This window comes from Myxocyprinus asiaticus, chromosome 10 (assembly GCF_019703515.2).
Source record: "Myxocyprinus asiaticus isolate MX2 ecotype Aquarium Trade chromosome 10, UBuf_Myxa_2, whole genome shotgun sequence".
Taxonomy (NCBI): Eukaryota; Metazoa; Chordata; class Actinopteri; order Cypriniformes; family Catostomidae; genus Myxocyprinus; species Myxocyprinus asiaticus.
The window spans coordinates 36,130,264-36,202,352 of record NC_059353.1 but is presented as its reverse complement, the minus strand read 5'-3'; the positions used below and the strand labels follow the sequence as shown (position 1 = coordinate 36,202,352).

Genomic DNA, 72,089 nt, shown 5'->3' with positions numbered 1-72,089 from the left:
AAAATGACCCTTTATAATAGCTCAAAGGGACCCTGATGTTATTCCAAACCTAAATGTCTTTCTTCCATGGAACACAAAAGGAAATGTTTGGCAGAATGATAGACTCAGTCACCATTCACTGTCAATGCATCTTTTCTCCATAAAATGAAAGGGAATGGTGACTGAGGCTTTCCACAAAAGAAAGACAGTCAAATGGGATTTGGAAAGATATGAGAGTGAGTAAATTATGACCAAATTTTTTCGTTTTGGGTGAACTATCCCTTTAAGATGCAGTCACATTTGCTCACTGAATGTAAAGTTCGATCAAATTGAAAATGTATTAATATAAACCTCAAGAAGATGGAACTATTCTGTGCAAGTTCAAATAGTTCTCTGACTCACTTAACACTGCAATTGATCAAGGCTCCAAATATATTTACTCATTTTAATAGCCTTCATTTGATTCTCATCCTCCAGATGACGAAAGTATGAATAATTTCTTCATTAATGGTGATCACTATTCAGATTTTCCCCTTTCAATCCTGCATTGTCGTTACCTGTTACCATCGATTATGATGTAGCACACAGCCAATGGTCCAGTACGTTTAATTGGGCCAGTTATTATTTATATTTAAATGTATTTTCATATTGCTGATTTTATCAGCCTGTTTCTAGAAATAAACATAATGTTTGTGTCTTACATCTGCTTGCAAACACTGACAACGAGACTGGTGATATAATTGCAGGTAGTCTTCAACCTGAATAATAACCTTATCTCTGCCAGTGAAATGACAGCCTAATGGATTTTCCACCCATAAAATCTGTTAAATTAAAATGACTATGTAAATAAAATACATATTATTTTGTGAGAGAAAAATTGACAGTTTTGGTATTTTGGAATATCTTCATCCATCTGTGGAATATGTGAAATTGCTGTGGCCACTCTGTTTCTGGCTGGACTTTAAAACAAACTTTTACTCTGTGGGTTCAGAGTTCAAATACAATGATACCAATCACTTAATAGCTAATAGGAGTAAGTGGTGATTCACAAGGGGAGCTGGCAAATTTTGCCAGTGTACATAACATTGATTAACACATTCTAATGAAACTAATAGCTTGTATTTCAGCCAGTGTCATCATATGGTAATGATCAGACAGAAACTAATGCCTGAGTTATTTTCTGAGGCCACCTACTGTATATTACAGATGAGGCAACTATGCTTATATACCTCTGTTCATGCTTTACACTGCCCTGTGAAATAAACTTGTCTGGCCCTTACAATTTATATGTCAGAACACAAACCTTCTGCTTGTGTAACCCACCAACGTATTTATATCAGCATTTTATGAGTCTATTTAATACTTGAACAAAAACGGAAATTGAATCCTATACTAGCTATGGGTGACCTTCCATGTATTTGTAACATCAGGCATATTGCTCTGATACACTGAGACAGCTGAATCTTTTCAGCATTGTAAACTAGATAATATGCTATAACTGCATTACGCAGTTGAAAAATTGAAAGTAAAATAAAATATTAATAGTTGTCTAGGTAATCTTCAGGGGTGTATAGTGTATAGTTAGAAGTACAAATACTTTGTTTTTAGAGGCTTGATTTTTAGAATATTTCTACTTTTTGTTTTTCTGTTGACTTTTACTTTACTGCATTTTAAAGTGAAAATTAATACTTTTATTCCGATACATTTCTCCAGATCAATGGACTCTTTTCACATGTCCGCATTCGCAAAGCTGAAGTCTTCATAGTTGGTTAAACTTGAATGGCGGTGAATGGGGGACCACAGCAAATACAATTTTTGCTTACCCGTGTGTTCCAATGGCAAAAGGAAAAATCTACGATTACACTTTCACAGCTTTGCAATAGAAGATAAAAATATAGAGTGCTGGATAACATCAGTAAGAAGAGAGAAACAGGCCAAATTATCTGTCACTCACTCAGCAGCTGTGTTAGAAGCCTCATCACATCTGTGGTAACTGATTTCTTTCAAACGTATTCCAGGGTAATATAAAACAAAGTACAATGTTATAATTTTAAACTAAATATTTTTAAAATTGGAAATAAAAAAAGTTTGCTACATTTACAGTACGTTGTTAAAGAAGGCGGAAGCGCGTCATAACAGGTCTGTGAAAAGTGTCAATTTGTTACTTTTGCGACTGTAAACGGCGCTGCTGTAAACCACTAAAAATATCACAGCTGCAAATGTAAGCTGCATGCAGTTGATGTCCGATTTGTGAACAAATCAATTGACTCAAATCTTTTGAATCAATTCTTTTGAATCCATTAATTTGTTTCACAAAGTAGGCAAAACGATTCATTTCGTGAATCATTTGAGTCAGATCTTTTCAGTCAATTCTTTTGAATCATTCAGATCAGTCTGAACAATTAGTTTTTGGGAATCTGAATAAATAAAAATAAAAAAAAATAAAAGAGAGAGATAGAGAGAGAGAGAGAGAGAGAGAGAGAGAGAGAGAGAGAGATTGAAAAGAATCACTCCTGACATCACTTAGTGGGTCTCCACTGAAGAGTCTTAAAGGGATAGTCCACCCAAAAATTAAAATTCTCTCATTATTTACTCTCCCTCATGCCATCTCAGATGTGTATGACTTTATTTCTTTTACTTAACACAAACAAAGATTTCTTATGGATTACTTATGCTGCCTTTATGTTCTGTTGGACTTCTGAGTTCTAGTCACAATTCACTGGCGTTGTAAGGACCAATAGTCCAAAAAATCTTTGTTTGTGTTCAGCAGAAGAAAGAACATCATGCACATCTGGGATTGCATGAGTATGAGTAAATGATGAGAGAATTTAAATTTTTTGGGTGAACTATCCCTTTAAGAGAAGAGACTGCTGATACTGTTGATACTTGTTTTAATCTTTCTTTATTATAAATTATTATTATTTATTTATTACATTTGTATAGAGACAAAAATGTATTGTTAACAGTATCACAATGAAACAATATATATATATATATATATATATATATATATATATATATATATATATATATATATATATATATATTATTTATTTTTTAATTTTTTTGCATTAGATTTTTATTAGAGAAGCAGGATTTCTAAATTTACAACATTAAAGTTACATTTTCATAGACACCTTTCCATCAAGTCAATAAATAAATAAATACTTTTGCTGTATTGCAAACATATCAGAAAAGCATATTTAAAGCACATTTAATTAAGTGTTTTCCCCTTGACCTGCTGCATTTACATTTTGTAAAGTATGACAAATATTTGATTAGCTATTCATAAATTCACATTTGAAATACATTTACATTTATTCATTTAGCAGACGCTTTTATCCAAAGCGACTTACAAATGAAAATAAAGCAAGCATAAGTGATTAATCCAAGGGAGGAAAAAAAACAATACAGATAGTTTTAGCATACCAAATTTCAATTGAGTACTAGAATATACAACACTAGAACATTAGTGTAAGTGCAGTAGAGTGGAGAAAGATTTCTCATAGTGCAATAAGTCTATGAGTTAGATAAGTATTCCCAAAAGAGGTGTGTCCTTTTTACAGGTTGCAATGGTGTCTTGCTGTTTGGGTAAATGTTGGGAGTTCATTCAACCACTGAGGGATAATGAGTGTGAAGATTTTAGAAAACGACCTTGTACATCGTTGTGATGGCAGCATCAGGCTCCGCTGGTTCACTGACAGGGGACGGAAGGGAACACAGACCTGAAGAACAATGTTTAGGAGTGCTGACCCAGAGGTAGTCCTGTATGCAAGCATCAAACCCTTGAATTTGATGCAGGTAGCTACAGGCAGCAAGTGGAGAGAGACTAAGGCCACATTTACACTAATCAGTCTAAGTTTGAAACATCCATTTTAAGTTTGCTAATGTCATAGTTTTACAAAGTATGTAGTTTGGATTATGTGCACTGTAAACCCTAATGTTGTCATTACTGAAAAAATCAAGTTGTCATAAACATTACTTGAAATGTCAAGTTTTGGGCTCATAACACTATCTATGTTCTTGAACTCAGCCTATTTTTCTTACAACTCCATACACTGATGATTTTAAGTGTTAAAGGAATAGTTCACCCAAAAATGAAAATTTGCTGATAATTTACTCACCCTCAGGCCATCCAAGATGTATCTAAGTTTCTTTCTTCATCAAAACAGAATTTAAGACTTTTAGAATTTCATTTCAGGCCTCCTCCTCTAAACAATGCAAGTGAATATACTCCATTTTTTAACGGTCCAAAATGCATATTTAGGGTGCATCAAAATAATCCACATGACTCCAGTCGACAAATAAAGTCCTTCTGAACCCAAACGATTGATTATTTTGAGAAATAAAATAATACTTATATACTTTTTAACTACAAATGTTCGCTTCCTTACATCTCTGTGACTTGCGCTCATGAGAGGGATGACGTAAGCTCGTTGGTAAGGTCACCCGTCACATGGAGGAGGAGTCAGGAAGCGCGTCATTGTTTACATTGTTTTTATTATTATTTGAATATATATATATATATATACAGGTGCATCTCAATAAATTAGAATGTCGTGGAAAAGTTCATTTATTTCAGTAATTCAACTCAAATTGTGAAACTTGTGTATTAAATAAATTCAATGCACACAGACTGAAGTAGTTTAGTCTTTGGTTCTTTTAATTGTGATGATTTTGGCTCACATTTAACAAAAACCCACCAATTCACTATCTCAAAAAATTAGAATACATCATAAGACCAATAAAAAAAAAAAACATTTTTAGTGAATTGTTGGCCTTCTGGAAAGTATGTTAATTTACTGTATATGTACTCAGTACTTGGTAGGGGCTCCTTTTGCTTTAATTACTGCCTCAATTCGGCGTGGCATGGAGGTGATCAGTTTGTGGCACTGCTGAGGTGGTATGGAAGCCCAGGTTTCATTGACAGTGGCCTTCAGCTCATCTGCATTTTTTGGTCTCTTGTTTCTCATTTTCCTCTTGACAATACCCCATAGATTCTCTATGGGGTTCAGGTCTGGTGAGTTTGCTGGCCAGTCAAGCACACCAACACCATGGTCATTTAACCAACTTTTGGTGCTTTTGGCAGTGTGGGCAGGTGCCAAATCTTGCTGGAAAATGAAATCAGCATCTTTAAAAAGCTGGTCAGCAGAAGGAAGCATGAAGTGCTCCAAAATTTCTTGGTAAACGGGTGCAGTGACTTTGGTTTTCAAAAAACACAATGGACCAACACCAGCAGATGACATTGCATCCCAAATCATCACAGACTGTGGAAACTTAACACTGGACTTCAAGCAACTTGGGCTATGAGCTTCTCCACCCTTCCTCCAGACTCTAGGACCTTAGTTTCCAAATGAAATACAAAACTTGCTCTCATCTGAAAAGAGGACTTTGGACCACTGGGCAACAGTCCAGTTCTTCTCCTTAGCCCAGGTAAGACGCCTCTGACATTGTCTGTGGTTCAGGAGTGGCTTAACAAGAGGAATACAACAACTGCAGCCAAATTCCTTGACACGTCTGTGTGTGGTGGCTCTTAATACCTTGACCCCAGCCTCAGTCCATTCCTTGTGAAGTTCACCCAAATTCTTGAATCGATTTTGCTTGACAATCCTCATAAGGCTGCGGTTCTCTCGGTTGGTTGTGCATTTTTTCTTCCTCACTTTTTCCTTCCACTCAACTTTCTGTTAACATGCTTGGATACAGCACTCTGTGAACAGCCAGCTTGTTTGGCAATGAATGTTTGTGGCTTACCCTCCTGATGAAGGGTGTCAGTGATTGTCTTCTGGACAACTGTCAGATCAGCAGTCTTCCCCATGATTGTGTAGCCTAGTGAACCAAACTGAGAGACCATTTTGAAGGCTCAGGAAACCTTTGCAAGTGTTTTGAGTTGATTAGTTGATTGGCATGTCACCATATTCTAATTTTTTGAGATAGTGAATTGGTGGGTTTTTGTTAAATGTGAGCCAAAATCATCACAATTAAAAGAACCAAAGACTTAAACTACTTCAGTCTGTGTGCATTGAATTTATTTAATACACGAGTTTCACAATTTGAGTTGAATTACTGAAATAAATGAACTTTTCCACGACATTCTAATTTATTGAGATACATCTATATATATATATTATTGTTTTGAAATTGTTTTGGACTGTTTTGGTTTGTGAACAACACAAGTTTCTCTTGTAAACAATGACACGCTTCCTGACTCCTCCTCCATGTGATGCGTGACCTTACCAACGAGTTTACGTCATCCCTCTCATGAGCGCAAGTCACAGAGATGTACAGAAGCGAACATTTGTAGTTAAAAAGTATATAAGTATTGTTTTGTTTCTCAAAATAATCAATCGTTTGGGTTCAGAAGAACTTTATTTGTCGACTGGAGTCGTGTGGATTATTTTGATGCACCCTAAATATGCATTTTGGACGTCAAAAAATGGAGGACATTCACTTGCATTGTTTAGAGGAGGAGGCCTGAAATGAAATCCTAAAAGTCTTAAATTCTGTTTTGATGAAGGAAGAAACTCAGATACATCTTGGAAATTATCAGCAAATTTTCATTTTTGGGTGAACTATTCCTTTAATAACTCAAACTATTGAGTACAAATTTGAGGCTATGTAGAATACTCATAATGGCTTGCGTATGTATTATTTAATTATGTTTCCTTGGTCAAACGGAACATATGAGGGCATTTAAATTAGTGTTATTAAGAATTCATAGAGGTTTTTAACTCTTTAGTATTATTTATCCCACGGCCGAAGTTATAGGGGTTAGTTCACTCTCCGTCTCTGTAGCGGATGTAACCCGATCTTTCCGATGGGTGAATATCCATAAAGCCGCGGGTCCAGATGGTATTCCGGGCCGCATCATCAGAGTGTGCGCAAACCAACTGGCTGGTGTTTTTACGGATATTTTCAACCTTTCCCTCTCATTGTCTGTGGTTCCCACATGCTTTAAAATGTCCACCATTGTGCCTGTACCAAAGCAATCCAAAATCACTTGCTTAAATGACTGGCATCCTGTTGCTCTGACCCCCATCATCAGCAAATGCTTTGAGAGGCTAATCAGAGATTACATCTGCTCTGTGCTGCCTGCCTCACTGGACTCACTGCATTTTGCTTACCGCAACAACCACTCCACTGATGATGCCATTGCATCTACACTACACACTGCTCTCTCCCACCTGGGAAAAAGGAACACTTATGTGAGAATGCTGTTTGTAGACTACAGCTCAGTATTCAACACCATAGTGCCCTCCAAGCTTGATGAGAAACTCCGGGCTCTGGGCTTAAACAGCTCACTGTGCAGCTGGATCCTGGACTTCAGGTCAAGCAGACGCCAGGTGGTTAGAATAGGCAGCAACATCTCATCACTGACCCTGAACACTGGAGCCCCGCAGGGCTGTGTTCTCAGCCCACTCCTGTATTCCCTGTACACACATGACTGTGTGGCAACACATAAATCCAGTGCCATCATTAAGTTTGCTGATGATACGACGGTGGTAGGTCTGATCACTGACAATGATGAAACAGCCTACAGAGAAGAGGTGCACACTCTGACATGCTGGTGTCAGGAGCACAACCTCTCCCTCAACTTCAGTAAGACCAAGGAGCTTGTGGTGGACTTCAGGAGAAAAGACAGTGAACACAGCCCCATCACCATCAATGGAGCACCGGTGGAGAGAGTCAGCAGCTTCAAGTTCCTCGGTGTACACATCACTGAGGAACTCACATGGTCCATCCATACTGTTGTGAAGAAGGCTCACTAGTGCCTCTTCTTCCTGAGATGGCTGAGGAAGTTTGGAATGAACCACCATATCCTCACATGGTTCTAAACCAGCACTGTAGAGAGCATCCTGACTGGCTGCATCACTGCCTGGTACGGCAACAGCACCGCCCTCAACCGCAAAGCCCTGCAAAGGGTGGTGCGAACTGCCAGACACATCGTTGGAGGTGAGCTTCCCTCCCTCCAGGACATCTATACCAGGAGGTGTGTGAAAAAAGCTCGGAGGTTCATCAGAGACTCCAGCCACCCAAGCCATGGGCTGCTCTCACTGCTACCATCAGGCAGGCGGTATCGCGGCATCAGGACCCATGCCAGCCGACTTCATGACGGCTTCTTCCCCCAAGCAATCAGACTTCTGAACTCTTGATCGCTCACGATACATATATCAGCACCACACTTTATTAGCCTCAGACATGACCCACATATTATACTTCACTTAATAACACACTGGCAACTGACTATCAACCGACAGCTGAATGTCAACATAACACTTCATGTTTATTTCCACTGATTATTCTTACTCTGTATGTAAGAGTTAAGTCTTCTTACATATAGTTATCTTAACTTAAACTGTTAAGTTTATTCTGTGTGGATGAGAAGAATAAATGTAGCAAAATCAATGCTTTTTCAAATAAAAACATTAGAAAGAATAAGAGGGGTGATGTTTTTTTTTTTTTTTTTTTTTTTTTTAAAGACCGAATGTGCTTCTGCATTCTTTATCATCTGTAAAGGCTTGATAGAGTTTTAGGTCACTTATTTAAGCATTGCTTTATATAGTTTATCAAACCATTCATCCTTCCAACCAATAAGATCACAAAAACTTCATATGAATTATGTGCATCCTTTTTGTGCATTGACTGGCATTTAAAACTTAACTTTTGAACTTCTTCATTAGTACCGTTCTGAAAGTCTTTCCAGCTTGGGTGGCATACCTGAATAGATCAGAATGGTGTCAAATGCCACATGCTGAAATATTTCTTCATCAAATAAGCACATGAGGAAGTACACTGGAGTGTTAGCTGAGCATGTGAATTCCACAATCTCCAAACATTGAGTGTTAAATTTCCACCGTTCTTGTCATGGGCTTGTCTTTTAACATTACATAGTGGTTGCAAGGCAAAACAACGAAATTTTTCATTTTATTGATGTATCATTATTTTTGTAAATTCTTCAATAAAACTTACAAAATATGTGTCAAAAAAATCACACCAGTTTAAGTGTGCACCCAATTTACTGGAAAAAATATACGTAAATCCCTACTGAAGAGATCAGTCTAGACCAGCTTGAATTTCCATGCTGGTTTATGCTGGTTAGTGCAGGTTTGGTGCTGGTCAAGCTGGTGGACCAGCATAGCCATATGATTCACCAGCTAAAAATGCTCAGCATTTTTCTTGACTTTCTGAAGAAGCTGACTGACCTGCAGAATCTTGCTGATTACGTTACTTAAGAAGCCTGGTGGGGACACCTGCACTGTAAAAATATTGTGCTGGTTAACTATTTGCATCAGCTTTTTGAGTGTTTTGCACTTAACAATTTTTTGTTTGACATATTAGACTTTACAAGTAATGCCAACTCACATTTATCAGTTTACAGGCCATTTTTTTTTTTTAACCCTTGTGTGACCTTCGGGACATTTTTGTCTTTTTCATTTTTGTTTTATTGATCATTTTGGCTGTGTAAATGCCAACAGAATAAATTTTGCCAAAGGTGTGTATTTTTTGCGGAATTTAGATTTTTCAACCTCAGTTCCTATAATACATCTATATTACACTGTGTACACAAAATAGTTAGACTCAGGACCTTAAGGACAAACATGTCCCCATTGAAACCCATTAAAACTGCAATATTTGATCCCAGTGCCATTAAAGCATAAAATCATGAATTCTATTATATTATGCTTTCATTCCGGAGCCCTGGCTTCAAAATGTAAATTTTTAATATTTGCCACCATTTTCCTCATGTTTAGCCTTTGGAGCAAATACATGCTTTTTTCCTATTTTCTGTTTGCTGTATTATAGAGCACTGCAGGCCAATTGAATAAATTATGCAGCTAAAATTGTGTGGGTGTGTTGGTATGGATGTCAGAGTGTGTTTTGTATGTGTATTGAGAAATTTGTGTGTGTAAAAAACAACAGTGGCATTATGTAAACAAGCTGGCGTTTAAAGGGTTAAAATCCTGAAAATGAATGAATATTTGGTAGTTATGATCAGGACTGATGTTGGTTAAAAAAATTAACTCACTGAAAGTAGAAAATAATATTAATATATAATATTATGGCAGTTTTTTTGACACGGACATTTTTGTCCTCTAAGGACCTGAGTAACTTTTTTTAATTGACACACAAGGGTTGTTATAAAGGCAATATTTATCTTGTAGGGAACTACCATTATCAAGTAATATTTACTTGTTTTTTTCTGATTGGCTACACAGATTTTTAAGTTAGTTACACTTGATTTTCAAATGCATTTATTTTATATTCAAAGTTTCCTAATATAGCCTATTTATTATAAAAAGTGTAGTCAACAAGTGTTTCAAAAGAAATTAAAAATATTTATTCATATTACAATGTTACAAATTCATTAAACATTTCAACAGCAATACATTTGTAAATGTATCCAAGAAAAATACAAAACCACAAAAACACACCTACTTATATAGACTAAAATGTAAATGGGAGTACAAAGAAAAAGGTTTGGTATCAAAATATGTACAAGACAGGAACAGTACCTATTATTTCACCATGAACTACAGTTACATTTGGTCTTAATGTTAAAAACTAAATAAAGTTTAGAAAATAGTACCTGTGAAGTTAACAATGTTGCAGCAACATCACATACAAATTTATAAAAAATAAAAAATAAAACAAATGACAGCAGCAAAGACAAATGCATTTTGCAAACTTCATAATTAAGCGGAATGTGCTATCACTGTTAGCTACTTTTTTAATTAGTGATTTTTACATAAAAAACATAAAAAAATAAATAAAAAAAAACATTTTGAACTAATATGCCACACTAAAACACATTAAACTTGACTACAAGGATACACTTGATGACTGTGAACATAAATGAATAAAAGAAATAAATAAATAAAACAGAAAATGCAGCATGCTGGGTAAAAATATACCCAAACTGAGTTGAAAATTTAAAACAGAATTCTTGGTCATCAAAATCTCTTTACCACAACCACACAGTGAGAGAGAGGCAGGCAGAATACAATAGCAATTTAAAAGGTAGAAAAGTATTGTCTGTTTGTGTAAACAAGTTTCCAGTCTGTAGAAATTTACTCAAATTTGCTGTTTGGGGTAATTAATATTTAAGACGTAGAACGCTTTAAAGCAAATATCCACTGTGTCCCGCAATGTATTTTGTTGAAGCACTTCTCAGTGAATGACAACAAATGCTTGAAAGCACTGATTGTTTTCTCCAAGCATCGGTGTGTATGGAAAAATGGCATCTTTTTTACGGTGCAGGAAATCAGCCACTGGTACCAACCTGTAAAAACAGAAATGACTGTGCATCAATGCATGAAGACTAAGTTTAAAACCTTTAAGTACACACCATTAGGAATAGTAAAATCATTATGCATCTGACATAGTACTCATGACTTACAAGTGCTTCTTCTAAAGTATTTAGTATTTTCAGTAGCACTTTTCAATAATTTTTTATTCACTAACATTAGTTAACTACATTAAAGTAGCAATGAACAATATTTTGGTTAATGTAAACCTACGAAATGTGTTCATTATGCATTATGCATAGTTCATAATGTAATGTTAACACACAGTGGTTAAAATTGTTCACCCAAAAAATTATCATTCTCTCATCATTTATACAGCATGTGTACATGAGTAGTGTATATGTACAGTGCTCTGCAGATGGGGCAAGGGCAAGAAATGCATTTACTATTGTTAACAAATAGGCCTAGATTGCCCTTATTGTAGTGTTACTGTATTTCCTTCTGAAGGCTTCCATAAAGGCCCAGGCATACTCACTGAGAAGTTCTTTTTTAATCTTCGCTCTGAGCAAAAAAGAACTTCTAAACAGCTGAGCAATGGTATACTGTTTGCGAATATACAACACACTTTTCAGGATATTGCTAGATCTAAGGGCAGTTTTGAAGGTGGGGCATCATGCAACTGAGTATGTCCCCGTGCAAATGTCTTTGTGTATTTAATCCTATAATTTTAGATATGTCTGTGTTAACTTACAGGCTGCATGTCAATGAAGGCTTTCCTGGTTCCTGTGAAGCTTTGTCCGAACATTTTCCTTCCAATCATATATCAATGTTAAGAGCACAATAGGGAGCAGAAAGGCTTGTTTGTCTAAAATAAAATGAAAACGTACAATAGTTCAATGTACACTAAAAAAGTTGAGGTCTTGTTAAAACAATTTGACTGCTAAGAAATTTGGATGTATGATGTGAAATTAATTTATGTAAGGTTTCTTAAAGGAATAGTTCAACCCAAAATGAAAATTCTATCATCACCTACTCTTTGCATGAATCCTACTCTTAATTAGTTATTAATTACTTTAACCTCATGCCATACTAAACTTGTATGTTATTTCTCCAATGGAACAAAAAATTTAACATTTTTGAATGTTCTTCAAATTCATTATTTTCCATATGATGTCAGGACAAAGTGACCAGTGTGTCAACCACCAAAATGGACATAAAAGCAGTTTCTCCTTTGGTGTGTAATGGCATCAGTGTGAGTATGTAATTTGGGGTAAACTTTTTCCTTTATGTAATTTAAATGGTTAAACCTGAATGACAGCACAGTCTTCTTTATCCCCAATACCTGCTGTCATAGTTTCCACATTGGAAAGCAGATGAAGAGTCACTTCTCTCTGTTGGCAAAGTGCAGGATCTTGTCCTTAAATACAGGCACACAGTTCTCTTCAAGCTTTGAAGTGGAGTCAGTATTCAAAACTGAGTCTTATCAATGTAAAAAAAAAAGACAAACACCGTCAGATATGAAAAAACTAACCAAGGTTTTAGTAAGCATAATTAAACCATGGTATTTGAGGTAAAACCAGAACAAAAAATTAACCATGATTACTACATAGTTACTACAATATTATTTTATTAAAACCATGGTTACTATAAGGATACTGCAGTATTACTGTAGTAAAACCATTGTTGTTACAGTTTTACCACAGTTAAAAAAAAAAAAAAAAGTTTACTAAAGACATGGATAGCACAATTAATATTACTGTAGTAAAACCCTGAAGAAAAGAGCATTGTGAGAATGAAAATCTAAAAGATGTGCTAAAATAAATGTATGTGATAATCTTTGGATGAGTGAAATTATTGATTCCAGACCGTTGGATGCACAAAACACGGTGGTGCGTTGCTCCTTCATCAAATATTGCTTATTTAAAATGATTATATAAATTATATAAAATTATATAAAACTAGTTTAAAGAAGTACTTGCAGTTACAGGTACCCAATGGCATCCGTTTCTTGCGCGGTTCAGCCTTCACGAATGTTTGAATTTGTATGCGTCATATCTCCATCATGCTCGTATCCACAACACAACATCTGTTGCTATTAAAAGAAGCCTCTAGATAAGCAAATTAAAGCAAAATGTAATTGGTTGAAAATGCCATAGGTTTGGGACTGCAGGGTTATCCTGTACACCATTGACTATGCCCTAATCTGGTGAGTTTACTGAGTTTTAGCAACACCCTCCACAGAGGGATTTGACTTAGTATCCACCAGACACACTCATGCATCTACAGATAGAATTCTGAATCAGTTTTCGCCCCCTCACTATCACTTACTATACTGCCAGAAGCAATGCCATGGGCTTCAAACCAGGCTTCTATTATGAGTGCCTTAGGATCCTGTGATAGCCGACTGGCACAACCTGAAGAAGGAAAGAAATACTGTGAAATCATAAAATGACAAATACTAAAATACAAATGCCTTTCTGTGAACAGGACCTGAGAAGAATCAGATTACTGTGGCCCACTAGTATTGAGGGTGGGTTGGCTGAGGCAAACTCAACCCCCACCCCAAAAGAGTCAAGGGAAATCCAATGTTTTTGTTTATAATTTTTCTTTACAATGTATAGAAACAAAATATAGTCAAATATATAGTTACAATCAATTATTTGGTGCTTCCCCAAAATGTATTAAAGGGATAGTTATTTTAATTCTGCCATCATTTACTCAACCTCATGTTGTTCCAAACCTGTACAGTTTTCTTTCTTCGGGAACATGATAGCCTGTCACCTTTCACTTTCACTGAATGGAAAAATATGCAATAAAAGTGAATGCTGACTAAGGCTGTCAGTCACTAACATGCTGTCTAACATCTTTTGTGTTACCCGGAGAAATAAAATCATACAGGTTTGGAACAACATGAGAGTGAGTAAATGACAACAGAATTTTCTATTTTGGGTGAATTATCCCTTTAATGGAATTGTTAAGTTACCAGAGTCATTAAATTGAATCGGAATCATAACTCAAACCTTTTCAAACCTCAAACCAGAATTATTAAATTCCTTACAATTCTCATCCCAACACTTGTAGCAATGTAAAGACAAACCTTTTAAATTATTATTAACATGAGGCCTAGGCTTTTTTTGTGAGAATTTATCAAATCAATGTGCTATACATGAAGACACCTTTAAATATTTTATTGCTATCTTCATGACTCAGGAAGCAACATGACTGACAGCCTTTATCTGATCTGTATATAATTATTGAAATTAAAAGTCTAACATCTATAATGAGAAATATATCAATTATTTGAACATGAAGTGAACCATCATTGAAAACAATGGTTTCATTCTATTGCAGTCATTAGATCAGTCATACCTCAGTCAGACTCTGTGGCTGTTTTTTTTTGTTTTTGTTTTTTTTTTTTTAAAGACATCTGAAAGACGAAGCTGTCTCTATATCTGATTGAAATAGCATGTTAGGGGGAAAAAACACAATTATAGTCAACTTTATAACACAGATTTGTTATTCAAAATCCCTCTGGAAGAAATAACCAGAGGGAAAAGCAATTACTGCCAGCTAATCCACACATAGACATTCATTAATATGAGCGTAATGATGGTTCTTAGAATTCCCCTGTGATAAAAAAAAAGATATATCTCTCCTGCCTCTACCAACATTGTTAAGCACAGTTACTGAGTTTGTTTGTTTTGAAGTTTTGCATACTGTGTATGCAGACAGAGTGTGTGACAGTTCATCAGAACTTTATAAGCAGAAACAAATTTGAGTAGGTGTTTGTTGCATTCCTGCTCTAATTCCAGATCTTCATCTTTGCCCTGGAGTTGTTTTTATATTGGACATTCATTTGACATTTGCCGAACAATTTAAGGGACTGTCGCAAAAGTGCATAACATTTAAAAAAAAAAAAAGAAAAATCATTCCAATATTCTAAAATATGCATAGCATCATACAATTAGAATGCAATGGTGTGAATTAAGTGGAGTAGCATGAATAAATCATTTAAAGCTGTGGATGGGTTATTCACTAGGAACTGTAACATTGTTTTTACATTGAATTCTAACATTTTCTTCTAACTCAAAGAAACAGGTTTTTTTATACCACCTGCAATGCATTCACAAACACCTGCAACACATCTTACATGGCTTGGACATTTTTTATAGTTTGGTGTATTTTTTAATGAATTTTTGACATTTTCAAATCTATATTACTTTCTGGTCATGTGACCTGATTATGTCACACCACCTGTTATATATTTACAAACACTTGACACACATCGTACATGACTTGGATTTTGGAAAAATGATTTTGTGTATTTTTTATGAATGTTTGAAATTTTCAAATCTATATAACTTCCTGGTCATGTGACCTGAGATGTCACACCACCTGTTATATATTTACAAAAACCTGTCTTGTGGACGGCGCTCTATCCTGCAGGATGGTGTTCATAACCAGTCGAACTAATCCTGGCACATTCGGCGGGCTCCGTTCAGGGGCCAAATGTGCAGGTTCCAGAGCTCCGGCTGGGGAGGTCAGATCATGCCCTGTGCTTGAGAGAGGAGATCCCTCCTCAGTAGTATTTCCCAAGGGGGGCCAACCAGTAGCTCCACCATCTCTGGAAACCATTGCTGATTGGATCATTTCAGTGCAACCAGTAGAAACGCTTTGCAGATGACAGAATGGAGGGGGCGTACCGAAGGAAACGCATGCTTGCATTTCGCGGGCCACTTGTGAGCCATAGCATCCACGCCTGGTGATGCTTGGGACATGGAGTACCAGAAGGGACAGTGGGTTGTCTCTGCGGAGGCAAACAGGTCCGCTTCTGCTTTACCGAATATGTCCCAAATCCTCAGGACTGTCTGAGAATGAAGCCTCCATTCCCTGAGCATAGCTCCCTAGTGGGACATCAGATCCACGCCACAGTTCAGGCGGCCTGGGACGTTTGTCGCACATAAGGAAAGGAGATGGCGCTCGCTCCAAATGAGGAGGTGCCGTGTCAGGCTCAACATTGGCAGCTATTGGATTCCGCCCTGGCGATTTATGCAAGCTACTACTGTAATGTTGTCCAATCGAACAACATGAAACAAACAGCCCCTCCAACCTGAGCGTGTGCAGAGTATGGCATGCAAGAATGGCGCTATTCTTTGGGACACAGTCTTTTGACGGCCGGACTGTAGGAACCATTCATCCAGATGAGATCTTTCCAGCTTGACTGGAGGGGACCACTGTAAGCTGAGTTCCTTGACCAGCCGTGAGAGGATGCTAAACAGCTCAGTATCAGTGGCATGTGTACACTCTTCACCCTCACTGGAGGGAGGAGCGGCAAAATTCTCCGTCGGACCTGACCACTCACCATAGATGCTGCGACTTGGGAAATGTAATGAGACTATGCTCTCCGATGGAAGGCCGGAGATTCTCATTGGTGAGGATGCTGTATCAGGAGATGTGAGATCCTCCCGAAGTCTTCCAGCTCAACCTCGTGGCCTCGCCGTGCCACCTCGCTCGTGTGGTCCCTCGGAAGTCACAGAGGAGGTAGGTGGGGGGGCACAGGAGGTGGAATTGTCCCTCAGAACAAGGGCGATTCTAGAGTGGAGCGTCCCGAGACTCATGCCCTCACAATGAGGGCAGTCTGTCTCCATGAAAGCCGCTTCAGCGTGGGTTCGGCCCTGGCAGCGGTTGCATATCTCATGCCCGTCTGATGGCGGGATGTGTCTCTTGCATAGAAAACACTTGACAAAGACGCGCTACACACACGCGACTCTTTAAGATATACACATTTTTGAATTGTATACAATATATCATAGCAATAATAAAGGTACAAATGTCTCTGCCGGAACACTGCAAGGGAGCAGGTCAGTCATTTTAATGCAGGCACTGTGCTGTCAAGGCAATGAGTCGTCTTGCTTGCATCTGAGGGAAAAGAACCCATCCGCTGGTGGAGTGTTTTTCGATGGCGAAGCAGAGATGAGAGGGCTTGTCCAGATGAGAGATGAACTCGCTGTCTTGAAGGAGAAGAATTCTGAGGAAATTATGGTTTCGGACTCGCTTATATAGGCCAACTGTGCGTCTTAAGGGGCGGGTCTCAAACACCATTGCCAATTTTAGAATTGCTGTTATTGTACAAAGGGCTTCAATTAGGTCATTGAGAAAGGAATTTCCCATAGCGTCAGCAACGCAATGTTGAGAGACCGTAATTGAAAGGGAACAATTGATACTCATGTGAATGAGATCATTTTAAATGTAGGGAAACTTGTTTTCATTGGGTTTTCAATGAATAACAACCTAAATTTTGATTAGTTCCTCATTCAAATGTATATGCTCTATGTATTATATGGCTTTAGTGACTTGGAATTTATTGCACAAGTTATAAGGACAACTGAGTATTACTCTTTTGCTTCCTGTTTGGAGCATGACATCCACCAGCATCTGCTTTCGTTGTATGGAAAACATCTGCTTGGATAATCAGCTAAATAACTTGCATGTAAGTAACTTTTGTGTAACATGGAACAAGAACAATAATAAGGGTTTCACATAAGCATACAATGCTATTAATGACAGAAGTTTTATTTGTGGGTAAACAGTCCTTTGAGTTAGTAATCCAGATGTGATGTAAGCCTTCCAGGTCATTTGAAGTAACTGCTGTAGCTCAATGGATAGAGCAGGGTCTTCACAACACCAAGATTCAAACACAGGGTTCAAAACCCATGTCAGGCATCATTCAAACTACAAGCTATGGTCACTTATTAAAATTGTTAATAGCTGCATACTAAATAGCAGCAAAGCAGGCTGGAATGTGGCTTAGTGGGTAGTGCCAGTGCTTTGTCATTATTCATTAAGGTAGGCATGCTCATAACATAAATTCAAGTCTGGCCTGTGTCAAAGGAGGTAGATTGCTTTCAAATTTTAAATTTCAGAAATTAAAATTCATAACAAATACACATTTTAAACCAAAATCCAAGTCATGTAAGATGTTTTATAGGTGTTTGTAAATATATAACAGGTGTTGTGACATCATCAGGTCACGTGATCTGGAAGTTATATGGATTTGAAATATTTAAAAATTCATAAAAAATACACAAAATCATATTTCCAAATTCCAAGTAATGTATGATGTGTTATATGTGTTTGTGAACAGATTACAGGTGGTGTGACATCATCAGGTCAAATTAACAAGATGTTAAATGGATTTTAGTAGAAAAATACACAAAAACATATTTCCATAATCAGAGCTGTGTAAGATATGTAGCAGATGTGCATAAATACATTGCAGGTGATGTGAGATCTTTAGGTGAAAAAGCCAGAAAGTTAAATTGATTTATTTCATTAAAGCATTCAGTTTACATTGAACAGGGATATAAATCGTAAGAAAATTAAAAATGATCTAAATTTAACTTCATTTTTTTTTACCAACATTAACATTACACATGTAAAAAGAACCACTTTTTAATATAGTTATGGAATAATCTATCTCTTAGCCGATATTTCTGTGTTTTGCACTTTTGAAACACTCCCTAACTTGGATTGCCCTTGTTTGCTTCGCTGTTGAGCGTTATTCACTTTTGATGCTTAAAACAATTACATTTATCGAATAACATCATAATTACTTTTGCTATTATGATTTACAGTATTGTCTGAACGAGACTGAGCATGAACCGCCACTATTTTGCGATTACATACCAGTTAATGTTAAAGGAAGAATCGAATGTATAACGAATATCCAAAATAAAAACAGCAAACAGATGATTTAAGTCGCTTTTTTTTAATGGATATGAGTCTGGTAGATCGAATTCCTCTGTTATATTTTGGAATCTGTGTGTTTAAGCTTCAGTGTCACGTGAACTGAAAGTTCACTTTCAGTGGACACCTGGCCATTAAAGCGCCGGCCACCGTCCGTAACCATAGCAACAGCTTCAGCACACACATATGTGCAAGAGATTTCCCATTTAGGCTTACACAATCTTACCAAAGTTTTTAACCGTGGATTCTAAATTCGTACAGTTAAATTAACCGTATAATCGCGTCATCCCTAATTCAATGCATACTCTTAAAAATGTATACACTGTATCATATCAAACATTCAGAAAAACATTAGGGTTAATGTTTCATGAAATCCTTCATTCATCCGTATTTAAATCTAAGAACGCTTTATATACATTTGGAGACATTTTACACTGGATAGTTATTTTTAATAAAAACTGATAATTGTAGTGCCAGATTGAGGCCACACTTGGGCCAAGTCTGTTTACTATGTGGGAAGGATTCATACCTGTGAATGAAAATCCGCCTCAGCATTATCTATAAAAGCATTTTTAGAAATCCTCATCCAGTAATAATAAATGACTGTGAGTTCATGCATCCTGGCCAGCGCTGAGAAAAGTAACAGGTACCACAGGACACCGCCATCTAGTTGGGCGATACCAACTCGTTCAACGGAGGGGGGACTTAATTTTATTTATTTTTTGTCTCAATATGACAGACTCACAGCCACGCAATTGCAAGGTATCTCAAACGAAATTATTTTCAGCACTGATTAAAATATATAAACAAGGACAGATGCATGACTGGGGATGGGGGGATCAAATCACCCCCTTCACAGCATTTGGGAGGACGTGTATATATATATATAGTAGACATTGGTTTTATGTTGCGAAAAAAGAAAAAAAGAAAAAAAAAATGAAATATCTTGCTTGCATATGTATTCAACCCCTGTGCTGTGGAAGCTGCCAGGTTACACCAATGAAAGAAATTGCCCTAACAGGACACAATTACTTTACCATTGGCATCCACATGTGAATCATTAAAGTTGCAATCACATTTTCTGGATAAAAAAACCCATTGTTGAAGGATCATTGGTCAGGCTGTGAATCAGAAGGAAAAACAATTTATAATGCATTCAGGCCAGGGTATACGGTTTATCGTTGAACCCATGATCTTGGCATTGTTAGCATCATTCTATCAGCTGAGCAACAGGAACCCCTATTGTAGTCTTATTTCAGTCTCTGTGTGTGGTAGATTTACCTATACATCATATATTTAAGGATTTCCACATTTCCCTGTTGTACAGTTTTGTGCTGTGCCATAATTTTTAAAAGTTAATGTGTGCAATGAAACTAATTCTAAAACATTGTGATTTTAAAGGAAATGTGTTCCATATCTGTGTATCTCTCTTGATTCATCGCAACAATGTATAAACCCCCCAGCCTGCAAAGTCAAAGCTGAGTACAATTATAGGCATGTTAATGAAGTGTGCTAATAAACATTTTCTAAATTGCAATATTCTTCTGTTCATTCATACATTCTACTGGACCTTTCTGCAGCCTTTGACACAGTCAGCCATCAGATCCTACTCTCCACCCTCTCTGCTCTGGGCATCACAAGAACTGTGCTTGACTGGTTTAATTCCTATCTCTCAGGTAGGTCCTTCAAGGTAGATTGGAGTGGTGAGGTGTCCAGGTCACATCAGCTACTTACTGGGGTACCTCAGGGCTCAGTGCTTGGGCCACTTCTCTCTTCTATATACACAAAATCACTGGGACTCATCATTCAGGCACATGGTTTCTCTTAACACTGCTATGCCGATGACACAGCTCTACTTGTCTTTCCAGCCCAAGGACACCATGGTGACTGCTCGAATCTCTGCCTGTTTGGCAGACATCTCGGCCTGGATGAAGGAACACCACCTGCAGCTTAACCCCACCAAAACAGAGCTCCTTGTCTTTCCAGCCAACCCTGCTCTTGATCACAACATCACCATGCAGCTGGGTTCAACTACAGTAACGCCTTCCAAAATGGTCAGAAATCTAGGGGTAACCATCGATAACCAACTAAATTTCACAGACCACATCTCAAAGACAACACGATCATATAGATTTACACTCTACAATATCAGGAAGATAAGACCCTTCCTCTCTGAACATGCCACACAACTTCTTATTCAGTCACTTGCCATAACTAGACTGGACTACTGTAATAATCTCATTGCAGGCCACCCTGAATGCGCAATTAGACCCCTGAAAATGATCCAGAATGCAGCAGCACATCTGTTCTTTAATGAACCAAAGAGAGCGCATGTTACACCACTCCTTGTCTCTCTTCACTGGCTGCCGGTTGTAGTGATGGGTTGTTCATGAACTATTCGTTCATTTTGAATGAATCTTTTATGTGACTCAGAAGAACGAGTAGTCTCAGAGAGTGATTCGTTCATTTTGTGTTGACCGCGCATGTGCATTGCGCAACCTCCGTTCGTTTGTTACGTGAAAACCGCATAGGCGCTGTACAGGAAACAGAAATGATTAGTTCACCTCTTGAGTCTTCTGGTACGAGTCGTTTGTTCTTTTGTCACGTGACAGCCGTATATGCTATGCATTGCTCACACAGGAAACAGAAATGATTAGTTCACCTCTCGAGTCTTCTGGTACGAGTCGTTTGTTCTTTTGTCACGTGACAGCCGTATATGCTATGCATTGCTCACACAGGAAACAGAAATGATTAGTTCACCTCTCGAGTCTTCTGGTCTGAGTCGTTCGTTCTTTTGTCACATGACAGCCGTATACGCTATGCAGTGACAAAAGAACGAATGACTCTGACAAGAAGATTCCAGAGGTGAACTAATCTTTCTGTTTCTCATAATTTGTCCTTGACTGCATTATAAATTTTGCCTTATTGGGACTATAATCAAAGTTTGCTAAGTAGACGTGTTGGGGGGATTTGTCTATTGAAAATGTAACATTTTAATTTAATTCTGCTCAAATGAACGACATGAACTAAATGACTTGAATAAAGATTTGTTCATTTTGCTGAACGAGACTCAAAGATCCAAGTCAATAAAAAAATCCGATCTTCCCATCACTAGCCGGTTGATGCACGTATCAAATTCAAGGCTCTGATGCTGGCATACAGAACGGTCACTGGGTCTGCTCCAGCATACCTAAAATCATTTCTGCAGAGCTACATTCCCACCAGAAGCCTGCGGTCAGCTAAGGAATGGCACCTTGTTGTACCAACACAAGGAGGCACGAAAACACTTTCCCGGACTTTCGGTTTCATCCTACCACGTTGGTGAAATGACCTTCCCAACTCCATCCGTAAAGCTGACTCACTTTCTTTCTTCAAAAAATGGCTAAAACTCCATCTTTTCCTGAGCACTTAACCAGTCACAAAAAAAAAAAAAAAAAAAAAAATTATAATAAAAAAAAAAATTCCTGTTGCACTTTAATCTGTCTTGAATACTACTATCCTGATGCTAGTGAAACTTTGTAATACAGCACTTTTCATAGCACTGTCTCCTTAAGACGATTTGCTTGTAATGTATTCCTCTTTTGTAAGTCGCTTTGGATAAAAGCATCTGCCAAATGAATAAATGTAATATAAATGTAATACACTCTTAGAAAAAAGGTTATTTGGGGTTCTATATAGAACCCTGTTGTTCTTCACTCAGCTCCAAAGAACCCTTTATGCCAAAAAGGTTCTATTTATAAAGATTTACAGAAAAAAATAACCCTTTTTGCACAAAAGATTGCTTAGAGTATATATGTATGTATGTGCATAAATTACATTATTGAAAGTTTTGTTTATAAATAGTTTTGAACACTACACTGCATTACTTTTGCATTTGAATTTCATACTGCAGAAAAATGAAACTTTTACAATGTACTTCTACAGCTTTGGGTTTGATTTGAAAAGGATAAATGACAGATGATCAGATCCAATGTCCTTTTTTCTTTTAGACGACAGGTTTCTCTTAGTATTAATATACAGTCTATGGTATAATCTGATCTTGACTCGTAATTCAACAAAATATGCAAACATTTGTGTTGATCTTAAACAGCAAACAACTTGAGCGTGTAGCGCTTTTGAACTTATATGTTTATTTCAGCAAGCACAAAGAATAAATATTGACAACTGTTTCGTCCAGGTCTGCGATTACACTCCGGCACGAGATTAGTAATTTCAGAATTGAATCACTAAAATCTCTGTGGATTATAATCCTGATATGAGGTTATGCTATATTTAAATTCTTTGCATCTAGAAAACATGGGAAAAAACTAAACTAGTTTCCAGAAGCACATCAAAGCATTGAATTAAGACAGCTGCACTGATATAAAGAGATTAATCAAGCTCTTTTTCAAGAGTGTGAATGCCAAATGTCCAGAGTCAAAGAGAGGAAGTGATGGAAATGTTTCAATTTCTCAACTTGAGTATTTGTTTTGTTTTTTATTGTCATGTTCAAAAATATGATTTATCTTTTTATTGAAGATGCCATATTGGTTGAACATGGGTTTTAGCGAAGACCTTCACCTCTGACATAATGTCATAAAAGATACATTTTTCTATTATTTCTCATTATTTTGCATTGCATCAAGTTTTTTATGATACTAAATAATGGTTAATTTCTGTCTGCAGTGGCTCTGGAGTGCAGCATTACTGGTTTGGCCATCTTCATACTGATAAAACACAACACTCCAATTCATATAATTAAGATGCATTTTAGAGAGATACCAATTTTTTAATTACTCTGTATATTGACAGCAGGTCTAGTAAATGTTTCACATATTTACAGGGATCGGCATCCTCAACCTGATCTTATGTGGTGTCAAGACCCCTCAGTGCAGAGAGTTGGCATCAAACTTTTGACATGGGATGGCTGAAGTGAACTATTCAATTCACATATCCATTAAATGTTTAAATGTTTTTTTTTTTTTTTTTTTTTTTTAAACAATAAACAAACCAAATGTTAGGGTTGCATGTTAGGAATCCCTAAAAGTTTCTATATAGAACCATTCCACCTGGCTCAAAGAACCTTTTCTAAGAATGTATGCTTTTCTAAATGGCAGTGATCTTTAATTTACAATTTAAAAACTTCCAGTTACAAATTGCATTTAGCATTTATTTTAAATCAGTGATTAACTGCTCTGTGTAAAGGTTTTGTAAGATCAGTATGTTTACTGAAAACACAGAGGCTTTTCATATAATTAATTCAAACCCTCAGTTGAGTTTATACATTCAGGGGCGGGGTTATGATTTCCAAGGCCCAAAGCAACCATCCATCCTTGGGCCCCCTTTCGGCATATAATGGGGGAAAATACATAAAACTGACTTTATATCTTAATTTAAAAATAATTTCTAACAGCTTTTGTAGCCAAGTACATTCAAAATATTTATTGAAATAAAACATAATAAATACATTTTTCCACTAAATAGACAAGGAAGAATGGTATTTAGTTTATAATTTATATGCACCAATACAGTCAATATTTACCTACAAATATTTTTAGAAAACAATAAAACAGGGTGTGCAAAAACTAGAACTTCACTAACGTATGTTTAGGAACCCAGATGATTTTTTATTTTTATTTTCAATTATTATTGTACAGTCAAGCTTATTATAATAGTATGATACTGGATTATTATTTTGAGAATTAGTTTTATACACTAATATATTTTTGTAATTTACTTCGTCACCTGGTGCTTTTATTTTGACGGAACATTAATAGTGCACTGCAGTGTCAAATTATATTTGACAGTTTACAATGTCCTCTATTACAAATCTGGTGAATGTGAAACATTTTCACCTCCTGCATTTCTGTGATACTGTGTTGCATTTTTCTTATATATATATATATATATATATATATATATATAACTAAGCAGGTTGAAATGTTTGGAATTGTGTGAATGGGTGAATCTGCCACACTTTGCCTTCACAATGCATGTGAACAGCTCCAAGGCAGCTGAAAACAGTGTCACCCCTTGAGTATTTTGCTCAGCTTTCCGACCGGGGACCCCCAGACATCCAGGGCCCCACACGATTTCATGGTTTGTGTGGTGGTTAGCACCACTACTGTATACATCTATCATACTACAATTAGTTCTGGTCCTCTGATGTGACTGGACAAGCAGTGTTTGAAGGGTGCGGTTATTTAGTATAAAAGCATTGGGATGCTTCACTGCATGCATCACTCTGCTTGTCTGTGTTTTCGGCATTCCAGACAGGCTGTCAGTCTGCTTTGGCTTCTTTGGAACTATTCTCGTTAGTGGAACAAATATAGAAAATATTTTGTCTTAAATATACTGTCAATTATTGTATAGAACTGTTGTATAAAAGCAATGTAACACTCGCAATCATGCTACTGTACTGAAAACCAACATGGCTGGTCACAGTCATGCTGACATTCAGTATAACAGCACACTTGCATGTGTGATATTGCATAATTAGCATACATTTTAACCAGAAAGTGTTCATTAAAGGCTAGGTGCCAAATTAAATCTTGGATACAAGCTCTATTGCTTTTTCTACACTTAACAGAAGTAATGAGATAAACAAAGAATTCCTCAGCTTAATAGCCTCTAAGCCTGAATGATCAGCAAAGGTGAAGTGGAGACAGTGGCCCATCCCTTCCACTCCCACTGGCAGCTTTGGAGTGGGTGGAAGGAAATCTAAGAAACCGTTTTAAAAGAGTGTGTCAAATCCATTACACAGCAAACATTTAGATAGGCTGGAGGCAGCACATAAAGCAGAGAAGCTGTGAGGTGTTTGCTGTTGAATTACAAGAAATTTTGTTGCAGCCAGAGACTGACAAGTGAGAAAGACAAAACGACAACGGCAAGAATCAAGAAATCCAAGCCATGAAATTCCATAAAAAAAATTAAAAAACCATACTGGATCCCTCACCAAATGGAAAGTATAAAGTAGTGCCAAAAGAAACCCCTGCTCAAAAACACATATTAAACAAGCCTAAGCTTGTTTGCTGGTCTAAGCTGGTCTCCCAGCCTAGTCAGCTGGCTGGTTTTAAAGGGGATTTTGGCACTTGTCAATTGATCAAGCTGGGAGACTAGCCAGTTGATGAGCCAAACTAGCTGAGTACCATAGTGGCCAGGCTAGGAGACCAGCTAGATCATCTGAAGACCAGGTTGGCCAGGCTTGGACACCAGCTAGACTAGTTAAAACCAGTTAAGACTCTCTAATGCCCTAGATAATTTACCAAACAGGAAGTATGGAGTAGTACCAGATAAAATCTCTGCTGGAAAAAAAAAAAAAAAAAAATCTTAAACCAGCAAACAATGGTTTGATGGTCATAGCTTGCCTCCTTGCCTGGTCAAGCTGATCTGTGTACTGGTTTTAGATGGGTTTTGGGCATTTGCTTGGCCAGGCTGGGATACCAGCAAGACCAGCTTACACCAGTTAAGACCAGCAAACCAGCTTAGATGTTAATTGATAAAACATGAATCCATAAGAAACTTAAGGCAAATGGAAAACAAGCACCTGTGGAAGTGTAGCCAAACAGGAGTCCTCATACCAACCCCTACAAACCCTCTTATCTCAGCAGATGTCAGCAAATATGTCTGGAAAGAGAAACTATTTCCAAAGTCTAGGGTTTTGATGGAAGACATACATTTGCAGAGGCACAAACACACCATCCATGGGGCTATTAGTATGGGGCAATGGGAGGTCTCTTTCCCCAACCAGCATCCATCATGCTAAAATAGAATCCACAGCTGTGCCGTTCCCATTTAAGTGTGTGTGGTAAACTCAAGAGATGCTGCTCTCATCCCATTACTGGAGCATCTCATGTCAGACCTCAGCATTAGTGAGCCCCTGTGTCTGCCTGCATGAGTGTTTGTGATTGTTAGAGTGTGTGTGTACCTTATTGCTGTGTGGATCCAAGCGAAGAGCTGCTTAAAGCCAAGAAATGTGACTGATAGTGGCAGATGGAGAACTGATGATTCTGACTGCCCACCGAGGGAAAACACTTCACACATCTCTGTTTCACAGTTTGGCATTTAGGCACCAGCACAGTCACAGGGTTCAGATAGTCAGCCCAGGCACTGTTCGCTCAGAAAGTGAGAGAATAACTCTGTTCCAAAAGCTAGTGAGCTGCCTGCAGAGACAGCATTTTAAGTAATAATAGTTGTCCTCTCAATGCTAAGGCTGTTCCGAAAGGTATGGAACTTAATTATAGGCTACTGCATCTTACAATACAGGGAGGCAGCATCAGTAAGGCAGCATTGCATATATCTTTCTCAGAGAAGGCAATTCCAGAATGCGTTATGACGAGCTCAGTGAAAATATACAAGATAAATCGAGATAAATGTTGATTGTAAATAAATGTGTAATTTATTCAATACTGAAAAGTATAGATAAAAATCATTTAAAATAATTAAAAACTGAATATTTAACCCAGTATTTGTGTGTGCTGTGTATTTTTATGCTTATTATAGTATTGTACCGACTTCATCATAAATGTGCCCATGTCACCGGTCCTACCCAACCCGCCCCGCCCTGAGCAGGATTCGAACCGTTTATCCCCAGAATGAGAGTTGGACGTGCTAGCAAGGAGGCTATAAAAGCCACGGCCTCTAGCTTCAGTCGCTAGTGCGTCACTTAAGGCAAGGAGAGTGAGGTTTTAAACACTGTACAGCTATCACATACCAGATGGCTACCATTACACCCACTCTGTGCAGACTTATTGTTAGCTTAGCAACATGCTAAAGCTAACTCTATTGCAATCAGTTGTGAGTTGTCTCCCGTGTGGAGCGCTGTTTGAGAATGGCATTTTCTGCATTTTAAATTACTGTACAGTAGTCACTTATGTTGTTTTTGATGAAATTGTTGAATATATTTTCAACTTAAAATGTATTAGTTTGGACATAGAAGTCAGCTGCTTACATAGCCAGTATGGAGTGGCAGGTTATTAGGTTTTCTAAACAGACTGATTGAGAAGGAAAAGAGACTCAATGGAAACAAATTTACCACTGTCGCTGAATAATGCATCTGCATGGCAGTGAAACTGAGTGTGATTATATACAGTGTTCAGAACTCCTATGGATGATATATTAGAAATAGCTCTCTGCCCTCTCAGGACACAAACTCACTCTCTCTCTCTTGGCTCATTTGTAGCAAAGTCTTTCTAGCAAGTCAGTCCACTGTTGGCCATCTTTAAAACATTTCCGTTCATGCCAGTGCAGCTCCTATCTTCTAAATAAATAAATTCAGCAATAAAATCTGACAATACTGGAATCATAAATTGTGATTCTTAACCACATATTACGCTAAAAAACGTAATTTTCCTGGCTTGTATAGCTAATGTGCATGTGCGTTCTAGAGTTGATTGACAGGTGATGTCTGTATCTAAAAGATGATTGGCTCTTTTAACTGTAAGGCGGGACTTCCTTTCTACATCCGTTGAACGTTGGGTGCTCAGAGCTCCTTGGTTGAGCGTTCATATTTCTCCCATTCATTTTAATAAAAGTGTCCCATCTCTTCTAAATAATCTCTGTAGCGAGAGGCAAAACTACACTACTCATGTTTAAACATGGGCACCACAATGCTATCTAAACAACTCTTTCAGGCTCTGGGCTGATAAGCCTTGGATACGTCTCTGCTTTTCTTTTAAGCAAAAACTGACAAATGCACAGGGAAATGTAAAGTGTTTGAATAAGATTGTCTCAATTCTTTCACTGTAAAAACCACTTGGAGGACATCGGAGAATAACCACAAAGGCATGTGAATATACACTCTCCACTCAGTGGGTGTACATCGACATCTGGCCATACAGGTACAAGGCCCTTAATAACCACTGTATGCATGATTGTGGTGTCAGACATGTATATTCTGCTCAGGAATATGCACAGGAGTTCTCACAGTAAGAATAAATCAGCCAATTTCAGTAGAAAGCTTTCATGTACAACTGACAGGTTTGTTTACCAGTCTTCACTGTGAACAGATGAATTTATGCTATTTATGGCCCCATTCAACTAACTTCATCAGTCCCTGTTGAGGTGAAATGCCCTCAAATTAGTAGGGAAAGCGTAGGTTGTATGTTTCAAAGTTCACTCCATTTCCATTTAAATGAACAGCTGTGTGAGCACTTTTGAGGAAATATGACATTTTAGATAGGTTAACATATTGTGTATGTTTTTTAAAGTCATCGCCTGTGAAATTGCAAAACCACACAGGCACAGAGAAAAAGGAGGACTATGTAGAGACCCAATAATGTCATTACCAAACACGTAAATCAGCAAGCAGCCATTCACACATCAAGCAGACATTGCTCTTGGCGGATAGACAGCTGTGGTTGTTGGTTTGTTTATTTTTAGACTGGAACCAATGCCCTTCACAAACTTATATCTACAGATTCTGATTATATGCACATCATATGTCATATTAAATGTATATTGTTTATATTAGTATGCTGAAGAACATTTCAACTCTGTTAGTGAGACAAGGAGAGAGAATCAAGAAGGAATGAGATGCGTTCACATTAGGTTGGGATTTGTACTAGGTCCCGTTGCATGCTAAATGAAAACTGAACTACTATCATGTCTATGCTACACTAAGTACTACTGAAATAGTTGCACTATAGATTTATATTATAGTCCCTAGTTCACATTATAGATCATACTTCTGAATTCCAACAAATCCTTCAGGCTTTGGACTGATAATCCTTGAATACATCTCTGCTTTGCTTTTAAGCAAAAACTGATAAACGCACAGGGAAATGTAAAGTTTGAGAATAAGATTGTCTCGATTCTCAGCCATACAATGTAAAAACCACTTGGAGGACATCGCAGAATAAATACAAAGGGATTTTGCACAGAAGAAATCTTTGTTTTGACTGTTTGCATGTAGATCTGTCATTAGTATGTAGAGACCGCCACACTATACAGACTTGCATTTGCACATTTACAAAAACAAGAACTTCAAATGTATCACCATACATGCATAAAGGAAAAATATTTTGCAAGACAATCTATCGAATAAAATGATGAACAAGCACTCATTATGAAGTTTATTTGCTAATACTGTTAAATTGTGATACAATCCCTCATATGTTGTTTGAAACTAAGCATATCACCCAATATTGGTTACAGTACTTCTGCTGTATGTTCTCTCAATGTTGGGCTCCAAGAGTTTCTTTTTTCCTCTAAGTAAGGTAATGTTGCAAGTAGGCAAAAATCAAATTTGAGCCACATCCACCCTGTGGAGACTATTCACTTATATATTATGCTTCTCATTTCACTTGTTTAATTGATGCAAGACTTTCTCAAATTTGATCACACTGTTCATATACGGTTTAGTTCAGACCTCCTCTTGCATTCCTTTATTGCCTGTTCTCCTTTCTGTTTTACCTGCTGTGCAATGGAATGAATGTATGAATGACACTACCATATTGCCTTTTTGTTCTTATGGTTATGGGAGGTCAAATTTGAATTAGGTTGATGTTTTTTTTAATAAAATAAAAAAGGAAAAGGAAGCCAGAAAAAGTTAGCAATTTAAAGTATGTTTGACAAAGAGTAAGACAAATCAATCACAAATGAAATTTTTTACATGGCCTAGAGGTCAACCATGTAGTGCTTGAGACTTTTGAACATTACTTTGCATAGTGTGGGTAAAGTAACTGAATCAACCACAGAACTATTTCAACTTATGCCCTCTGAGTTCTGCTGTTGCTAATTTTATATTTTGTAAAAGTGAGACATATGTGAAATCTTATTAGTGTGGGATGTGTGAAATTGTATTAATGATTGTTATTGCATTAATTGTACTTTGCATTCTTGATTTATCCACTCATCATATAGTCCACTTAATTGTGCTAATTAATTGTGTAAATGTTATTTTGGAATACCATGCATAAAATGTCCCTATGAGCTGACTGAAATAGAAGTCACACCTGTCTTTGTGACAGCCTGTCTTTGTAACAGCTCGTTAAACAGCAATATAGAGTCAGAAGACCCTTTAACTAATAAGCTAATCAGAATATTTAGTCAATTATAGAATATTATTTGCCTTTTCAATGTTTAATTTTGGTAACATGTCTTTATAGGGCAAGGTTTTGGAGAGAGGGTGTGTACTTGAAGGTATCAGATGGTCAAATTCATTGGCCTAGTCCATCTTCACATTATGCAGTCTTTGTAAGTGCAAATTGCACTAAATTTCCTGCTAAACAAAGTGTCAGTTTCTGTACCACCTTCAGACAGCATATTAAATCATATATTATATCCAAATAATCAGGAAAAATATCCAAACTAGGCCTTACTGAAATCAAAACAAAGAAAAGATAGTTGGCAATAACTTTTTGAGAGAGGAGCAAAAGCTAACTTCACTAGGCTACGCTATGTTTACAGATCACAGTATTGCAAGAGAATATATAAATAGCTATATATGAGAAGTTGAGTTATTAAATTAGCACACAATTTGAGAATTATAGTTTCATTATAAGTGAACGTAGGTGACGTCACACCTGAAGAGATCAGCTGAAAAAAACGTAAGATCTTAATGGATCAGGGCTGGGTGCTAATTGGTGGTAAACAGAGGAGGAGAGGACCATCCCTTCAAAATGGCTAATTATCAACCTTTAAAGGTAACTGTTTGAGTGTGTTAAGTAGTTGTGTTCAAGTCAGGAGTAATGGTAGCACTTTTGAGTTTCTTGGTATTTATGGTGTTTTGTACCACTAGTAGCTTTTGTGCTGAAAAAGTATTGGCCCATAATCAGTTAGCTTTGCAATGGCCTGGGCAGCAATCTCAAGTTTTTTTTTTTTAATTCTGGGGCTAAGCAGCTGCCACCTCAGGCAGACCTGGTTCAGAAGTGTAATGTAGAAGATTATGAAAAGGTGCAGTGTGGAGAGCCTACAATTACTCCTGCAAATTGTGAAGCTATAAACTGTTGTTTTAATGAACAACAATGCTACTATAGGAAAGCAGGTGAGTCCTTAATGTTATTCCCTGTCAGTAACCGTAGATGGGACACTAACTTGCTTCATCTTACTAGTGACTGTCCAGTGTACAAGAGATGGGCAATTTGTAATTGTGGTGCTAAGAGATTCAACTCTTCCAAGTCTTAACTTTGACTCCGTCATCCTGTTGGGAGGATGTGATCCTCCTTGCGGTCCTGTTGGCATCACTGCAGCTTTTGCCATTTACCAGTTCCCTTTCACTGCTTGTGGCACCACAATGATGGTTAGTATGTGAGACTTTAAATGCCCTTGTGCTTGTCCAAACCTAATTTTATCTTCCCTGCAGATGGATTCTGATGATCTAGTTTATGAGAACAGAATGACTTCTTCCTTTTTGAAGTAGGTGTTGGACCACTTGGTGCAATCACAAGAGACAGTCATTGAGTGAGGGCTTTTTTTTTTTTTTTTTTTTTTTTTTTTTTTTTATTTAAATGGGCTCCTCTTCCAGTGTAGATATTCTGGCAGTAGTGTTGAAGCACTGGTTGTTGAAGTCAACACTGTTCCTATGCCACCTCCTGTTGCTGCTACAGGCCCCCTGAGAGTGGAGCTTAGACTGGCTAATGGGCAATGTTTTGCAAAGGGATGTGGAAGGTAATGCACCTTCCATTTATTATGCAGTCCTTTTGTTACTGGGCTAGACCTGAATTTGTCTCCAACTTGTACAGAAGATCAGTCATACTCTACATACTACAGAGATGCTGAGTATCCGGTGACAAAAGTCCTGCGGGAGCCAGTTTATGTAGAAGTGCACATTCTAGAGAGGACTGACCCCCAACATTGTATTAACTCTGGGTCGCTGCTGGGCAACTTCTAACCCTGACCCTGTGAGCCTACCCCAGTGGGATCTTCTTGTGAATGGGTAACTGCTAATGTGACTCCAGTATTCACCCATCTGCTATTGCAGAGCACCTTGTTTTTAACCATTTACTGGTGTGCAGGTGTCCTTGCCAGGATGACCGCTACCTGACCAACCTTATTTCGGTGGATCAGTCTTCAGGTCTGCAGTTTCCAACCCATTACAAATGTTTCACTGTCAAGATGTTCACATTTGTGGATCCTGTGACTATGCATCCACAGATGCAGATGGTAAACTTTACACTTCTGCAGCTGTGTGCCATCTTGTATTGGGTTTGTTGCGTGTGTGAACTTCTTTCTTTTTAAATTAAGGTTTTTATTCGCCGCAGTACATCAGTTTGCACTCCAACTACAGTAGACTCCTGTGTTCAGAGTTGCAACAGAAGGAGTGAGTGCTACTTTGCCGCAAAATATTTGTGACTTTCTTGAGACCATTCTTTGACGTTTGTCTCTCTACAGGGAGAGATGCTGGGACAGGAGTGGAAGGTGCCTGTAATTTTTCCACTGGAGACAATATCCTCCATTCTTAAGCTTTTAATCACTTTTGCATTAAAATAAGTCCCCTTATCTGGGTGATTGTGGTTATTTTGTACAATGCCTGAATATCAGCAGTGGAATTTTAGTTTCTAGTTTGCCTGGTTGGTATGAGTCCCTTTTAATTGACACTCAAAGGGAAATTTGTCTTGTTTTGGTCTCATGGTGTGCATGGTTACTTGTCAATCCCCTTCCAATCATAAAGGGAACAAATCCAGCTTGCCTCACTGTCCCCTGAAATGGGTTCTACTAGATGTTTCTGCAGGAAGCAACCCTTTTCCTCCATGGACCTAAAATATCTTTAACTCTTCCATGAAGTTAATGAATCCTTCTTGAATAAAGATGTTAGAGAATGAAGCAAAAGTTGTACATGGACTGCCATGCTTTAATTGTGCCTGTTAAGGCAATCATATTCATCTTGCCAGTTACCTTACTGTATGTGGGGTGTTTTTTTTTTTTTTTTTTTTTTTTTTAATACACTGTGTAATGCTTCAGATATTTGGGTTATTGGGCTTCATTTCTGCCATCAGGCTCACCTCCATGAGGAGCTTACTTTTGTGTATCCAGTGGTGCTAAAACAAAAGCACCAGTATACAATCACCGTGCATAATCGGTCTTCTCTCACACCAGGCACTGCATTATCAAATGGCTAATTATGAAATTACAGAAGCAAATGGGATGCCCCCATTTTTGTGAAAAGATTTTTATGGAATCCTGTGACTGAATGTGGGCAGTATCAATCCTCTGTGACATAACCTCATTGTTCCCAAGAATGCATGTTATTCTCTGCAAGCCACACTAGCTTAATTGCTGCATCTTCAGAACGGTCTACCGAGCATCTGGTAGCAAAGGTTTCACTAAGCTCTTATTCCCTTTGTGCTGGTGGCAGCTGCTGATGTTCGTTGACAAACACTGTCATTTGCATGTCCGGGGATTGCTGGTCTTTGTGAGTGACAGCCTGACAGTTGTTTCTAGCACATCAGTTCTCTGAATTCTAAAGTGAATAAACTCTGGTGGAGGTTCTCTCTGTTTTTTGGAATGATACTGTGCCAAATACAGATAATAAAGTAAGCCATTACTCCTCTAGCAATTTCTGCATGATCATCTGTTGTTGTTGAACTATATTGCATGGTTCAAGTCATGTGTATAGATATTGGAGAGACACTATGATTGAATTGGGTGATTGCATGTATGTCAGCACGTCCTGCATTCACAAATGACAGATATGTCATATGCTGGAACTATAAGTCTTATTGTCTGAGTATGAGCCATTTGGGAATTAACAGTAGAACAAAAATATCAAATCAAATCACTTTATTGTCACACAGCCATATACACAAGTGCAATGGTGTGTGAAATTCTTGGGTGCAGTTCCGATCGACATAGCAGTCGTGACAGTGATGAGACATATACCAATTTACAATAACATCAATTTAACACAACACAATTTAAACATCTGTTATACACATAATTACACTCAACAATATACAAATAATAACATACACTGTACAGTATACAATATGCTTTTTTTTTTTTTTTTTTTTTTTTTTTACTATATAGATACACATTATTCAATAAATATTATAAATAAATATATATATAAAAAAAAGTGTGTATATATATATATATAGAATGTACAGTATTGTACTGTATTGACATTCAGGCTGTCGGTTGATAGTCAGTTGTTAAGAGAGAACATAATATAATAATAATAATAATAATAATATAATTTATGACAGTCCGGTGTGAGAGATAAGAGTAAGGGTAATAAAGTGCAGTGCTGATGTATTTTGATCGTGGGAGATCAAGAGTTCAGAAGTCTGATTGCTTGGGGGAAGAAGCTATCATGGAGTCGGCTGGTGCGGGTCCTGACGCTGCGATACCGCCTACCTGATGGTAGCAGTGAGAACAGCCCATGGCTCGGGTGGCTGGAGTCTCTGATGATCCTCTGAGCTTTTTTCACACACCGCCTTGTATATATTTCCTGGAGGGAGGGAAGCTCACCTCCGATGATGTGTCTGGCAGTTCGCACCACCCTTTGCAGTGCTTTGCGGTTGTGGGCGGTGCTATTGCCGTACCAGGTGGAGATGCAGCCAGTCAGGATGCTCTCTACAGTGCAGGTGTAGAACCGTGTGAGGATGTGGAGGTTCATTCCAAACTTCCTCAGCCGTCTCAGGAAGAAGAGGCACTGATGAGCCTTCTTCACAACGACTTCAGTGTGGACGGACCATGTGAGTTCCTCAGTGATGTGGACACCCAGGAACTTGAAGCTGCTGACTCTTTCCACTGGTACTCCATTGATGGTGATGGGACTGTGTTCTCTGTCTTTTCTTCTGAAGTCCACCACAAGCTCCTTTGTCTTACTGACGTTGAGGGAGAGGTTGTGCTCCTGACACCAGTGTGTCAGAGTGTGCACCTCCTCTCTGTAGGCTGTTTCATCATTGTCAGTGATCAGACCTACCACCGTCGTGTCATCAGCAAACTTAATAATGGCATTGGAGCTATGTGTTGCCACACAGTCATGTGTGTACAAGGAATACAGTAGTGGGCTGAGAACACAGCCCTGCGGGGCTCCAGTGTTGAGGGTTAGTGATGAGGAGATGTTGCTGCTTATTCTAACCACCTGGCGTCTGCTTGACAGGAAGTCCAGGATCCAGCTGCACAGCGAGCTGTTTAAGCCCAGAGCCCGGAGTTTCTCATCTAGCTTGGAGGGCACTCTCTGATTAGTCTCTCAAAACATTTGCTGATGATGGGGGTCAGAGCAACAGGACACCAGTCATTTAAACAAGTTATTTTTGATTGTTTTGGTACAGGCACAATGGTGGATGTTTTAAAGCATGTGGGGACTACAGACAAAGAGAGGGAAAGGTTGAAAATATCCGTAAAAACACCAGCCAGCTGGTTCGCGCATGCTCTGATGACACGGCCCGGAATGCCGTCTGGGCCAGCAGCTTTGCGGATATTCACCCATCGGAAGGATTGGGTTACATCCGCTACAGAGACGGAGAGTGAACTAACCTCTGTAGCTTCAGCCGCGAGAGCTCTCTCCACAAGGGCGGTGTTATTTCCCTCGAAACGAGCATAAAAAGTATTTAGCTCACCCGGTAGAGAGGCAGCGGTGTTCATAGTGGAGTTTTTATTCCCTTTAAAGTCCGTGATGATGTTAATTCCCTGCCACATGCTTCTAGAGTTGGTGGTGTTAAATTGTCCTTCAATCTTGCTCCTGTACTGGCGTTTTGCTGTTTTGATAGTTTTTCGGAGGGCATAACTGGCTTGTTTATGCTCCTCCGCGTTCCCGGAATTAAAAGCGGAGGTCCGCACATTAAGTGCTGTGCGAACATCGCTATTGATCCATGGCTTCTGATTCGGATAGATTCGTACAGTTCTGGTCGGAATCACTTCCTCTACGCACGTTCTGATGAAAGACATTACGCTATCAGCGTAAAGCTCGATGTCGTCATCAGAGGCGGACCGGAACATTTCCCAGTCCGTGTGATCAAAACAGTCTTGTAGCATAGAGTCTGATTGGTCTGACCAGCACTGGATCGTTCTGAGGGTGGGTGCTTCCTGTTTCAATTTCTGCCTGTAAGCGGGCAGAAGCAGAATGGAAGAGTGGTCCGATTTGCCAAATGGTGGGCGGGGGAGGGATTTGTAGCCATCCCGGAACGGAGAGTAGCAATGGTCCAAAACCCGGTCCCCTCGTGTGTTGAAACTAATGTGCTGGTGATATTTTGGTGCGACTGATTTTAAACTGGCTTTATTAAAGTCCCCGGTCACAATGAACGCGGCCTCAGGGTGCGCGGTTTCCTGCTCACTTATATTCCCATACAGTTCCTTGAGTGCCTGGTCTGTGTCGGCTTGTGGGGGAATGTACACAGCAGTGATAATGACCGCTGTGAATTCCCTCGGTAGCCAGAATGGTCAACACAGAAGCATAAGAAATTCCAGATCAGGAGAACAGAAAGACTTGATGGAATGTACGTTCCTCTGATCACACCAGGATTTGTTGATCATAAAACATACACCGCCTCCTCTAGTTTTACCTGAGAGGTCTTTCGCTCTGTCCGCTCGGTGCACGGAGAACCCCGCGGGTTCAATGGCTGAGTCTGGAATCTCCGCAGACATCCAAGTTTCTGTAAGGCAGATAATGCAGCAGTCCCTCGTCTCTCGTTGAAAAGAGATCCGTGCTTTCAGCTCGCAGAGCTTGTTATCCAGAGACTGAACATTTGCCAGTAGAATAGTGGGTAGCGGGGGTCGATTTGCACGGCGTCTTACTCTGATGAGAACGCCCTGTTTCCCCTTTTCCTCCTGCGTTTCCGCGGCCATGCTGCCCAGACAAAGGGCTCTGCTTGCGTGTTTGTAAACAGCGGGTCGGCATTGAGGAATGTGAAGTCCGGTTTTCGGTGTGAGATCGCTGAACCAATGTCCAAAAGTGTTTGTCTGTCGTAGACAATAAGGCAGACAACATCCAAGACAAAAAACATAAGAATTGTGAACAAAACAAACAAAACATTGCTATGTTGTGTCGGAGCTCGCAACGCAGCAGCCATACTAGGCGCCAGCTTGAGTCCATTCCATATATAGAATTGATGTACTGCAAGAGAAAAGTCTCTTACATGTTTTACATGAATGTTAAGCCCTAATGTTACTAGGGCTGTCAATTTAACACATTGTTTAAAAAAGTAATACAGTGGTCAAAGACAGTGATCTGATACATATTTAGGCCTATTGCATATTTTGTTCTGTGTAGTCTTCCTCAGATTGACAAATTTGAATATAGGTCAGTGATAGGTTTATATTGAAAGATATGGAAATAAAACCAAATATATGATTACTTTTAAAACCACTGACTATTACTACATAATGTAATGTGTATGCATCATCTTCATTTGGGGGGCTTTTTCTGCAAATATTGTTCTATGAACTGTATACATTGTGATTAATTAGCATATCATGTAAATAGTATTTTTTTATTGACAGCCCTAGTTTTTACCATTTTAAATGTAGATGCATGTTGCAGTGTTGTTTTCCCAACTTTCTGTTTAATAGCCATACATTGTCTCCCAAATACAACTCCCCCTGCTCAGTTTAGAATTCCAGTCATAGAATGTTAAAACAGTCACTCATTATTTCTTTGCAAATATTGTTTTGCATTTTTATGAACCATTTTCTAAATTTATATGACAAATTATGTAATGTGCTTTGTCATTCAAGATCCCACATCTGCTCAAGGGTGTAAATGTGATTCAATAACTGGCTTACCCAGAAAGGCCAGGTATTAGAAAATTTTAATGGCACCCCTAACTGTATTATTAGGGGAGCTGAGGCTGCCAGTTCACATCCCGTCTATTTTAACCTGAACAATAATGCGCCGTTGAAACTGGAACCAATAAAAAATGATTAGTTCGCTTGCCAGCGCTAATTGTGTTGCGACTAATTCTTTGATGTGCTGACAGTGTAATATTGTACACTGAGGAAATTACTAGCAATTAACAGAAGGCAATACAGAAGGCAATTTTTTTTAAAACAAATATTGTTGGAAAACGCAACTAGCCTTTTCGGTTACATTTTCGGTAACACTTTACAATAAGGTTCCATTTGTTAACAGTAGTTAACATTAGTTAACAAACTAGCAATGAACAATACTTTTGCAGAATTTATTACATCATCATGGTTAATGTTAATTTCAACATATAGTAATACATTTATAAAATCAAAAGTTGTATAAATTAACATTAGTTAATGCACTATGAACTAACATTATTAATAAAATATATTGTTCTTTGTTAGTTTGTTACCTAATACAATCTTTTTGTAAAATATTACCACATTTTCCACTAAGGTATGTGTAACACAGCTCACAAACAGAAGGGAAGGAGAACACAGTGAAGCAGGTTTTTCCAGGCTCAGGTAGGACTTTTAATCGGCCACTTCAATGCTTTACAACTTCACAAAATCATCAGCTTCACAGGCACGTAGTAACTTAAACACATCAGCTTCACAACATAACAGATTAAACGTAACAGCTTCAGGAGCACCATGGCCTTCCGTGAGCCAGACTCTCTCTCTCTCTGCTGGTGGCATGGCTGCTTATATGCCGCTCTCCCCATGCTCACTGGAATTAGAAACAGGTGTTAAACATAATCTAGCTCAGGCGCAAGCGCCCTTACCGCTTTCTCTCTCTCTGAACGGACGCTTGACCACGCCCCCCGCTACCACAGTATGCGATTACAAAACTCCAAAGTTGCGACAAATATTTTCTTTAGTAGACGATTTGCATGTCTTTGCTTTGTAGCAAATTTGGTAGTATAAATTTACAGGGGATGGGTTAAAGTGCCCACGTACCTCCACCATTATATGTAGGGAAACAGTATGTGTGAGCTAGGAATTAAATTAAACTGTTCTTATTCTACGTTATTATGTAAGGAAATTCATAACGGAATTAGTTCAACCATTATAAATTAGATAAATGACAAATAACTAGATTATTTGTCTGAATAAAATGATCCACCATTAAAATCGTAATACGTCTCATTGTATCTGCTCACAATTTCTATTGTAAGGAATTAGCTTTAATAAGGGAATTATGATTAATTCTCTTATTGGAGTAATATTATTCTCATGGCTTATTGAAAATAATATTACACCTATTTAGGAACAGTTTTGAAGCGAAATCTTTTAAAAACAGGGATGAGATTATTTATGAAAATATATCACTGTCAAATTATCTTTAAAAGGGAAATATGAATAATTAATCATAACTCGTTATAATTAATTATAAATATTTGGATCAGTTAATAGAATTAACTTTATGTAGCTGAATTAACATTACAATCAATTAATCTGTTCGCTCAGCAAACACTCAGTATTGATCGTCTATCAACTCTCAGAAAGGATAATTATCGTGGCCACAGAAAAATAACTCTTTCTTAGCATGTAGCTGTAATCAAATCATTAAATTGACATTGATTTACAAGCAGACCAGAATCAACTCACAAGAATGTACACAAAAGCTTTATTTAACTAAATCACAAACACATAACTAATCTAAACAAACACATACACACAAATCACACATACATGTGAATTGGAAAAGTGAAAGTGAATGAAACTGGAACAGAACAGGGGAATGAAGCTATGAAAAGAGTCATTTAACCATCTGAAAGAACCATCAGTTTCTTACTTCAAAGCACCTTTGTTAACAAAGGGGTTCACAGCTTATACTAAACCTCTGTTTAGTTAGTTAATTGTACGATACTTGCAATGCCTTGGCTGTTGAGGGAGCGCCCGGATGCAGTCTCAGGAGAAAGTCTTGATGGTTCCTTGAGTGGATGGTGTTGAAGTTGCAATCAATTTCTTCCACGTTGAATGAAGAAATGATGATGAACTTGTGGTGTTAGTTTGACTCTGTTATGGTCGAGGAAGTTCCACATGGCTTGATGTGTTTGAGGCCTGCCAGCCCACGACCTCGCGGTCGGACCTGGTGTTTCCGGTCCCAAACGAACAGCAACCAGTAGAAGCAGCAAGAGAGGGAAGAGAGAAGAGAGAGGGAGTTCTCCGACAGTGCCCTTTAACTCCTGAGGGAGGTCACTCCTTTCGAGTTTGGCTTGACCAATGAGAAAGCTGCAATTTTCCAGTGGGAAAAGTTCCTTTGTTTGGAAGCTGACTCATTTGCATGATTGGAGTAAGCTAGCAGTTTGTGCCCCTTTATGCTCTGATTAATAAAACAAGCATACAATACATGCTATAAGGGGGTGCTATACACCAATGTTAAGGGCATCACACAAGGATTAATTTGATAGGAAGCATGATACCAATAATTTTACATTATCTAGTGGTTCTGTCATAAAGCATGCACAAAACAGTATATAGTACAAAAGACACTATATGAGACAGTAATAATCATACACACAATGTCCTGAGGATATGCATGTTCATTTATAGAACAGTTTGTCTATAAATTAATGAAGAAAAGTCAGTTTTATGGGCTTTATGTGTCTTTCATATGGGGTAATGGAGTGAGTTACTTCTCAGCCACATTCCTTTGCTTTTGCATGTGGCTACCTTCCCCCACCTGGAATGTCTCTGAGGTCCACTAGTTGCTAGACCAGTGTCAGCAAAGGGGGAGTAAAAGCGATAATGATTAGTGGGAGAGCAGACATCTCGGAGTCTGCTTGGGCCTACTTGGACCTTTGCTTGTTACGGTCTTGAGACGTCTGTTGGATTATTCATTAAATAATGAATAATTGTATCTGATTGGTCCAGATGCTACAGTTTTGAATTGCTCACGACACTAACATTAGTGAGGGTCCAACTATTGTTCTTACAGTTTTACTTTTGTATACGTTACAGTTCCTTAAAAGTTAATGGTCACTGACGAATAAGGTTTTATTTACTCGCCAAAGCAAATAATTACTGTTGTAATACAGGCTGGTGTATGCTGGTTATAGTGCTGCTTTCTTTTGTTGGTCCTGCTGGTGGTAAAACAAAGCACAATTTTTCAAGTGAAGCTGGTATACCAAGGAAGTCTTGCTGATTTCAGAACACCAACATTCAAAACAACATAAGCTCACCTAGTTAGTCACCTAACTATGCTGGTCTCTTCAGCAGGGAAACTTATCCATCATGATATGGTATTCAATTTAGTCATCTTTGTATACCATGATTCTTAGATATCCCAAAAGTTTAGTTAAACAGCAGACTGGGTTCGAACAGATGGTTAAACTTAGTGATGTGGGTGTATGGGATGGAATATGACTTGCCATCGAATGATATGGTGGCAATAAAAGACTATAACGATTGGGAAAAATGCCCAGTCTTCTTCCTGGATCTTTGAAATAAATGTCTGTAGTATTGTTCATAGTAGTCTGCTTTTCACCTGCTCATCACTCCAACCTAACATCAAGTCATTTCTCACCACTAAAATGAAACCATTAGTGTTTGGATTGTTGGGGAACAGCTTCCTCTCTGTTTCAGCATGAGTAAAAACAACAAAGGCACAAAGTCAGGTGTTTCACAACCAGATTTGTTTGCATTATATCAGTGACATACAGTTGTTTGCCTAAAACAAAATTATGGTAATTGCGTCAAATGTAGCAAGGCTCCTGTGGGCCACTCTGGAAATCTTGTCAGCAAATTATTGCAGCAAATGACTTTAATAGCTTTCAAAAGTGGCTTTTTTAAAACTATAAAGCTTCTATTCTGTGGCATGAATATATAAACAGAAACTATGAATTATACCATTTGCAGTCCTTTGGCTGGTTGAATTAGGTTGAATAAGAGGCTGTTAAGAGACTGTTAGATTAATTCATAATTTGGTTGTGCTGTAAAATATCACCATATTTTCATATAACATTATAGTATGTTTAATAGGATACATTTTTTTACCTTATCATGGAGTTTAATTTTCTCCATGTACAATATTTTGCAGTGTTTGCTACTTCCACCAAGCAGTGCTTCTTAAAGATGCTAGATCTACTGTTCCTATCTGCATCAATTTTTGAGGAAATGTGGAAGAGGTCATTTATGATTGTTATCTCTTTGAAACTATCAGTTTTTAATGGTCTTGTTCTTTTGTATTTGTCTAAGCCCTGGTTTGGAAAATACACGGTTACTTTATTCAGCAGTGAAGCAGCCAATTGAGGTTTCTAATCTGACTCTCTTTCTCTCTCTAGTATTAATAACATGCATCATAAAATGTTTCAAGGCCTCTGACTAAGTTCCTAATTGGGGACAGGCCACCTCAGATTCAGATATCCCCTGCTACCCCCTCCTCAGCTACCCCCTGTTCAATTGCACATCCAGGGGTCTCGGACATGTTATTCAAGCCGAGATGAGCCACCCTCCCCGGCTTCAGTCACCATCACCGAGGGCCTGGAGGAACCGCTCCTCCCGACTGCATTTTTTCATCAAACCCCCTGTTCAACTGCACATCCAGGGGGCTCAGGCATGCCATTCAACCCAAGGGGAGCCACCCTCCTCGGCTTCAGTCACCATCACCGAGGGCCTGGAGGAACCACTCCTCCCGACTGCATTTTTTCATCAAACCCCCTGTTCAACTGCACTTCCAGGTGGCTCTTGCATGTCATTCAAGCAGAGATGAGCCACCCTCCCTGGCTTCACTCACTGTGAGTTAGACCCCGGAGCACACGCACTCCCAATACATTGACTTAGTAATTTTTTTTCCACTGCTTTTCATTCAATTTCCATTTGGAGGAGGTGTGCTCCAGGCTTCACTGACGGTGATCGAAGCCAGAAAGAGTGAGGCTCCCCAGCTTGAGGCAGTGGCTAAAGACCCTGGGTGAATAGCAGAGCAAAAGCTCTGAAAAATAACTAAGTCAATTTGCATTTGTATGGGGAAAAAAATAACAGAAGCATCTTTATTTTAAGTAAAAGTTCATTTCCATTGCAACATTTCAAATTGTAATGTTCTTTTCACATTGTTTATAAAGTGCATATGGAATGCATTATAATATATTCCCAAATAATAATAATAATAATAATAATAATAATAATAAAAAAAAAAAAAAATTAAAAAAAAACCGAATATCTTCATGTATATTTTGGTTTGTGTGGTATTTTTTACATAGAAATATAAATAAATTGTGTATTTTGAACCACATTGAGAATTAGTTTACGGAGTTTCTATATTATAAATAATATTTACGGTCACTATTCAAAATATTTGAATAGCTCTAACTAATTTTTTTATACTACAATGATACATTTTTACTCTTGAATAACAAATGTGTCTATTTTCAAACGAGCCCAAGTTTGTGTTTATAGACCAAAGGGTTCAAGAACTGGAAGAGTTTAACTTTGGGTATGTCGTTTTCAAGCTCATGCACAAAAAGAGGCTGGATGTTAAGAGGTTAATATCGTATTAAACAAGACAACTATAACATAAACACACCCGACAATAAGCGTAGCAGAGGAATCGGGATGCCTGATAACATCTCCAGATTGAGTAGTAGCTGGGTGTGCAGGGGATCCAGCACATAAGGTAGGATGGTTGTCCTGGTAACTAGTAAATGTAACAATACATATTCCAAGTATTTTAAGAATGCATGTGGAGCATGACAGTAATGAGCTAACTTGTGTTTCGAGAAGCAATTGGCAAGTTTGGTGTTTCATAAATTCCCTCAAAGTTCTCCACCTTGTAAATGCGATGCCAGTGTTCACTCTGTTTTTTTTTTTTTGTTTGTTTTTTTTTCTTTTTTTTTGTGTCTTTAACAAGTCTTCGAATTTTGTTTCAATATTTTGATAGTGCCTGGGAGGCTCAGTGTTTATAATTTTGGGGGAGGTAAACATCAAAAACATTACATCCTTCACCTTTAAGGCTCTGTAGACTTCTTTATATAGGGTTCAAAATAATGCTCTGTTTTCAAAATACAAAATACCAAATGTTTATTTGAATATTTATTGAAAAGGAACAGATTTGTTTTGTTCATTTCTGAATGTCTTTTTAAAAATGATTTTTACACTTCAGTGTTCTTGTTACTTGACCAACTGGTTATCAAGCACACTAAACAAATTTTTAAGGAGACAGGTGTGTGTTGAAGATGTTCCTTAAAAAATCTGGTCAGTGAAGGCTGAAGCACAATGCAGGCCTTGTGGTCAGGGAACAAAAATATAAAGTCCTGTGAAATAACACAAAAGCTTGGTTGAGAAGAGGATTTCTGTGAAGGCTGGGGATGGCATTGCAGACATAGTCTAGATACCCATTCGCAGGGTGATGGTAGCATCCAGGGATATACAGTGCATCCGGAAAGTATTCACAGCGCTTCACTTTTTCCACATTTTGTTATGTTACAGCCTTATTCCAAAATGGATTAAATTCATTATTTTCCTCAAAATTCTACAAACAATACCCAGTAATGACAACGTGAAAGAAGTTTGTTTGAAATCTTTGCAAATTTATTAAAAATAAAAAACGAAAAAAAATCACATGTACATAAGTATTCACAGCCTTTGCCATGACACTCAAAATTGAGCTTAGGTGCATCCTGTTTCCACTGGTCATCCTTGAGATGTTTCTACAACTTGATTGGATACTTATGGACATGTGATTTTCTTTTTTTTTCTTTTTTTCTTTTTTATAAATTTGTAAAGATTTCAAACAAACTTCTTTCACGTTGTCATTATGGGGTATTGTTTGTAGAATTTTGATGAAAATAATGAATTTAATCCATTTTGGAATAAGGCTGTAACATAACAAAATGTGGAAAAAATGAAGCGCTGTGAATACTTTCCGGATGCACTGTATATGAAAAATAACTTAAAGCATTATATTCATGATAAAACTACATGACTTCACAATCAAGCTGCAGCTTCTGTAGTTAAAGACTGGACCGTTACAATTCAAACTGTCAGTGACGCGAAACCTGTATTTAACCCTACTGAGTGGGTTGTATTAAACATAACCCTACAATGTTAAAAATAACTCAACATAATGACATAATATTGCAACTCACCTATTGGGTAAAAGAAAATAACCCAACATTGTTAAAAAAAAAAATAATAATAACCTAACATAATGACCCAATATGTGTAACCCACCTATTGGGTGAAAAAGTTTTTTTAGAGTGTATTTTTTTGTTAACAATTTCCAGCAATGTAGTACATGTATAACAGGAAATTTGTCAATTTTATAATTTTTTTCTGAATGTCATGAAAACTCCCACTATAGTGTAATTTCCACTACATCTCTGTATAAATTCTATGCTGTGTTTAATAGAATTACATGGTGCAAATGTTGGTGATGGAAATGACATTTTTTAAATAAAATGGCCAAAACCTCTTGTCATGCTAAGACTAATTTTATAGTTAACATTTTATGTATCCTAAATACACACAAAAAATACTGAAATAGTTTGTGTTTATTTCTCTCTTTGGTTAGATTATCATAGTTTTAAACATGTAATACATTTAAGTTTTATAATGCATTTTTATAGTTTAATTTAAATTGAAGAGTCTGGGTCTTGTTGCTCCTCTCTCTCTCTCTCTCTCTCTCTCTCTCACTTTTTCGTGTCTCTATCTCCTTCTCAGCCGATCTAATTAACAACAGCTGTGCCAATCATCACTGGTGCTCAACGGTGAGGATTGGTTGCTGAAGGGAGAAAAAGCAGATACAGGTGCATCTCAATAAATTAGAATGTCGTGGAAAAGTTCATTTATTTCAGTAATTCAACTCAAATTGTGAAACTCGTGTATTAAATAAATTCAATGCACACAGACTGAAGTAGTTTAAGTCTTTGGTTCTTTTAATTGTGATGATTTTGGCTCACATTTAACAAAAACCCACCAATTCACTATCTCAAAAAATTAGAATACATCATAAGACCAATAAAAAAAAAAAACATTTTTAGTGAATTGTTGGCCTTCTGGAAAGTATGTTCATTTACTGTATATGTACTCAATACTTGGTAGGGGCTCCTTTTGCGTTAATTACTGCCTCAATTCGGCGTGGCACGGAGGTGATCAGTTTGTGGCACTGCTGAGGTGGTATGGAATCCCAGGTTTCTTTGACAGTGGCCCTCAGCTCATCTGCATTTTTTGGTCTCTTGTTTCTCATTTTCCTCTTGACAATACCCCATAGATTCTCTATGGGGTTCAGGTCTGGTGAGTTTGCTGGCCAGTCAAGCACACCAGCACCATGGTCATTTAACCAACTTTTGGTGCTTTTGGCAGTGTAGGCAGGTGCCAAATCCTGCTGGAAAATGAAATCAGCATCTTTAAAAAGCTGGTCAGCAGAAGGAAGCATGAAGTGCTCCAAAATTTCTTGGTAAACGGGTGCAGTGACTTTGGTTTTCAAAAAACACAATGGACCAACACCAGCAGATGACATTGCACCTCAAATCATCACAGACTGTGGAAACAACACTGGACTTCAAGCAACTTGGGCTATGAGCTTCTCCACCCTTCCTCCAGACTCTAGGACCTTGGTTTCCAAATGAAATACAAAACTTGCTCTCATCTGAAAAGAAGACTTTGGACCACTGGGCAACAGTCCAGTTCTTCTTCTCCTTAGCCCAGGTAAGACGCCTCTGACGTTGTCTGTGGTTCAGGAGTGGCTTAACAAGAGGAATACGACAACTGTAGCCAAATTCCTTGACATGTCTGTGTGTGGTGGCTCTTGATGCCTTGACCCCAGCCTCAGTCCATTCCTTGTGAAGTTCACCCAAATCGATTTTGCTTGACAATCATAAGGCTGCGGTTCTCTTGGTTGGTTGTGCATCTTTTTCTTCCACACTTTTTCCTTCCACTCAACTTTCTGTTAACATGCTTGGATACAGCACTCTGTGAACAGCCAGCTTCTTTGGCAATGAATGTTTGTGGCTTACCCTCCTTGTGAAGGGTGTCAGTGATTGTCTTCTGGACAACTGTCAGATCAGCAGTCTTCCCCATGATTGTGTAGCCTAGTGAACCAAACTGAGAGACCATTTTGAAGGTTCAGGAAACCTTTGCAGGTGTTTTGAGTTGATTAGCTGATTGGCATGTCACCATATTCTAATTTTTTGAGATAGTGAATTGGTGGGTTTTTGTTAAATGTGAGCCAAAATCATCACAATTAAAAGAACCAAAGACTTAAACTACTTCAGTCTGTGTGCATTGAATTTATTTAATACACGAGTTTCACAATTTGAGTTGAATTACTGAAATAAATGAACTTTTCCACGACATTCTAATTTATTGAGATGCACCTGTATATGCTGGGAAGAAAGCCAGCAATTGAGGATGAGGGAGTATATATGGTAACTTAATAGAAATAGTACATGCATAGTCACAGCCGCATCAAAGAATCCAAGTAGTGGACAGGTCAGGATTGCATTTACCATTCCAAAGTTGAAAAGTTTAAAAGAAGAAACGGATATCTGATCAGTTATCAGAGTATACTGGTGAATTTATGGTAATAATGATAGCAATACAATGGATAAGTGAGATAAATCTACAATGCAGTGATATCCTCAGACTCAAGTTCGGCTCTGGCAAGTCTTGATGTTCGGCAATCTGAAACAAGGCAAGATATTATATTGGGAAGTCTTCATCTTTTATATACATTACAGCAGTTAAGAGTGAAGGTACAGTTTGTGTGGGAGTGAAAGTACATATGGGAGTGAAAGGGAATGAGGCTGACAGATTGGCTAAACAAGCAATGGAAGGGAATACAGTGAAAATGGAGATCTCACATGGTAGGTCAGAAATCAAAACATTAATAAAGATATATCAGAGATGGCAACGATATTGTGATACAGAAACTAAGGGGAGACATCTATACTCAGTCCATATTGGGGAGGAGAAAGAACTATGGGAGGAGCAGGAGAGAAGAAAATATAATATTGAGATTGGGGCACACTGGACTTAATAGTATGCAGTTAAATATGGACTCACCCTACTGGACTTTGTGAATGGTGTGGAGTCAGAGAAACCGTAGAACATGTCATTATGTATTGTAGGAAGTATAGTAACAAAAGATATCTGTTATTGGAGGAGATGAGGAAAGGAGTACAAGAAATAACATTTAAAAAGTTTGTTAAATCCAGAAACGGCAAGGGGGGGAAATTCATTAGTGTTTAGGTTCCTGGAATGCACAGGTTTCATTGGTAGGATTTAAGTGATGGGAGTTTATTAAAGAAAGATGTTGATGGATAAATGGAACCGTTAGTCACTTTATTTTTATTTTATTCTATTCAGAGTAACCGAGTAACCTGTTGTTGTGGCAACTTCTCTAACTAGTTTTGCAAGTTCTGTTTGTTTGTTTGTTTAGCCTGCTAAAAAGCTGAGAACAATGAGTTATATTAACTGGAAGCTGTAGGGAGGAAGGTGCCACTTTTGTTGACATTTACAGTTTTCTCCTGTTTTTATGCTAGTCAGGGAGTTGAGGTAAGAGATATGATGTTTCTTTTGTAAGGTTAGAACTCCCCCTCTTAAAGAGTATTCCTTTGTTTATTTTGGCCTGGCCTCCTCCTGAAGTTTATTGCTTCCCTTTTACCTTTTTTGTAAATAATTGTGTTGATACCTTGAATTGGTTGTCTGTGTGCATTGCTGGGTCAGGAGAAGAGATTTTCCTCATTTTTACACTTGTTACTACTTCCCCAACCCTAGACTGGGGAGGAACGTAACAATATAATTAAGTTGAAATCTTTGTTTTAATAAAGAAACCCCAGGGATATTGGAGCTTTCTATCTCTCTCTAATGAGCTTTATTGGCATGACTGCATACAAGGTTGCCAAAGCATTCTGTTTTAGTAATCTGTAAAAAGTATTACATACTTAAAACCACATACTGGTTAGTGCACAAATTGTAAAGAGAAGTAACTACAGTGAACAATGTGTAACAGTATAATATATAGATGTGATCAGCTGTTCTCTGTTTTGGCATGAATCCAATTTGACAGTTGTGTAAAGTCTTGTTTTCTTGGAGATATTGGGTTAATCTGTCATCTATAATGCAACAGAATAGTTTGCCAAGGTTGCTGCTCACTGAAATGCCCCTGTTGTTGTTTGGGTTAAATTTGTCACCTTGTTTGAAGATTGGAGCGATTTGATTTTTTCTTTCCAATTCTCATTAAAGTGTCCTTTTTATTTTATGAGCAAATTGAATAATGAGAATGACATTCAGTTTGGGGCTGCCATGTTTGAACATCTCATTGCATATCCCATCAGAGCTGCAAGATTTTTATTTTTGAGGGATGATTTTTTTTTTTTTTTTTTTTTTTTTTTTCTTCAGTGAGTTCCTTCAGTGATATGGGGTTGCGTTTGATCACAATTGTAGTTCTTAACATTTTGACATTTCTTTATCAAACAAGTCAGCTTTTGTGTGGGGGTTTTTTTTTTTTTTTTTTTTTTTTTTTTGCTGGGAACTGGGGTGGGGGGAGAGAAATGTTAGTCAATTGTTTTGTTGCCAAATTTATGCTTTTCTTGTATTTTCCAAATGTTGATCGGAGACACGCATCTATCATTCTCAGCCTGAGCTGTGTAGTCCAGCCCAGTATGAAGCTGAACTATATTTTCTCCAGAAGAATCTAGTTGGGAGGGGATATAGTTTAGACTTCTGATTTGGAGATTGTAGAAGACTGGCTGACTTGTTCAGACTAATGGCAACGTGACTGGTCTGAGAAGTAATAGATCTTGTTTTGATCTAGATCTTTGATGGCGTAGTCCACTGTGCTGCTACCTAAAGATGAGCAGTAGGTAAATTGACCCAGAGAATCATCCTTTGTTCTGCCATTAACTATATAGAGACCCATGCTTTTACAGAGCTGCAGAACTTTTTTTCCATTTCTGTTTATTGTGTTGTCATGGTTCTGACATGGTTTAGTGGAATGCTTATTTGTATTAATATACTTGTCTTCAACTGAACTAATGAGGTGGCACACAGGGAAGTATCCTCATCTGTTCAAATTAGTTCATTTTTCTCCGTGCGCATGCCCAATTCTCAGTGTGCTTTTAAGTCCTCATGGTCACGTAGTGATTCACCTCAGTCCGGGTGGTGGAGGACGAATCCCAGCTGCCTCTGTGTCTGAGACCACCAACCCACACATCTTATCATGTTGCTTGAGTGTGTTGCCATGGAGCCATAGCGTGTGTGGAGGCTTCACACCATCCACCACGGCATCCGTGCTCCACTCCCCACGTTCCCCACCGAGAACGAACCACATTATGGTGACCACGAGGAGGTTACCCCATGTGACTCTACCCTCCCTAGCAACTGGGCCAATTGGTTGCTTAGGAGACCTGGCTGGAGTCACTCAGCACGCCCTGGGATTTGAATTGGCGAACTCCAGGTGTGGTAGCCAGCGTATTTTACCACTGAGCTACCCAGGCCCCCCTGGGAAAAGATGTTCTTTAAACAAAACTATAATTCCTTCTGAAACTCTTCTATTTTTAACATGTGGGTATTTCATGGTATACGTAATTCTCTGTAGTTTGAAGGAGTGTAGGTTTTAGACTCTAACTGACTCCATGTCTCAAGTAATAGTATGATATCTGAACTATATACAAAATTTACAAAAATTTTAAATGATGACATTGTGATTTTTACCAGAAAAAAGAATGTACTTGTTCTTCACCTCAGGACCTTTAACTTCTGGACCTCAATTTTAAAGTTCACGAAAATCTTCTGGAATTCATGAAGGTTGGGTTCTGATCCCTGGACCATGACTGTACCATTGTGGTACAAGTTTGCAGTCAGATTTGTCTCTTTCACCTTCCAGAGTGATTTGTCTACCTTTTACTGATGCCACCATTTCTGCTTTAGTTCAAGGCAGTTATGAGAGTGCTGTGCCGGGCTGAGGCAGATCAGTGAAGAAGAGCAGGTTACACTGGACTACGTGTTCTGGTCCACTGTAGTCATACAGCAGCATCTCTGGATTCTCTCAGGATCATCTCTTTTTGGATGTTCTCTTTTGTTTGATTTGATTTAACATGTACAGACATGAATACTCCGACCAGCAAACTTCTCCATTTGTTGTTCAGTTATTGTATAAGTAGGATATGATGGTTGGTCGGTGTGGTATTTGTCCCGTCCTGTGACTGACAAGTGCTGCGTTTTACCCAAAGTTGAGACTTTCAACTCTGCGACCATTAAAAAAAAAAAAAAAAAAAACGACAACGGCAAGTGTGCAGCGCTCCGCGTGGAATAGACGCTCAGCGCCTAGTCACGCTGCTGGCTTTTTAAAATGTGGCGCTGCCATTGCAAACAATTGAAAATATGTTGGCCTCAGGGAAAAAATAAATAAAGCGCTTTGGTGGAGACACAGCCTTAGTCAGGCCCAAGCTGTGATCAACAGTTTTAACTGCCATTGAATGCTGGCTTGGTTAGCAGTTAGCTTGATGTTTAGTGTGTGTGTGTGTGTGTGTGTGTGTGTGTGTGTGTGTTTTTTTTTTTTTTTTTTTTTTAAGAAATCTTCTGCCTCTCGTTCTTTTAGTTTCCAATTATATAAGTAGTGTTTGAGTAATAAAAACATGCATTGTCTGGCAAAAATTGAAGTTACAGCAGAAGCTGAAATTTTGCTGCCAACTGCCATTGGTCTCTGTCTGTCTCTCCCCAAATGATTGGACCAGACTTAATCCCCTTCTGTGATTGGTGTGTTCCAAGAGACCGTAGTATAAAAGGGGGAAGGAGGAGCACTGCTAGATGTTGTGGCTTCCTGTTTCTATTACTGTTGTTTTAATATGTTGTGCCTGTTATCATCGTTTTGACGGTCAGGTGGCAACTTTATGTAGTGTAAATATTGAAAACTAATGCACAAGCACATTTGGGTAGCTGTTGTGTATTGCATTATTTCCTTTTGTATGAGCATTGTTTTGGGCAGAGAGGTTTTTTTTAAGGTAATTTTTTTTTTTTTTTTATTATTATTTTTTTATTATTATTATTTTTGGGGTTTTTTTGTCCTATAAATGTAGACTTAAACTTTTGTCACCTCCGAAATGTGCTAGGCAGAGATTATTTTCTAATTTGAAAGGGGGTGTGTTGAACCACCATCGGTTTAAACCATTACAACACTTCCCAGTCTCCCCTACAATACAGTACAAATAGCAGCAGTGTGTTATGCAGAAGGCTCTTTTCCACACTTAAACTGTCTTAGAATGACCTCCAGCCTTGACAAGTCTCTGTCACAGTTCACTGATGAGCTCAGGGGAGCCTGGATCAGGAAGAAGCCAGGATCAGTCCCTTCTGCCTCTGGCTTCACATCTTATTACACTAGAGTTTAGCTAGAGTTTGTCTATGGATCAAGTCAAACACTATATCCATTCCTTGCCTCTTGAGATTTACTCTGTACCAGCTGTCAGAGCTAACAGCAAACTGTCAACATGCAATGTATACTGAGGAGCCCACAGCAGTGCTTGCTTAATACTAAAACGCATCCTCATTTGGTTTTAATAGCTAGTCCTTCATTGTTCTGTTAACCTCAGTGGAAAAATGTTAACTGCAAATAATTATTTTGATCTACGCAAGTTCAGATGAATCCTTGGGTTTTGGGTTCACGCTGTAGTTACCAGGAAGTCTTCCTTAAAGGTGCACTTTGTCTTTTATTTTATTTTTTTTTTATTTTTTTTTTATTATATATATGTTCACCTTTTTGCTATATTGGAAGCACTACAGCTACAAATTATGTTTTACTTTGAATTTCATTTTTTATTTTTTACACCTGTACAGTCATCTCTGATCAGTTGATTGCAACACTCCAAAAAAGTTGATGGGTGATTTAAGACTAATAACAATGAGTTTAAGGTGATGTGAAACAGGATGTTAAACCGGTGAGGCAATTGTGTCATCATTCTGTATAAGGAGCCTCCAAAAACAGCCTAGTCCTTTTAAGAGCAAGGATCGTTCAAGACTTGTCAATTTGCCAAGAGATGCTTCTGCAAATAATCCCTTTTTATTTTAAAACCATGTTCCCCCAAAGACAAATTGGAAGGATTTGTGGCATTTCACCCTCTACAGTGCACAATATAAACTCGGCAAACAAAAATGAAACATCCCTTTTTCAGGATACTGTATTTTAAATAATTTTTTGTAAAATTCCAAATAACTTTACAGATCTTTATTGTAAAGGGTTTAAACAGTTTTCCATGCTTGTTCCATGAACCATAAACAATTAATGAACATGCACCTGTGGAACGGTCATTAAGACACTAAAATCTTACAGATGGTAGGCAATTAAGGTCACAGTTATAAAAACTTAGGACACTAAAGAGACCTTTCTACTGACTCTGGGAAAAACACCAAAAGAAAGATGCCCAGGGTCCCTGCTCATCTGCGTGAACGTGCCTTAGGCATGCTGCATGGAGGCATGAGGACTGCAGATGTGGCCAGGGCAATAAATTGCAATGTCCGTATTGTGAGTCTGTACCTTCTCTGGACCAGACAGGACTGGCAAAAAGTGCTCTTCACTGATGAGTCGCGGTTTTGGGTGATGGTCAGACTCGCGTTTATCGTCATAGGAATGAGCATTACACCGAGGCCTGTACTCTGGAGCGGGATCGATTTGGAGGCGGAGGGTCCGTCATAATCTGGGGCGGTGTGTCGCAGTATCATTGCCTGCAATGACAGCAAGCTCAGTCCAATCTCAACGCTGTGTGTTAGACCTCCTCCCTCATATGGTACCCTTCCTGCAGCCTCATCCTGACATGACCCTCCAGCATGACAATGCCACCAGCCATATTGCTCATTCTGTGCATGATTTCCTGCAAGACGGGAATGTCAGTGTTCTGCCATGGCCAGTGAAGAGCCTGGATCTCAATCCCATTGAGCATGTCTGGGACCTGTTGGATTGGAGGATGAGGGCTAGGGCCATTCCCCCCCCAGAAATGTCCAGGAACTTGCAAGTGCCTTTGTGGAAGAGTGGGGTAACATCTCACAGCAAGAACTGGCAAATCTGGTGCAGTACATGAGATGCACTGCAGTATTTTAATGCAGCTGGTGGCCACACCAGATACTGACTGTTCCTTTTGATTTTGACCTTCCTTTTGTTCAGGGACACACTATTCCATTTCTGTTGGTCACATCTGTGAAACTTGTTTGTCTTTGTTCATACAAATATTTACACATGTTAAGTTTGCTGAAAATAAAAGCAGTTAAAAGGGCTGCTGAGTTACCAGATTCAAGGAATCTGGTCAAATCTCGGTGCGTAAAGGGCAAGATGAAAACCACTTCTGTATGCGCATGATCTATGATCCCTCTGACATCACCGTCTTAAACATCATTCATCTGTAATGAACATGGACATGGGATTACTTTATTATGCAAAGCAGAAGCCCTACATCAACACTGTCCAGAAGCGCTGCTGACGACTCTGGTCTCAGTCTCATCTTGGAAAGTAGAACAGTGGAACACCTTTTTTTTTTTCCTCTCCACATTTCAAGAAGTTTTTGGAAAAACACAGCCATCATGTTGTACGGGCCAAGACGGAAAAGGACCATCCAAGTTGTTATTAGCATCCGGTCCAAAAGCCAGTGTCTGTATGGGCCAGGGGTGTGTCGGTGCCCATGGGTTACACTCACATCTGTGAGAACACAATGAATGCAGACATATGTAAGGTTTTGGAGCAACATTTACTGCCATCCAGCATCTTTTCCAGAGATGTCCCTGCATTTTCCAACAAGACAACTTCAAACCGCATACTGCTCTGATTACAAATACATGGCTGTGTGAGTATAAAGTGGGTGCTAGATTGGCCTCCCTGCAGTCCTGACCATCTCCAATTGAGAATGTGTGGCGCATCATGAAGCACACCATACAGCAATGAAGACCCCTTACAATTGTACAGCAAAAGACCTATATAATGGATTAATGGGGGGAAATTCCACTTTCTAAACTTGTCTTTAATGCCCAAATGCTTAAGTGTTATTAGAACAAATGTTTCACATTGGAAAACATTCGACTGTCCCAACTTTTTTGGAGCGTGTTGCAATCATCTGATTTGAAAATACTGTGCATTTTTAAAAAAATTCACAGGTTAAAACATGTGTAGTTAGTGCTTTCATTATACAGTAGCAAAGGGTGAATTTAACTTACAAATCACTCGTCATTTATTAGCATTTTTCATACTGTCCCAATGTGCGTGCGCGCGTGCGCATATGAAACTAATGTTGTTGCTTCCCAATTTTATTCTTAAAAGTAGAATTGCACATTTCTCACCCAAGTATTGCACTTATGTTCCAATACAAAAACTTTTTGGATAAAAAGAATGCAATTTAAACATTTATTTAGCAAATTGCTTGTAGCGTTTAGAAATTTTGCTGCTTTTGGTTATTTTGCTGCTTTTGGTTTGAATGTTTTTCATCATGCCAAATGACATGTTCAGTAATTAGTAGGGGTGCACCGATCTAAATCGGCTGATATTCGTCTTAAATCCGTGATCAGCCGAACTTTTTGGCAGTACGCAGGGAATCACAGATACACTCTGTTCCTCTAATGAATTAGCACTTGCTTTGCCCTTGAAGCATGACAGAGTGGCTTTTAGAGGGCGAGTTGTTGGCAATTCTAAGCACACAAATTTAGACAATTAGACATTTATGTAATTCACATGAATATGCTGTTTTGTCTTTAAAAATGAGTAAGAATTGCACATGTATATTAAGTTGCCCATTTTCTAGTAATTGGTAATTCTGACTCGCTGCACAGTGAGAAGGAAGTCAATCAAACATGTGCATTCTAGCAGGTGCTCTCAATATTTCATCAGTCACTCATCTCCGTGCTGTTCTGGATCCCAATTTAAATCAGATTAAATCAGAATGTTGGTCACAATACCACTAACCGAACCATTTAACCTTCAATAACGGCACCGTGTCTTCACGTGTTTGCTTAATTAGTGATATGTTACAACGCATTGCATACGGTATCTGATACCCACAGTTGTCTTTTGATATCAGTAATGAGTATGAGCATTGTCATCTCTCCAGTGCATTTAAAGCATTTTAGTTTTCCAATGTTGGAGCCAGTTGTACGTCTTGACAGTGGTGAAGCATACAAAAGATCTACAAACGGCTTGCAAACAATCATGCTTCTGCATGTCACATGCAAGTTGTATGACAACCTATTGCAACTGCTTGATAAAGCATTGTTCACATCTGGCCTATCTCAAAGTAATTACATATCAACTTGAGATGAATACTTCCATTTGTTAACCACAAAGCACGATGCACTTTTCTCAAAACACATACTGTCTTTTCGATATCGAACAGTCCTCTCCCTGTTACCAACAGAACAACTGGAAGAGTGTCCCTAAACTAAAGTGTTTGCGCACCACTTTGCAATCCATTGTCTACATTGCACGGTTGCATGGTGACCAGCACTGCAAATATGATTGAAAGACTATGTCCATGAGCGCACTTTCGATCGAGAGTTAATGAGCTTTTCTTAGACTAGAGGTCAATGGAGAAAGTTTACTAACTGCAATTCACTGTGGTCAATTACTGCACTACCAATCATGGTTTGAGGTGTTTTGCTTATGTGGTTATCCTCAAAGATGTCACAACTAGTCTGTTGTACACCTCTGAAATATGCGATTTCATGTTCTGATTTGATGTGGTCACACTATCATTTACCCTTGTCTTGATATAACTGACTTTCTGTACTGATCTCAACATCACCATGAATATTAACACTTCATAAGTGGTATTGCTTCCATGTCTCCTTTCTAATGGAAAGGTCTGAACCTCAGTAGTACAACACATTCTGTTATGATGTAAAGTAGGAATGATTAAACTTTTCACATCCTTATGTTTTGTTTAAACCGTTGTCTTCAAGTTTAAGATGGCAGTTATAGGAAAGTGTGCTATTACTATCTTAAGCTTGTATGATATTTACTATGGAAAGCTTGATCGCCGTCTAAGCTAATGTCAAGACCTTGCATTGCTAATATCAGTTCAAATAATTCAAATCAAATCAGACTCTCTGAAATTGGTGCTTGGAACTCAGTCTAATGATTGTAAATGTATACAGGTTGAATTATCTGCTGTGAGTAGGTATATTACAGCAATTTGTCCAGTCATGTCTTAACCTTCATGAAGAGAAGTTATTTCCTTTTCATGTTCCACTGAAAAACTGTTATCAATGTGAGTGTAATTTAATATTCATGTAACCTACCAAGACAAGTTATCAGGCTTCATCAACAAACCTGATATCAAACAAAAACAATCAACAAATGCAGAAGATTGTTTTATCACAATTTCAAAGTCATGATATCTACAGTGGTCACAGCAGAGATCAGTTTTCTCAGTGCTGATACCATAGTAGAAACACTTATTACAACATACAGTTGCAATTAAAGACTAGATCCAGCCCTACAGAAAAACACCATCCTTTCTCATTTAAAACGAGTAACAAATTTAACATTACTTATAATTGCACCTTTTTATTTTACGATATCAGCCAGGTTCTGATGGATGGCATGACATCTTCTGCTAAAAGCATTTTTCTTGTGGAAGTGTTTTGGCAAAGCAGTGGATGTAATCTAGTCTTCCAGTGATCCCCACTGTGGATATCGGGGTAAACATCTGCTGATTATCACATCGGGCCACTTCACTGTTCTTGATATCAAGTGTTTAGGACTATAACCTACTCGCTTAATATCTGATTAGCTAAAAATCTCCAAATTGTTAATTTTAAATACTATTTTATTTTTTTCTTTTAAATCTACAACAGGCCAACTGTCAGTGGATGCGTCGCCAGAAAAAGGTAAGCATAATTTGTATTTCACAATGGTTTGTCAATCTGTCATCGAATATCACTTTAGATTTGAGTTGTTGTTTTTTTTTTACAAAATTTCAAAGCGGGAATGTTTATAATTTTAAATGGGTCTTGTCTAGAAGGGATCTCTCTATCGTCAAGTTCTTGAATGTGCGCATTGTTATGATGCTTCCACCTGTTTTTTTTTTTTTTAAGCTCTGATATCGGCGAATTAATGATGGAGAGCATTGAAGTCTTCAATATCAAATTATCACAGAGTGACTGTTTGCACTAGGTGTAAATACCTGCCACAAAGTGGAGCTATTTGCACTAATAGTCTGGTAGAAGAAAATAAATTAGACAAACTGGTCCATGAGTGTTACTCCCATGGCTTCGTGTGTTAAGGCAGTGTGGATTTGATTATTATTTTTTTTTTTTTTTTTTTCATGCGGATGATCTGGGTTCTAATCCACCTTTTTGACCCAGTTTCCCTGTCCTATTTCCAATGTCAGGACGTGCACCATACTGAGTAGGTTTTATACACAAGGTGAATAGATGTTAACATCACTTTCTCAAAGACCGTTTTAATTTTATTGGCAACTTGTGGAATTTTATGAACTAATGTTTATAGAGGTGCAAATGAGCATGACAAAGGTAGAAGTCTAGAGTTATCTTTGCAATATTAAAATTGTCTCGCAACAATAACGTACATTTTCAATACATTGTCATCTGCTGTACCTATAAATTGTGCTGGGAACAGTTGGTGTCTTGTGTGTTACCTAAAGGATTAAATTTGATGGTAGGAGTAGGACTGGTAATAGTTTGTCATCTGTGCATATTTCTCTATTTCAGAGACGCATGCAGTGTGTTACCCCTGTTTTATTTTTCATGCTTCAGAAGTGGATAGTTTTAAGACTATAATATTTTTTGCATTGTTACAACTTCTCTGCATTTGTTGTGCATTGTCTTTGTGGTAAATCCACCCCAAAGAGGCTCAAATATTGACGGCAGTATTTCAAGTTACGGTTTAATATACTGTAGGGTAAAATACAACCTGTTATTTCTGTACAATTCTAGAATTTACATTTCGTAAGACTTGATTTTATTATGGAATGACTGTTGAAACTGTTTCACTGTGATTTGATGCCTTTTCTTTTAACTTTTAGGGAGGAACTCAACCGTGCCACAGCACATCACTGAATGGTAAAGGCTTTCTTGTCATTGATTTTACAATTTTCCACTTTTGTATCTTACCAGAGGGGACTTTGCAAATGCATAGATGAAGCATACATGTTGCATACCAAAAAAACATATCAATGAAAATAAATGTTGCCTGTACTCTTACTGATGGACATGAATTGCTCCAGAAGAAGGAAGGGAAGAAAAAAAAAAAAAACATTTTGTAAGCCTGCTGATCATTAACCCTTAAAAGGGCAAAAAATGTATGAAAACCAATTATAACTACACAATTATATTCTTACACATTACAGGCTAATATTTTTTTTTTTTTTTTAAACTGCTTTTCTTGACAATTTTGCATCATGTTGCCTATTTTTCATGAAAACAAAATGTAAAAGGTAGGAACATTTGCTGTGAAGTCACTTTACATTAAGCTTGTGAATTGATGCCATAGTTTTAATACAAAGTCACAACCTTAGTATTTGCAAGGACTCTTCAGTCATTTTCACAGAAATTAGGCCAACTTACTCATTGCTCCTTGCTTCAGCCTCTTTAAATGCTGTTTTAAAAAAAATTGTAGGCATCAAGAGTATTTGGAATAATCCTGTGACCAGATAAGATGTGATCCTGACGTGGGTAATATGGCAATGTTTGGACTGCATTTTTTTTTATTTATTTATTTATTTATTTTTTATTGCAGGTTTCCTGTTTTTCTGTGAGCCCCAGTTGAAGATGGAGAACTAACAGATGTTCTCAACCTATGCCAGCCTGGACAGATGTCTATTCCAGTCCTACCTACACCAACTTTTTCTGCTTTTACGGATGACTGTCTACTTGCAGGTTCTCTTCAAAATTAATGTATGCAAATAACTAAAACTGCATATTGCAAGAGCAAATAACTTGATTCAGTTGCAGAGAATCCTGTAAGTTAAAGGGATGGTTCACCAAAAAAACTCACCCTCATGCCATCCTGGATGTGTATGTGTCATGACCTCGGTCTGACAGCTCTCTCCTTTCTGTTGTCTGTTAATGTAGTGTTTGTCTGTCTTGTGTTTGAGCGCATGGCTCTTGGATTTTCTGTCTGCCTTAACCCTGACTGCTTAGTCATCGTCATGTTGATTTGTCTGCACCTGTTCCTCATGTGTTTGGTTCTATATATTGTGTCCTCTTTCCTCTTGTGTTTTGTATCATTTTATGAGATTTGTGAGTGGTCCATATGTTCGTCAGTTCCAGTCCTGTTTCCTCTCCCTTGTGAGTTTTGTGTTGCCTGTTTGTTTAATAAAAGTATATTTTCACTCATTCCTGTGCTTGGGTCCTTTTTTCCTACTTATGTACTGTGACTGACTGAAAGATTCAACCACAAATGGACCCAGTTGGAATGTGTGTGTGGGGGGTGTGTGTGTGTTTATTTATTTATTTATTTTTTTGTCACCGGTTCGCCAAAGAGCAACTAAAGCTGAAAAGCTCTTTGGTCTCCGTTAAGGGGACCAGCCAATGAGGGAGTATTTGCTGGAGTTTCTAGCATTGGCCTCAGGTTTGGGCTTCAACCAGGAATGCCTCATTGATCTCTTTGTGGCAGGCCTGGTTGAACCCATCAAGTCTTGTATTCTTGTTGGGGGTGAAGAGGGAAGTCTTTCCAAGACCATAAAACTGGCTTAAATGCGTTTTATTTCATCTCCACCTGTGTCACGGAGGGCTCTCTTCATCCCAGCCTGAGGACTGCAATGCCCCCTCACCGACGGTGACTGCTGCCACCCCTCTTCCTCCTCTGAGTGATGGGAAGAGACTGAGATCCACCCTCGAGTTTGTGGCTACCCGCTAGGTGGCGGCCGTTCCCACTGCAGTTCTTCCAACCATACAGAGGAGAAGGAATCTGAGTAAGGTGCCGGAGCCCCAGTCGCTGCCAGCGCGCACAGCCATTTGAGGCCATTTTCCCAGTTGCTGCCAACGCTCCCGGCCACTGAGGCTGTTCCCCAGTAGCTGCCAGCAGTGCTTACGATCGACCGGAGGAGGAGAACGAAGCAGAGTAAGGTGCCCGAGGCCCAATTACAGCCAACGTCCCTGGCCACGGAGGCCATTCCCCAGTCGCTGCTAGCGTTCCCGGCCACGGAGGCGATCCCAGTCACTGCCAATGTTCCAGACCATGGTGGCCGTCGACCAGACTGTCTGTCTGTTTTCCCCATGGTCATGGAGTCTCCAGTTCCCTGAGTCTGATGATGAGCCTGCCCAGTTCCACATGGCTATCGACAAGTCTGTTCCGTCCCCTGTGACTGACTATCCTGTCCAGTCCCTAGCGGCCATCGACCAGCCCTTTTGTTCAGACCAGAGGCCAGCACCCATCAGACACCAGCCACCAGTCTGTTCATTCCCCAGCGAGTGTCAATCACTCAGTCCTGTCCCTGGTGGTCGTCGACCATTCTGACCCAGTCCTGTCCTCTACGAATACCGACCAATCTGTCCAGTCCTATGTGGCCACTACTGATTTCACCAGCTGTTCAGTGGCTCAGACTTTACCTTGGTCTCTGGGTTCCCCTCTGGTTTGGCCTTGGCCTCTCAATCCATCCAGGCCTCCGGGTCCTCCTTTGGCCTCGACATGGCCTCCCCGGTCCTCTTACAGACTGCCCCAGACCATCCTCCTGGTCTCTCACACCCACCCTCCCTGGTCTGTCATCTGTCCTTCATCTCTTTTATTGTCACTCAACCATATGCACAAGTGCAACAGTGGGTGAAAGTCTTGGGTGCGGTTCCAAGCAACATAGCAGTATAAAAATTACAGTAAACCTCTTTACACAGCACAGTTTACACCTTGTTACACTAACACAATATACACCTAATAATATACAAGATACACAAGACCATATACAATTAAAAAGACACTGTACCATGACCTTGTCTGTCTGGTTTGGACGCCAAGAGGCATCCATTTTTGGGTGGGTGGGCTGCTCTTTTTGTTGTATGTTAATGTGTTTGTCTGTCTTGTGTCTGCGTGTATGGCTCATTGTTTTCTGTCTGCTATGCGCTCTCCTATCCCTGCCTGCTTATTTCCTCCTGCCACTCCTCGTTTAGTCCATGTTGATTGTCTGCACCTGTTCCTCATGTTTGGTTCTATATATTGTGCCCTCTTTCCTCTCGTGTTTATTGAATCATTTTGAGTTGTATGTTCCTGTCCTGTTTCTAGTCAGTCCTAGTAATTGTGTATTCTGGTTTTTATTTCCTCTCTCTCATGAGTTTTGTTGCCTGTTTGTTTCTAAGTATTTTATTTTCATTCATTCCTGCACTTGTACCTTGACAGTGTGACTTTTCTTTCTTTTGCAGAACAAACAATTTTTGTGAACCGTTACAGCTCTGTACATCCATATAATGCAAGTCAACAGGGTCCTAAACTTCAAAGCTAAAAAAAAAAACAAACGTATAAAGTAAGCATTAAAGTAATCCATTAGACTCCTCCAGTTGTTTAATCCAAGTCTTCAATAGTGATCCAATCAGTTTTGGGTGAGAACAGACAAAAAGAGAACTCCTTTTTCAGTGTACATCTTACCATTGCAGTCTCTAGGCAAGATCATGATTTCAAGCTCCATTACACTTCCTAGTGCTTGATGCATGCACAGAGCTAGATGATGCTAGAAAGTGTAATCAAACTCTAAATCATGATCGCCAAGGAGACTGCAGATGTCAATGTATAGTGAATAATATTATTATTATTATTATTATTATTATTATTATTATTTATTTTTTTTCTGTTATGACTCAAAACCACTTGGATCGCTTACAAAGATTTCGGAGCTACAAAAGTAATCCATAAAAGTGCATAAAAATCCTTGGTCACCATTAACTTGCACTGTATAGACCTACAGTGCTAAGATATTCTTCTAAAAAGTCTTCATTTTTGTTCTGCAGATGAGAGTGAAATTTCTGGGATGGTATGAGTGTGAGTAAATGATGAGGGAATTAATTTTTTGGGTGAACTATCCCTTTAAGAAAACCTTACAATATAATCGTAAGCATATTGTCACTAGGGGTTTGCTGAACTCGAGGCGTTTCTTGCAACCTACCTCTTGCCTTTTTAAAAAATGTTAATTGCAAAGGAAAATGTATCAATTATTTTATTCCAGCTTTTTTCAAAGGTCATATTTATAAAGTGCCTACTGCATGAGGGATGGTTAAAAACAAACATTTCGATAAGTTTTGCATTCCTTCAAATTAGCCATAGTAATATTGTAGTAAACAGTGTGGTAAATCTTTAACCATGGTATTTGAAAAGCATTAAACGATGGGTTCTCTAGTAAGGTTTAACAACAAGGTTTAATTTTCATATTGTTAAATTTATTTTTGGCAGTAACAATACTTTATGGTAGTAACCAGAGAAACCACAAAATTCTAGTTGTATTACCATACTTTTGTCCTTTTTTATTTCAATTGTTTTACTACAAATACCATTTGTACTTGTTACTGTACTAAAACCAGGGTTTTTTGAGGGAATGCAAAATATTTCTGGGGGAAAGAAATCCTCCCTCTCTGTCCTCTTAAGGGGCTCCATATGTTCCAAACCTGTATGTTATTCTTTCGTGAAACAAAAAGTAGATATTGCAGTGTTGAATTTTAAGTCAACCACTGACATTTATAGAATAAAAATGCAATGGAAAGTGACTGAGAATGTCAGTCCCTAATGTTCTGCTTCTGCCTTGTATCTCCTTTTGTGTTCCACAGAATAAAAATGTCTAAGGTTCAGAACAACATGAGGGTGTGTGTATATCATGACAGTTTAATTTGATGGATGAGCTAACTCTTAAAAATCTGTCAAATTGACACTTTTAAATTAGCCTAATTTATTATACACACAGCATTGCGTGACTTTCACAGTATATTTTACAGCAGTTTTCTGCAATATTTAAAATTAAGACCACTGTATACTGTGACTTCACAGTGAACAGAACCAAGAAATAATTAATGTAGCAGTGCTGTGAAGTAGAACCGCAATGATCATCTTTGTTTAAATAAAAAATAAAAAAAAACTGTTTTTGCAGTGCATCTGTTTGTGAACGCATCAGTGGGAAGGCATTTTTCTATAATTGGTTAAGGCCTAAGATTTAAACACAATAGAAAAATTTAACTTCAAAAAAATTATGTATTTGTTAATGTATATTTTGTATAAATAAAACAATGACTAACTTAATGTGATGTGTTTAATAAAGAGTAAATAGGCTGATGTATTCAAAGTATTTGGGGTTTAAAAAACATAAGTAGAAAATATGTTGATTGTATAATGTTGTTTCACCCAACTGAAATCAACATTGTTTCAACGTCAGGTAAGAAAACCAATTGGATCGATTTTTATGTTAGTTTTCAATAACCTGAACAACGTAGATTATAGCTGAGACCAAGTGGGACAGCAAGGAGCTAGTGCTACTTTTGGATGTTCGTTGAGCTGGGTGTGTCAATTAAACACAAGCAGGAGAAGGGATAAACTGAAAGATTTAATTCAAACATGTGTAGGCAATATTTGCAGAAATGGAGAGCCAGGATGATGTTGAGCACAACATTGAATTCTTTTATACAATGCTGAGTGCTGGGGCAGAATTCTCTAACTAGTGTCTCTTTACACACTTACAGAGATGAGCTTGTATATGTAAATGTGGTTTGGGTGTGGTCTGAAAGAATATTTCAGTAAACATCTGCCTTTCCTCTCTACCCCCACAATAATATCTGCATAAGCAATACAACACAAATGTAAATATGAAACCACTGACTCTTCACAATAACGTCATGAGGTAGTTAGATAACAATGCAGACATCTTAAACACTTATCAGCATGAACAGTCTCCAGAACAGCATACATTACAGCAACATTCAAGGACTTGTGTAATTATAAAAACGGCATATATAAAATAAACTTCAGGGCTGTTAGTATCAATATCAATGTCCACTGGCTGAAGAACAGGACATTAGATCACTTATAGGAGACCTTGAGAATGTTACTCAAATAACTGTCAATAGTGACTATCACTTTCTTTCTGGACGCACACAACTTTAGACACTCTTGAAAACTCAATGACAGTCACAGGGTAAAGAAGCTTAATACTCTTGTTAATCGTGACTGAATTTGCCAAGATCGCTCAGACGGAACACACAGAACAGCTGTTAATGATCATTGACTCAATGCACAGAGCAATCTAACTTACTTCCATCTAAACAGAGCTCACTGTCAGAATAAAAGTCCGCTGGACTGTGCGAATGTGTGAAATAAACAGTGACAAATTATCATCATTAAAGGAGCCTTTTACACATAGATTCAACGTGACTGATATCAGCGTGTTGCACTGCAAGCGTCCATGTATGGAGCCTGGGAAGTCACCTGTAAGAGGAAAAAAAACGAGAACCGCAAATCCGTGCCCACAATTTTGCAATTCTTACCCTCAGTTTAAAACCCTGCTCACAGATTTGTAAACCATTCCTTCCTTTTAAAAAATCATGTCCACGGTTTTAACTGTGTCCTCAATTTACTAATATGTACTCTCAGATTTGTAAACCGTTCCCTCAATTTCACAATCCATACCCACTTTGCACACTGTACTCGTATTTGTAGCCCCTCCCTCATTTTGGAAATCTGTGCCGACTCACTCTACACACAAGCACAAGCTCCAATGTAGGGTATGTGGTTAACAAATCTTATTGTATATTGTTTTATTGTGGATTAGTATTCTGTTTAATACTGCAAATTGTCTTAGCTGCATGCTTAAAGTGATTCTCCATAATTTGGTGCGGTTTTGGCATAGACAATGATTTGATAAGAATGATTTGATCTGTTTATTCATCATGCGTACTTTTAATAAAAAAATGTTTTACCCCCGCACTTTTTCGTATGGCAAACGTCTATACAAAACACATTTAGCATTTCCATGACGACCAAGTCACTCAGTACCCAGCCCAGAAGCTTAGGCCTCCATTCATTCTTTAACACCAAGGATATGTTGTTATGTGGTATCTAAATGGGGCTTTACATTTTTTCACATTATTTTTTTTACTTTATAACTATGTTTGAGTTCACATAAGAACTACTAACATTTTTATAATAAAAGAATTAATGAGGTTATAAATCCATGAGTTTGTCATTTGCTCCTTGGTTAACACATTGTAGTCGGAATTTCATGGAAAGATTTGCTTTCTGACTCCTCTTCCAGGGCATGGCATAGAGAATCTTGAAATAATATCATGACAATGTTTATGAGGTGTTGGTATTAATTCATGTTTAAACTTCTTAGTTTTTTACACTTTATGTAATGCCTATGTGAAAGGTGAATAGTTTAGAAGTTTTTGTTGTATCTTTTTGAATAGGGTAGGCCTATGCTTTATAACTGCAGTTTACTGCATTAACATTAGATAATATAATTAATTAAACATTTTTAACAAGGATCACTCATCCTGTCATTAATATGCACATTTGAGTAAACTTTCAACTGTAGAATACTGGAGAAAAATCAAATCATCTTGATTTTAAAGAAATAGAGAAAAAAAAATCATGCAGATATTATACATGGGTGGTGCTATGGACACACTTCAAAAAGACATTTTGAATTTTCTCAAATTAAGAGACCTATAAAAAGAGCACTTCTAATAAATAGAGAAAATTAATGAACATTTCTTGCAAGGGAACTCCCACACTATAATATACCTTTAATATAAAGCCACTCTATCAGTTTGAAGATGCATCTAAACTTAATAGAAGGTTCAAAGATTGTGTGATTTTTCTCAAATTTAATATGAATATGAATAATATTTACTGTGTCAATTTGGAATTAAATGTGTTACAAAATACCACAAGGTGCATAGACATGGTGACTTTTCTCAAATTCAGAGACCTGTACAAAGGTGAATTCAAATAAGTAGAAAAAAATGAAAGCCCATTTCTTGCAAGGGACCTCCCACACTATCTACACCCTCAATATGAAGCATATTTACTGTCAGTTTGGAGAAGAACATGTCCAAATTAAACAAAATGCTCAAAGACATTGTGATTTTTCTCAAATTAAGCAAAAATGTAGAAAGGTTAATTCAAATAAGTAGAATCAATTAATGCCCATTTCTTGTAAGGGACCTCCCACACTATATACACCTTCAATATGAAGCATATTTCCTGTGTAAGTTTGGACAAGAATGTGTCCAAATTAAACAAAATGCTCAAAGACATTGTGATTATTCTAAAATTCAGCAACATGTACAAAGGTGAATTCAAATAAGTAGAAAAAAATCAATGCCCATTTCTTGCAAGGGACCTCCCACACTATCTAAACCCTCTCTATACGAAGCATATTTACTGATGCAGTTTGGAGTAAGACATGTCCAAACTCAATACAATGATCAAAAATGTTGAGATTTTTCTCTACATTAGTGACCCATGGAAAGGTCAAATAAATAAGTAGAAAAATGGAAAGTCCAGTTCATGCAAGGGACCTTCCATACTCTTCAATCCCTCAATGCTAAGCATAATTACTCGCAGTTTTGCAAGTCTTAAAAACTTGATTTATCTCAAATTCAAAGACCTGTGGAATGGTGATTTGTATAACAAAAATAAAAAAAATAAAAAAAATACAGAGAGTGTAACACTCACAAATGATACACAACAGTATGTGGGTTGATTTCAGCCTTTGAGTTTGTTTAAGGGTGCATGTTAAATGGGTAAAAATGTTCAGGTCTATATGATTTATGAATGGGGTTTCTTTGTTTTTCTTTAACTTTTAAACAACCAAGAATAATAGTAATGAGCAGTTATAGAGAGAGAGGGTAGAAGCTAGATGATAAAAGGAAGTTGTGTGGCATGACAGACATTATGTAATAAAAAATATTAAAAATTGTAATAATTGTTTTACTTAATGATGCCATCTGATAGACAGATGTCCACATATATCTCACTTTACAAACACGAGCCAATTCTACCCAATCAATCTAGTACAGAGTCACGCAGACCCCTGGACCCCCAACATGGTGCACCTCCACACAACTATCAGGGCGGATGATCAGGAGACCCAGAAGACCAGAGCAGACTAGGCGGTTGGCCAGGAGACCAGAGCAGATCAGGCAGATGGCCAGGAGATCCAGAAGGCCATCTCAGGATAGGGACTGGATCAGGAGGCCTGGTTGGCGGCCACAGGGCTGAAATATGGTCAGGAGACCTGGGAGATGGCCACAGTCTAGAGACTGGAGCCGTGGAAGGCGGAGCCATGGCAGGCTCGAGGGGCAGAGCCGTGGAAGGCAGAGCTGTGGCAGGCTCGAGGGGCAGAGCCGTGGAAGGCAGAGCCTTGGGAGGCTCGTGACTTAGAGTCCAGAATGACTAGGAAATGACCTCAGTGGTCACGAACACGAGCAGAGTCTCGGGAGCAACTTCTGTAGTCGTGGGCATGGACAGAGACTCAGGAACGACCTCTGTGGTCATGGGCATAGATAGAGACTCTGGAACAACCTCTGTGGTCATGAACATGGGCAGAGACTTGGAAAAAAACTCTGTGGTCGTGTACAAGGGCAGGGACTTGGAGATGACCTCTGTGGTCGTGAACATGGGCAGAGACCCAGAGACGACCTTTGTGGTCGTGAACATAGGCAGAGACTTGGGAACAGAAGCCTTTCTCCTCCTCCTCCGGGAGGCAGAAGTTGGCAGTGCAGGCTCTGGGATGGACGAGGCTGACAACGCTGGCTCTGGGACAGGCGAGGCTGGCAGCTCGTTGGCCGTGGCAGGGGTGGCTGTTGGCTCATTGGCCGTGGCAGGCAGGAGTACTGACAAGCTGTGAGGAAGGGTCTTCGTGACCTTACACACCGACATCAGAGGTGGATAATTCAACTAGGAGACAAGGGCTTCATGCAGGGAGTCGTGGAAGGCTGGGCTGTGACATGGCGCGAAGCAGACACGGATGTGACTGTGACATGGCGCGGAGCAGACTCGGGCGTGACTGTGACATGGCGCGGAGCAGACTCGGGCGTGACTGTGACATGGCGCGGAGCAGACTTGGGCGTGACTGTGACATGGAGCGGAGCAGACTCGGGCGTGACTGTGACATGGCGCGGAGCAGACTCGGACGTGACTGTGACATGGCACGGAGCAGACTCGGATGTGACTGTGACATGGCGCGGAGCAGACTCGGACGTGACTGTGACATGGCGCGGAGGAGACTCGGACGTGACTGTGATATGGCGTGGAGCAGACTCGGACGTGACTGTGACATGGCGCAGAGCAGACTCAAGCTTGACTAGGACATGGAGTGGAGCAGATTCAGGCGTGGCTGTGACATGGTGTGGCGCCGACTGTGACATGGTTGTGACATGGAGCGGATTCAGACGTGGCTGACTCGGAAGCCAGGATCGGGATTGATTGAGGAGGATCCGCTGAAGCAAATGTCTCTAATATCAACTCAACATATTCCTCCCACGTGTAATCTCCGGTCGCCGGCAACTCTATTCACTGGTGTGCTATGAGACCAATTTCATACATGGATTTTAGGGTCAAATCAGAAAACTCAGTGTATCTGGCAAGGATACTAAATAGACGGGAATATTCCTGGACGGGTAAGTTCGCTCGGGTCAGCGGAATACATTTCGGTAGGTCAGTTGTTCTGTAACACTGAGGGAGGTCTCAAGAGCAGGATCTAAAGCGAACCAGTATTTAATCAAATAAATAAAGTGCAGATTAAGGGGGTAAACACAGGAACAAAAGAAACATCCACGATGGGAAAAACACAGGAACAGAGAAAACATCAACATTGGGAACAGGTCAAAGAACAGGTGGTCAAAACACATAACAACTGACAAAGGTAAAACAGACATCAGGGCAATATATACACAAGGATAACGAGGTAAATGAAACACAGGTGAGAAACAATGGGGAACAGCTGGAAGTGATCAGAGCAGGGGATTATGGGAAGTGTAGTCCATGGGGAACAGATGACAGAGGCAAAACACAGGGGAGACAACAGTGAATCGTAACAATTGTTCTTCATCCATGAATATTTCAGTGTTCTGGTGCAAATTTCAAAATGTATTTATTTTTTCTTCTTTGCTATAAAAAATATGTAATTTTAAGACGTATTCATAGCGTTTCAGATAAATATCATAGTCTGCACTCTGTTTAGTGAATCTGTAGTTGATATCTTTGTGATTCAAATGAAGGAAATAACATGGTTTGATTGCAGCGTAATATGAAAGTTTTACAATTTAGCTTCTCTTTTTTTGTATATATATATATATATTGAGAATTGTGTTACTAGTTTCTAAAAAAAAGTACACTGTAATTATTTTTTACTGTGAAATACAGGCAGCTGTGGTTGCCAGAAATTGACCGTTAAAAAATACAGTGACCATGTTTCAGGCTTTATGGGATGCCATTTTGATGACTGTATATTTTGCAGTTTAAATTGTTAATATTATTTAACAATATGAACCTGATATACTTGCAATACAGAACTATACAATTGTTTGTTTGTTTTGTTTTTTTACTTTAAATGTATTGTTAATCACTGTATTAACAACAAATTCCAAAATGGCTCATTTTGTTTGTTATCTACTTTATATTTTTTTAGCTTTAATGTATTGTGTGTTAGTGCAGATAAGACATGCCAGAGTATTACAGAATTTGATTATTTTCAATTGATCTTTTTCTAGAACATTCAGGCTTGATTGACAGACACTGTGATCGAGGTCACAATAAATGAGGTTGCTTTGGTAAAATGATTATATATTCTTCACATAATATATTTTTTGCAATTGGGGAAAATAATCTTTACACAAAAAGCAGACAAATTTGATATCTTTGAGGGAAGCTGCGAGTTATTTTAATTACTTGCAGTTTTGAGTAAGGTGTGTCCAAACTCAATGTAAGTCTTAAAAACTAGATTTTTCTCAAATTCAAAGACCTGTGGAATGGTGAATTCTTTTTGTTATTTCTTTTTTATTTTGTATCTTTTATATACAATACAGAGAGTGTAACACTCAAAAATGATAGACAACAGTATGTGGGTTGATTTCAGCCTTTGAGTTTGTTTAAGGGTGCATGTTAAATGGGTAAAAATGTTCAGGTCTATATGATTTATGAATGGGGTTCCTTTGTTTTTCTTTAACTTTTAAACAACCAAGAATAATAATAATGAGCAGTTATAGAGAGAGAGGGTAGAAGCGAGATGATAAAGAAAAGTTGTGTGGCATGACAGACATTATATAAAAAATAAAATAATTTAATAACAAATAATGAATAAATATTAATAATTTTAATAATTATTTGTTTTACTTAATGATGCCATCTGATAGACAGATGTCCACGTATATCTCACTTAACAAAACACGAGTCAATTCTACCCAATCAGTCTAGTACAGAGGCACACAGACCCCTGGACCCCCAATGTG

General features: G+C 38.3%; 1 pseudogene; it reads left to right on the top strand.

Annotated features, from left to right (window-relative positions):
• Positions 1-16,619: 16,619 nt before the first annotated feature.
• LOC127447591 (zona pellucida sperm-binding protein 4-like) lies at positions 16,620-61,530 on the top strand (annotated as a pseudogene).
• Positions 61,531-72,089: the final 10,559 nt, after the last annotated feature.